Here is a 72,089-nt window from a genome sequence, read left to right as displayed (position 1 = left end):
TCGTGCTTTGAAATCCCATTCCCATTCTGCAAGTAAAACGAAAAAAAATTATAGGGTGTTTCGGAATTTTAAGAGTATCAAGCCCGTTGCCCGCCATTTTATATCTCAGCAATGGTAGAATTTAATGTTCTATTGATTCTTCAGTTTCAGTGTCTGATAGTTAAGTTGGGCAGTAGGAACATAGCAGTGATAAAATCGAACAAAGATACAAGATATGAATTGGATTCTGCTATGACCCATGACAGGGTTAAGCTCCCATGTTTTGCATTGAGTGATCTATCATCAGTGTCAGAAAAAATTGGGGTTCAAGCTTATGAAAAGGTACATTTTGAAGTTTAAACGTTTTCGGATCTATATCTATTGATGTTATTTCATCCATTGTTCTTCTCTGTTTGATTTCCTCTGCTATTACTTTGTTCTAGGTCCTGATCCAACCCACAACCCAAATTGATGGCAGAGGATTTTTTTTTTGGGGTATTGATATTGATCTCTTAATTTTCCATTGTACTAATTATTAATTGAATGCATATGGTTCTGCATCGGAGAGTGGGTATTTCGCTAGATTTTAGGGATGAAGAGCCCAGATTGTTATCCGGATTAGCTTCAGGAGCTGTGAGTGCATTCCAAACGTCCTTTGCAATAACTATTTGATTCGTTTTCATCGGTGGCCTCTGCAATCTGAAGTTCATCACAGATTAAGCCAGTAGAAACAAACAACCAATATCATCGCACTCATAGAATAATGGTTTTGCTCCTGCGCATTGTTAGGGCTTCTCACAGCAGTGAGATCTTCTCGATTGCTCCTCTGAAACTTTTTGTAGATCTCAAAGTGTGGTTTTCTTTTTTTGCGGAATGGGAATGGGATTTCAGAGCACCGCCATGGATTTCCTCTACCTATTCTAAACTATCGTATTCACAACCCTACTTCTACTCATTGTTGAGATCTACAAAAAGTTTCAAAGCACCGCCATGGATTCGTTGCTGAGCTTACTTGAGGTATTTCCTCCATTAAAGATGACATAAGCTGATAGGATAGTTTCAGATCCTAGTTGTAGATCTCAGTATTCATAGAAGTAGGGTTTTTTTTTCTTGCGTAATGGGAATGGAATTTCATTAAGTTTCAATAGGGTATAAGTCTGTAAATTTGAAATGTTAAGAGGCTTTGAATATAAAATAAAAATATTAAAATTGCAATTATAATTTGTCTTTTTAACATAAACCGTTAGGTCGAAATGAATATATAGTACAATCTTGACCATTGCATCTAAGGGTATTTTAGTCATTAAAATATGATCTGTCCTTAATTAGTCATTTTTAAAAACCTCAGGGGAGCCATATGCAAAGGGGAATATTTTTTGGACTAAAAATAACATGAACCACACCTTAGGGGTCCAGATGAAAATTACCCAATTTAAAATTAAAGATATGGTATAAGTACTTACCAAACACTTGTTTCTCTTTGATATCAATTGTGGTCTTTAAATCAGCAAGACCAATGAATTTGTAAATATTTATCTTGGTTTCTTCATCTTGTTCTTGAACTTCTTGTATAACCAAAGTATTGTTTAACATGATTTCATATAGTTTATTGACAATACTGAAAGCTGAATTTATCGGTTTTACCATTCCAAAACTTATACAATATGATTTCCCAGGAATAAGTTTTTCGTCAAACTTATCAACAATGTCGTTAAACATGACTACTTGAATTTTGGTACCCTGAAAAAAAAATCAATTATTTGAGTAAACATTTTATCATAAAAAATAATTTTACCTTTTAACTATTACATACCTCATCATCAATCAAAACCAGCTTTTGTACTTTTCCAATCCCTCTAATGTTTTCATAATGTGTAGCCGGACTTTTTTGCAATAATACAATCTTTATTTTCCAGTTAGTCTCATAACTTGTCAAATGATTTATTTTAACAATGTTCGCCATATATCCTACAAAAAAAAAAAGTAAGTAAAATTATTATTCTTTTAATTAAAAAGCAAATAAATCATTACATGGAAAACAAATATGAACAAGAGCTCAGGATATACCACCTATAAATAAGAAAATAATTTTGATGAAGATTAATATTTATTTGAATTATTATTTTGAAACTTTCTAGACTCTATTCTAGTTGGATTTGTTTTAGCTAATATGTTAGCCTTAAAATATCTTCAACTGTATGAAGTATGATGAAAGGTTAGCAATTGAAAAGATGAGAGGGAGATCAACTTCATATAAGACAAAATCTAATAAAAAAGAAACAAAAATAAAATAAAGTTAATTGCATGTTTTATTTAAGTAATTCGATCCTAAGCATTCACCAGTTGGCTATAAGTGATCCCTCCAGGGGTAGACCAAGGATCCAACATTGGGGGGAGGCCGAAGAATAAAAGTCCAGAATACCCTTCCCGTTGGGGAAGCACTAATGTTTTTTTGCTACACATATTATGTGGGCACTTATAAAATTCATTGGGGGGGGGTTTTACGCAAACCAAAAATTTTTTTGCCTGCAAACCAATTTATGCAAATCAATGGTAATTTTACCTTACTAATTATAGATATTTTATTCACATTATAAAATCAAATAACAAAAATTGCAAAAGAAATAAAGAAATAGAGAATATAAAATCAAATAAAAAAAATAATAATAAAATGTAAAAAAGATAAACGATAAATAAATTGAGAAAGAAAAAAAGTACCTAATATCCACGATTTTCTTCCATTTGAGTCGGTTAGAGATGCAATCTCTCAGGGCCTTTCTCTCCCCCTGTCTCCTTTCTTAAGTAGGCTTGGCTACTATGAGAAAGACGAAGCAGCGTTGTTAGTGCTGCAATCTCTCTCAGGTCCTATCTCTCTCTCGTCTTTCTTAATATAAAGTGACCATTGCCTGAAGCTTGACTTGATGGACAGATTGATTCCTTGATATTCTGCAAAACTGATGCCCAGCCATGCGTTCTTGTTCATGTTTAGGAGAGTATCTTGAAGGGAAATTAGAAAGAAAACAAAAGAAGAGATGAGCATTGTTAACCATGATGAATACCCAATTTCACATCTAGTTGTCACAATTATTAAAAGCCTACCATCATCTTCACTTTCCGTCTCGGGATCAACCTCATCTTCACTGAATTCATGAACCTTTGGCTTGATATTTAACCAGTTCTTCGCAACAATGGTAGGTCAGAAGGCCTGCATGCATTCCCTCTCACGTTTCTCTCTCTTAAAACCCAAAACTACCGTTTACAAAAAAAAAAAAAAACAAAACAAAAGAAGTCCTAAAACTACCCAAGTGTCTCTAAAATCCTTAACAACCCAAGCACTCACGTTTCTCTCTTGTAAATCGTAAAACCACTCAAACACATCATCTTATATATAAATACCCACCACCGTAGCCTAAAGAAAAGGGATATAATTCAAGAAAAAACAGAAGGAAAGAGGAAGAAGAGAAGAACAGTTTTGCAAAGATTCTTACTCCTATCGATTCCAAAAAGGAACAAATGAAATTCCTAATCCTAATATTCCAAATATTCCACAGACTCTGATAGAACAGTAAATGGAATGAGGAGGGTTCAAATTTAGCTTCAAATTTTTTCTTTCTGTTTTCCAAGCCAAATATCAGAGGTGAAATTAACAACAGAATTTCAGGAACTAACAGACATAATTGCATATACGCCAGAATGAAAACTCATAAAAGAACAACCAGATACATCCTAGGGTTTTTGCAATGTTACAATATCAGGTTTTTTTTATTCCATTGAAACCTCCCTAGTCAGTTCCACTAAATTCGTCGGAATGACGCACAGTAATTTGTGCAAGTATGCACCAACTCTAACCCAGCAGGAAAAACAGATACTGCAATAAATCTAACCAAGTAGAATCGTAGGCTTCACCAGCCTTGTATTGTGCTGGAATTCGTAGTATTTCCACCCTTTTTCATAGGACCGAAACCATCAAATCCAACAACCGCTTCCCTCACAAACCAATAAATCAAGAACCCTATTGTACAAATAACGTCAAAGTAGAGGAATCGGCAAGCAAGAAAGTACCTCAGATGCAAGATATTCGAGCACAACCGCCAAATACACTGGCGCACCGGTTCCAACACGCTGAGAGTAACGACCTTTCTTCAAGTAACGACCGATTCTTCCAACAGGAAACTGCAAACCAGCCTTGACGGAGCGAGAGATCAAGAGATTGAGAGACCGAGAGACTTTGAGAGAGATTGAGGGGATTGAGAGGTTCGAGAGAGAGATCAAGCGAGTGCTGATTTAGTGAGAGATTCAGAGAGAGTTCTGTTTCCGCCTACCTCTTGTAGATACCAAATGGAAACCCTAAGAAATCAATCATTCCGATCTTCTGAGATCGATAACAACCCTTGTCATCGTCATCAAACACTGCCTGAAAAGAGATCGCCGAAAAACACTTGACAGCCCGAGCGAGTTCAAAGAGATCGCGAGGGATTATGAGCGACAGGGATTCTGAGCGAGTTCGAGAGGGAGAGGGATATAGAGAGCGAGAGACTGAGATTGAGAGAGGTGTTAAGAGATAGTGGTGATTTAGAGAGAGTTCGAGAAGGAGAGGGATAAAGCGACAGAGTTTGAGAGAAATTGAAAGAGGTCAAGAGAGAAATCGGGATTAAAATTAAGGATCAATTCATAATAATTCATGACTACAATGTCCAAATTATCCTTGCAAAAATAACTAAAGAAATAACAAATAGTACAACATTATTGGTATTTAGAAAAATTCTGAGGACAGAAAAGGACATAAAAAGATTTACGAAAAAAGTACAGAACATGCTTTTATTATAGTAGTATGATATATATATATATATATATATATCCAACAAGTGGTCTTCATGTCTTTTTACTACAATGTGCAAATTGGAAGGAATTAGAGATGGTTTTCTAATGGCCAAAGCGTTGGAACATAGAGATGGTATTGAAGTATGTCAATGTTGTGTGTCAACATAGAGAAAAGATTGCCCTCCCTGAGTGTGTGTTGGACTCTGATGTGTGCAAAGATCTTCCATGCCTGGTTTTAGTTAGGATGTTGTATAGTTGGATGACATAATGGTTATCTTCTTCTAAAATAATGCGACCCAAATCCAATTCTCTTACAACTTGCTAAGCCTTTTTACTGCCATTGCTTCCGTCACAAGTGCAATCTGACCCCCACAAAGTTTTGCAAAGCAGAAAATCGATCTTCCCAAGTGATCTCTGCTACTCCCAAAGCTGCCCTATTCCTGGAGTGATCTTGAGCCCCATCCACATTAATTTTGAGCCAACTGGCTAATTGTGCTACTGCTTTTGGGTTTTCACCATGCAATGTTGCTGTATAGGAACCCATAAGGCCCATATACGTGTTGTTATGGAAGACAGCTCGATTGAAATTCTTTTCTAGGTTTTTCCTATTTGTTAACCAGCTATTGAGAGATGAATGTGTTATTAACTTAACAGCAGTTAGTGAGGGAGGAGTGTACTAGTAATTAACCCATAGGGTGCTAGTTGTTATGTTTTTATGTTTATAAGTATAGTGCATCAATTATTGCTTATTTGAGAAGGGGAGAGAGAAAGGTTACCAATTGAGTGTAACACAACACTCTTTCAGAGAATTTCTAACATCTCGATAGAGACAAGATAGCCATCCTACAAAATCTTGTGTTTAGACGAGGGAACTACATGGTGCACAATGCACACACCTAATGGGTATCAGAATAGTTATGTTTTGGGTGATTTTCATTTAGACTCCCTAAGGTTTGATTCAAGTCTTTTTTTTTAAATGACATCTTGTATTTGCCTCCCCCTAATGGTATCCAAAAAAATCAATTAATGACACATAATCATTTTGCAATCAAAATACCTTTATGTTTTTTCAAATAGAAAATTTTAAACTAGAGTCCCTATTTTTGGGCCTAAACCTAGGTTGAGTCTCTATTGTCGCTAAAATTACATCTAGGTCTAGTTGAAACTAACATCATCGCATGGGTATTAACGTTAAACAAGAAATGACCATAATACCCTTATTTTAAATTAAAACAAATAAAATTACAAGTTTACCCCATACCTTATTCTAAAAAACTATATAGGTCCCTCTTCACCCACCATTGGCTCCAGTACCGGAAACCACCCAAAACAAAAGAAGAAACAAAGGAAAAAGAAAGCCCACCATTGCCCCACCTTCAACTTGCTGGAAAGAGTTAAATGTTAACATATCTTTACACCTTTCTCCCCACCTAAAAAACTATAAAGGGAGTAAAACTCTTGACTACCCACTGTTACCACTTAATTTACATAGCACCCACACTCAAATTACAAGTTACCCACAATTACATTTTCAGTTAAAATGCTAAGAATAATGGTGATCGGCTCAGCAGCACTGTGTTCATAGGTAAGGGTCAAAACAGAATTTTCTTCTTTTACTCCACAAGTTCAAGGTCCACGTTAAGATATAGTAATTGTCCGTGAAATATGAATATTTGCTGTTCCTCTGCAACACCATTTCTAAGAACATCCCAGTTTTTAGCACACTAACAGTGGTATACGGCTCTATTTCCACTTTGACTAATTGTTAGACAGCATTGTTTCTTAATAATAATGCCCCTGAGATGAGATATTAAACGAGCACAAAGAGATTAAATGTTAATCAGTTGCTGCAAATATCAATGGATGCATGCAAATCTGTACAAGTACATAGCACCTAAGCTAAGACATATATGTATCAACTTGAAGCTAGCAGAAGCAGATCAACCTCGTTGCAGAAATATAGCCTTTGGTTCCTCAGTTGAAAAGAGGACAACGATATAGGTCTAGTTTACAAGTTCTGACTTGCAAAGCTTTCCCGTCCCAAGCAAGTTTGTTAAATCTCTCTCAGAAATAGATATTGTGGTTGAAGATATAATATACACGATATATAGAATGATTATGCCATATATATAGAACACATAAACATAAATGCAGCCCAGAATTCTTTGCTTAAAAATCCCTTACAAAAGACAGGCAAAACATTGCTTTTCAAACAAAAGATGTCAACTCCTAAAGGATTCTAACAGAAACAGGGAAGCCGATTCATTTTTGCCATTTCTAGTTAACACCAGAACTTCTGACAAAATAACAAGAACGAAATATCATTAAACTTGATGAAGGGATCGAGTAAGATTGGGCAAAAATAGAGATGAACTGTGATGGAAAATGTCAAACTAGAAGACAATAGACCTCAATAACCAAGTATCAAGTGTCATGTTGCTGATACTGCTTAACCTAAAATTCAAATTCATCTACTGGTTCAGAAGTTGAATCAGTCTTAGGTTCATTAACAAACAAGAAGGAAGAGACCTATGCATTGTTGTAGAGAATAGTATTTTTGTATATCTGAAATGAAGAGTTACAAGGGTATTTATAACCCTGAGAATACAAGATACTATACTGACTATATACTAACGATATACTCTATCTAACACCCCCCCGCAAGCGTAACGGATCAAAGACCATGAGCTTGTCTCTAAGAGCTAAGAAACGTGTACGAGGCAAGCGTTTAGTAAGAGTGTCAGCAAGCTGATCAATAGAAGAAACATAGCGAACCAAAAATTGTCGAGAAGCCACTAAATCTCTGACAAAATGAAAATCAATCTCAACATGCTTAGTGCGATCATGAAAGATAGGGTTGGCGGTCATGTAGGTTGCACTAATAGTGTCACACCAAATGAGAGGAGCAATCGAAAGAAATGCACCAATCTCCCCAAAAAGAGACCGAACCCAAAGAAGCTCCGTAGCAACAGAGGCAATGGCTCTATATTCCGCCTCAGTAGAAGAGCACGAAACAGTCCGTTGCCTGCGAGAACTCCAAGAAATAAGATGATTTCCAAGAAAAACACAGAAATCAGTTATAGAACGACGATCATCTGGATTGCCTGCCCAGTCAAGCATCAAAATAACCAGTCAGAGACATAAAGGATCGAGGAGAAAAGAACAAACCCAAAGTAGCTGTCCCACGTAAGTAACGTAAGATTCGCTTCACCGTACTCCAATGAACATTAGTGGGAGAGTGTATAAATTGAGAGACCAAATTAACCATATAGGAGATATCAAGACGTGTATTAGTGAGATACTGTAAAGCACCCACAACACGTCGATATTCAATACCATCATCCAAAGGAACTCCACTAGTCAAAGAGAGAGAAGCACCAGAAGCAAGAGGAGAAGCAATAGGCTTTGCATCAGTCATATGAGTTTGAGTCAACAAATCCAAAATATACTTTCCCTGAGATAAAAAGAGACCAGCAGATGTGCGTAAGACTTCAATGCCCAAGAAGTAATGAAGATCACCAAGATCTTTAATAGCGAAAACAGTAGCAAGTGACTTGATAAGGGAAGACACAGCAGCAACATTGTTCCCAGTCACTAAGATATCATCAACATATACCAAAAAATAAACAATCACTGAGGAAGACATATAATAGAACAAGGAAATATCATTGCGTGACCCCTTGAAACCAATAGACGTCACAAAATTAGTGAGTTTGGTATCCCAAGCCCGAGGTGCCTATTTCAAACCATATAAGGACTTGCGAAGTAGACAAACATGAGAAGGAAACGTTGAATCAACAAACCCTGCCGGTTGCTCCATATAAATGGTTTCTTGTAAATCACCATGGAGAAAAGCATTACAAAACCAAAGAGAACCGCCAAGGAGAAGGGCAAGAAGAAAAGCGGGAGAGCCACGACGTCCTCAAGCAAACCGGGCGGAAATATCCAGCCCAAGTCAGCTATAACGCGTGACCATTAGACTTCTTTTTAACCAAGACCCATGCAACCAAAAGTTTGGATTGATGTTGAGGCCCCATGTCCCATTTTGAACTAAGGCATTAAACTCTTCTTGCATTGCATGTCTCCATTGCACAAACTAGGCTGCTTGAGAATAAGTACTAGGTATATCATCATCAATACAGGCAGCCATCAAATTAAGTGGAATTTTAGGTTTTAAACAACCTGTTTTGGATCTTGTGACTGGAGAATGATTTTTAGATGCATTCAAATCTGAACTAACATTAGGAGATGAAGCAGGAAGCGCATGGGTTGAAGTTGGTTGAGACAAACTTAAAGAACTAGTCTCAAATCGAGGCCCATCAGGTTTGGCAGTTTGAAATAGAAGTTGGAAAGTCTAAAGACCCATCAACATTCAAACTCTCATAATTGGGCAGCGAAGTGACTGGAAAACCCAAAGGCCCATCAGCATCTAAAGCAGCATCTAAAGCAGCATCTAATCTTGCTGAAATGAGCGGCGAAGTGACTGGAAAACCCGAAGGCCCATCAGCACCTAAAGCAGCATCTAATCTCGTTGAAGTGAGCTGCGAAGTGGCTGGAAAATCCGAAGGCCCATTGGCACCTAAAACAGCATCTAATCTTGCTGAAAGGAGCTGTGAAGTGGCTGGAAAACCCGAAGGCCCATCAGCTCCTATAAACCCATTAGTTGGGGGATGGGGATGATTTTCATTATGATTTACAATAGCATGATCAAAGTAATAACAGGATCAGAAATACAAGTAGGACAACCAGAAATACCCTTATGAGAATCTAAATTTCCCTGCGCATTACAACTATCTTTGGTAAAACTAGAAATTGAATTACATGGAAAGGAAAGAGAACAAAAGGTGCTATGGACAACCATACTTTAGCAGAAACAACCGAAGAAGAATGAAGTAAGGAAGCATAAGGAAACTACTACTCATCAAAAATCACATGCCAAGAAATATACATCTTGTTCTCAACTGGATCATAGCAATAATACCCCTTGTAAGCTGCCGGATAACCCAGAAAAATACAAGGTTTAGACCGGGGATGCAATTTTGTTTTAGCATATGGCCTAAGCCAGGGATAACATAAACACCCAAAAACCCTTAAGAACTCATATTCTGGAGAAGTACCAAATAGAGTTTCTAATGGTGATTTATGATCCAACATACTAAGAGGAATCCGATTAAGAAGAAATGTTGTTATTTGAATTGCTTCTATCCAAAAAATTTGAGGAAGACCAGCCTGAAATAACAAGGCTAAAGCAGATTCTAAAATATGCCGGTGCTTCCTTTCTGGCCACACCATTCGGGGAGGAGTGTATGGGCAAGAGATCCAATGAGAAATACCAAGATCAGCAAGAAAAGCAAACAACTTCTTGTATTCAGTCCCACCATCAGTTTGTAGAATACAGATCTTGGAAGAAAAATGAGTTTCAACAAGCTTCTGAAATTTTTTGAAAACAGCAAACAGATCTGACTTTTGTTTTAAAGGATATAGCCAAGTGTATTTTGTGTATCCATCCACAAAGACAACACAGTATTTATAACCCTCAAAAAAGTAAATGGAGCAGATCCCCACAAATCACTATGAATAACATCTAATGGACACACTGTTAAAGAAAGAAGACAACTGAAATGGAAGTTTATGACTCATAGAACATTTGCAAGCATTACAAGTTGGAAAAGACTTAACACCCTGAAATCCAAGATTTTGTAATACAGTCATAGTCCTCCCAGGAGCAGGATGGCCTAGTCTTCTATGCCAATCAATGGCTGAAGCAACAAAAGCAGTGGGAGAAGAAAACAAATATAAACTATCAACTGTAGTAGACTGAGATGTAGAAGCAACAGCAGCAACAAGACTCACTCCTTCAAGTAACAAATCACCACTCAAATATTTCAAACCAAACTAAATAGCATAAAGGCCATTAAAAGTCTTGCCGCAAATCAAAATTTTGTGAGTCAGCTGGTCCTTTACCAAAAAAGAATCTGAGTAAAACTCAAAATACACCCCATTTTCCTGAGAAAATCTAACAATTATACCGAATACTAGGAACACAGAGAACTTCTGACAACCAAAAACGAGAACCAGAACATACAACATTCAAACATCCAATATGAAAAATTCTTAAAGAATTACCATTCCCAACAATCACATTACTAGAGCCTGAATAGGGTTCTTGAATAGTGAAATGGGCAAGATCTGCAACAAGATGAGAATTAGATCTGGAATCTAATATCCACAGAGAAGAATCCAAAGAAGAGATAGTAGCAGGATTCAAAACAGAAGAGCAAGCAAGAATTCTCATACCAACATATGCATGATTGAAACGCTGTGGACACTGAGCACAAACATGTCCATCAGCTTTGCATAATTGACACATTATCCTAGACTCATTCAAAAACTGAGAAGCTAAAGAGCTATTTCCATAATTAAAACTAGAATTACGTGAATAGGAGCTAGGATGCTGCTCAGTATTAGAGTTACCAGAACCAGTGAAATTGCGCAAATGAGAATGAGAAGAACCATATCCAGTATTAGAACCATAGCCAGATCGACCATTGTACCGACGATTCCATGGCCTGCCACCATTGTAACGACAACTGAATCTTCCTCGAGAAGTAGAAAAATTCCGATTGTTGTTACCAGAAGCAGAGACATGACTAGAAGTGCCACGAACAGCAACATTAGCAGACATAATGGATTTAGCAGCCTCATGTGAAGATACACGTAGATGGCTTTCATGAGATAATAGAAGACCTTGTAGATCATCAAACGACACTGGATCCACACGAACAAGAATCGAAGTACCAAAATCTTTGTAATCAGCACCTAATCCCCTCAAAGTAACCAATACCAAATCCTCATCCGAAACAAGGGAATTTGCAGCAGCTAACATATTAGTGAGAGAAAGAATTTCAAGAATATAATCAGCAATCGAAGAAGAACCTCTTTGGATCTGAAATAATCGATTCTTTAATTCAAGAATTCGAGTTCTTGAACCAAGATGCAAAAACCGTGTTAAGCTTCTTCCACGCCTCATTAGACGTCCGAGCAACAACGATGTGTGGAAGGAACCTTTCAGAAACTGATGCAACAAGCCAACTAAGGATGAGTTGATCTTGTCAATCCCAAAGCACTGAAGAAACAACAGATCCAGACATCTCAAAAGCATCCGTAGACTAAATCAAACCACCAACAGCAGTTGCAGATGAAATAGGTCTTGGAAAAGAACCATCGAGATAGCCTAACAGATCATAACCATGGAGAAGAGGAAGAAATTAAGCCCTCCAGAGCAAAAAATTCGAATAGCTTAACTTGATTGGAAGCGCAGAGCGACATAGATGGAGACCAAAGAAGAAGAAGCCATCATCGGTGGTGGATTGAGCGTCCCAGACGCCGTAGAAGCCATGAGAGAAGAAAAAAATGAAAAAGAGAAAAAGAAAGATCGAAAACCTAAGGGCAGAGGCCCAAATAGAAAACTGATACCATGTAGAGAATGGTATTTTTGTATATCTAAAATGAAGAGTTACAAGGGTATTTATAACCCTAAGAATACAAGATACTATATTGACTATATACTAACGATATACTCTATCTGACAATTGTAAACCATATGGATACAATTGACAATTGAATTCAATTGGACAATCTAGAGCATATTCAAAACTATTTAATCATTATAATAACCAAATCCTCTTTCCATGTTAGGGAAGTAGCTGAGATTGATGGCAAATCATTCGATTACAGCCTGTTCCACTTCTGGGCATTGAACCAGCATTTAGAGGCTCCTTTCCTTTGTGATCCCAGTAGGTCAGCGAAAAATATATACTGACACAGACTCGGTCGCATCTTCTACAATACTAAAGGCATCATACAATCTTTAATATCATTAAGAGAATAACATGCTCATATCCAACATACTAAATCAGCATAACGTCCAGAAAGAACATATAAAGGCACAACATCTAACAGCTATAGGTAAAACCCCACCCTCTCTGCCTCCCCAGCGACGTAGTATCGGACCAGTTTAATCGGTTCTAGTCCGATAGGATCCGTCAAATCCCTCAATGAAATCCTGCAACCGTGCTCCCCTTGCTGAAATAAACCTGCAACTACCTCACAATCCACACACACTACAAATGAATGGACGAACAGAGATCCGAACGAAGGAAATACTACAACTAACTCTCAAGGTGAAATTAAATGTTGCCTACGTTGCACGTCCTTCAAAATTAGTGTCCTAACAAATCTTCCCTCCTGCAGTTTCACCTTGCCCTCAAGGTGAAATTAAATGTTACCCTTCACATGAAACAAGATCAAAAGCTTGAGCTTCACATGCTTGCAGCAAAGCCATGCCAGTTCAGCCACAAACCTGCACATCGTCTGGAAAAAAAATTATGCACAGCAGAGACCAACTTGCCACTCGAACCAGAAAAAAGAGTGCTCTTATCTTCTAGTAGGTTGGCACACGAATACTTAAGGGAAAAGAACGCAATTCCTGTGAATAGATCAACCTGCTCCACTGAATCCTCTGCTGCTCCATTTGTATTCGAATCATTGGCACAATCATTTCCCTCGGATCTGTCATTAAACCTCAATGGCTTGAGAATCTAATTGTCACCATGTAGCTCAAAAGGGGTGCTATAGAAGTTAAAATACAACAGATGCATGTCCTCTGATATCCCCACCTCAACAAGAATAAATGGTGAAGCAAACCCACCTACTACGGTATTTCTGGACCCATAAAATTCCTCATTCCTGTATTCTGAAGAACTAAGAATTGTTCCTCTTGCTCTTTCAAATAGGCAGCCTGCTTCCAAAGTTCAACTGATAAGTTCCCTTGCTCTTGATCATTGAAACCAGATTTCCTTCCTCAAGCTAAAACCACAATTATTCTCACAAGCTTCCCCCAGGATGGACTGCACATGTGGAGTCAGAGTCTGCCAGCACACAGATTCAACGATTCAGAAGGAGACTCCAGCTTCAACTTTTTCCAAGACAGATAAACTTGTGTGGGTTTTTCCACTGATCAGAACGCCCAGAAAAGTCGAACATCTTCCTCATGGTGGGTGAGGATCGCCCACTATTTCCCATCCCACCTCCATTATTTTTGGGACGTGGATCAATGAAAATTGAAGGCCATGATTCCTCAACGGTTTAGTCGACAACACCTCTCAGTATGGTAGAATCTGAGAGCCAAGAAGTTATCCTAGAGAAGTCACCGTCGCCCATGAGCCCTCGGAACCCAACAGAGGTTGTCCCCTGTTCGTCGCACTTTCTATTGAAGTCCCCACCATGTACCACTACTGACAATTGCACCATGTGAGCTATAGTCAGAAATTGATAGTCCTCTTCTGCCCGGAACCCTATACCGATGAAAACTTGAAGGGCTTCTTGATGAGCAATATTATTTGGGTGTCTCTTCCGCCATGGTTCCATCCTCCTAGATCGTCTTCAACCACAAGGAGCACCACCACCACTGTCGTAGTCGCTGCAAACTCATTTGCCACCACGAGCAGTTGCTTCTGCACCTGGATCGCAACCTTGTAGGTTGTCTCGTCGCAGAAGCAGGGCAAACTTGAGTTTTGAAGGTTGAAAATGACAATCACCCGATCGTTAGTTCAGGTAAACTACTTCCGGATTGATTTTCTGCTTTGACCTGGACTGCATGATGGACCTTGGTCTAGTTGTATGAATCAGGACTAAATGAAAAAGGTGATTGGTTGGGTCTTGGGTTAATGGGGTGGTCTACGCCAACAGAAATTTCAACCAAGTGAACAGTGCGTGCCTAAATAGTGAAATTTGATCCGAAACCTAGCTTTCGGGGCTTGGATCGATACGAAACTTGGAGGAATTGTGAGGAACAATATAAGAATACTATTTAGCAAGTATTTAACATGATTTAATGTTCTAATTAGGAATACCCAAATTGAAACCCTATGTTCTATATGCTAAACATCAAGAATTGAAATGGAATTTGTTGCAATGGCAAGGAACAATGGGGAATCAGCTAAGGGAATGATAAGAAGTATATTAGAATCATAAACCAACAATAAATCAGACCTAACATACATATACAATTCAGTTTAGGTCAAGGAAACAAGTTGGAATGAAAAGAATCATGGAAATGCAATGCTAATGATTAAAATGAAAGCATAGCATAGCAAAAATTGAAAGAAACTAATGGAAATGAAAGGGGAAATACATGACTAGGTGTTTGCAAGGTTGTAGCACCTTAGTCATGGTCTCAACAGCAAGAAAGAGGAGAGGAATGAGTAGAATAGAGGACAGAGAGAAAACATACCTTAGAGAAGAAGTTCGAGATGAAATGCAATGATTGAGACAAAGATCCTTCACATCTACCAGGTAATGGCTTTGGGAAGCTCGCTCCTCGTTTTCTGGAGTCCAAATGATTAGGGTAGGGTTCTATTCACGAGGTCCCAATAAGTAGGCTTACAATAATCAAGAAAATTGAAATTTTTGTATTTAATAATCTGTGGGTCAGTCGACCAAGCCATGACAGAAACTTCAAATAGGGAATTGGAAGGCCAAAGAGATCCAAATTGAGTTGGGTTTTATCTTACAAGTCAATCAACAAGTCTAGATTAGAGAAATACCTTCGAAATAAGATAGGAAGAGCATCAAGTACTTCAACTAAGCTTTCCCTCTTCTAAGTGTAGTTTCTCACCGAACACTGACAGTGTATCCAAGTAAGGGGTATCACTGTCAATGTCCATAGACTCTGAGTCATACACCAATTCTTCAACTACGAGGGCCCACAAGTCTCTTCTTCCACCACTCCGGGTCTTCAGACCTACAACATCTAAGGATCCGGGTCAGGGTCAAGGTTAGAATAGGGCTGGATTTCACACAATGGAACTCAATTTGATAACCCTGCATTCAAAGAGTTTTTGTCTAACTTATCATATTGTTTTTAAGAGGGTTGTAGTGGCGTATCCTCAATGCAATGGCCAAGTGGAGGTTACCAATCATACTTTACTTGAGGCATCAAAAGGCGTTTGGAGGAAAGTCACAAATAATGGGTGAAAGAATTACCTCATGTACTTTGGGCCTACATGACTTCATCAAGTATGCCAACGGGGGAAACTCCGTTCAAATTGTCCATGGCACTAAGGCACTAGTCCCTGTAGAAGTGTTAGCAGGATCATTGAGATCAACACACTTTGATGGAGTAGCAAATGAAGAAAGACTTCAGACAAATTTGGAGTTCATTGATGAAGTCCGAGAAGCAGCTTTCTATCGAAATGAGGCTTATCAAAAGAAGGTGGCCAAATACTACAATTCCAGAGTATGCAATGAGAATTTTTGGCAAGGAGATTTGGTCCTCCGATAAGCTGATGTCTCTGCTCCAAGAGGGAGAAATTAAGTATCTCCCAGATGGAAAGGCCCCTACCCTGTGGTACAAGATCTCCAACCTAGAACTTACGAGCTCAAAGAAGTGGAGACTAAAATAGAATTTGTTCATGCATGGAATGTTGTGCATCTAAAGAGGTTCTACCAATGAATGAGACACGTCATAAGACAAGTAAGAGTTACCAACTTGTACAAATAACTAAGTGTTTACCTTTTTTGGTGTTGTTCCTCATAAGGAGGGCGTGTTCCCCGAGAACCCCTCCCGAGATCCTATACTTAATCATTTTCTTGGAAGTTTCTTTAGTCATTTGTGTGTTCCCCTTGTGGAAAGTATTCATGTTGAGATCTTCTCCCGAGAGCCAACACTTAGTCATTTTCCTAGAAGTTTTTGTTGAAGTATGTATAATCAATCTAGTGCTCCTGAGAGCCCATACTTAGCAAAATTTTGTAAGCAAAACAATGTAAACTCAGCATGAGTGTAAATTTGTAAAGATATGACCATAGAAGTGGTGAATAAAAGTGTTCTTCACTAATGATTGATCCAATGTACAAGGAAAACCAATTACAAAGGCTAGTATGTACAAAACAAAAAACAAAAGGATTTATCACTTGGCAACGTCAGCAACAACATCATCTTCAATAGTAAGGATGGTGGAGCCATCATGATTGATTTGCAGAAGAGGAATTTGGTCAACAACTTCTTCAAAAGGAGGATGGACCCCTTTAGGAGGAGCTTGGCCTTCTTTAGGAGGATCTTGGCCTTGGAGGATCTTTATTGGCCTCTAGATAAGGAGTCCTTGGATTTGGAATTACAAATGTGGCAGTAGCAGGAGCTTGATTTAGAAGGGATCCAGTTGTAGGAGGAGGAGGAGCAAAAACCTTGGAGGCAGGTACTTCATGTGAGGGCAATAACCAGCTGAAAAAATGGATACCTAACCTCTTGCAGGTATTAGCATCAAATAGGGCCCCCTCAAAGACTTTCTTCAAAGTGGCTTCAAGCAACCTCTCAGCCATAAGTTTGAAGGCCCTTTTCAAAGCCTGATATGGCCGCCTTTAGCACTTCATCTTTGAATTCTGTAGAGCGCCTGAAATCCTCTATAGCCTCTTCCCTATAGGTGACAGCTTTCTCATTTAGCTTAAGCACCTCATCATTCATCTTATTCAGCTTAGCCTCCAAGTTATGCTTCTCAAAATCTAGCCTTATCCACAAAGTTGACAAAGTGTCCTTTTCCTTTTGAAGTGCAGCCAAGGAATTCTCCAGCTCCTTCACCAGGGTAGATAGCATGAATAGTTCAGCTTCCACCTCTATTTTTTTTTTTTTTCAAGGAGGGCTTCCTTGGCCTTCACTGCCTCACTCTCTCTCTCTCTCTCTACAGTTTCATCTCTGTCTTCCTTATAATAGGTGCAGTTGGAACTAAGCTTTCTAATTCTCTCCCAGATGGACTCCATATCCTTCTTGAGTCCCTTCACTTCTCTGACGGTATTCTCATGTTTAGCTTGCAAGGCACCATACCAATTCTGATGGTCCCCCATGTCCTTTGCGTGTGTGGAGACCTCAAAAGCCAAGTATTTACTCCACCTCATCAGCCCCTCCACCAAGTTGACAGAGTTATACATAATCCTGCGATACGAAAAGAATCAGCCTTTGATAAATAAAGGAAGAGAAAATGTTCAAGTAATACAAAGAGGAAGATCCAAGATACTTATTGCACAACCTAAGAATGAAGAGTAGTATGGTAGAGCTGGTCACAGTGCTTCTTATCCACAGGGGGCACTCCATGCTCTTTCTACTCCCTAGACTTAGACGCCTCTCCAGCAATCCCATATCCTTCAAAAAGCTTGCATTGTGGCACCCAGTAGGGGAGTGGAGATGGGGATGGCCCACTTGAGATGCCCTCTGCTCCAGATGTGGGGATGGTACCCACTCCTCCTGATTCTTTTGTGTTGTTGATGGTGATTCTTTTGCTTTTGTTGTTATTGTTGGGGAAGGAACAACATAAGCAATGGGAGCTTTGGGAGGCAGCTTGGAGACTTGGGAGGTAGGGGACTTGGTTGTTGAACCTACCCCAAAGCCTTGGAAGTAATTCATTGGAATCTTTTCCCCAATGGCTACCCCGGGAAATGAATTCCCTGGGTCCTTGAAGGAATACCTCCTGGACCTTTTCCCAGAGCCGTAGTTGGAGAGGCAAATCTGCCTATCTTTGTCACTTTCTCCTTCCCTTTGTTGATGGAGGTGACCCATGATGCTTACGACTCTCTCTAGCCACCACGTCCTCACCTCAAGAAGTCTCCTGAGAACCAGCTTCGGGGGAAGTAGTAGTTGGAGCCTTGTCCTTTTCAGTGACAGCCTTGGCAGCCTCCTCCTTCACTTCTCAAGCAACCTCAGAAAGAGTCTTCATCTTAGACTTTGGGGGATCCTGGCAATAAGACTAGGAAGTCCAGAGGCTGGGAGGGATAGCCCAACTCTAGTTCCTCTGGTTTTCTCACTCTCATTCCTTACAACAATTTGAGAGTCCATATAGAGCTGCAGGAGTTCTTCCCACTTGAGAGACATTTTGGGATATGCAAAGGATATAAAAGAATTATTCAGTCAGACAGTTCAAGGCAAAAAAGAGCATACTAACTTCTAAAAAAAATAAAAAAAGAAGAAGAATAAGAAGAAAGATAGGGGGCTCACCAACCATGACTTTCCAGGAGGAATAGGGGAGCTTCAAGTCCATCTCCCTACCAGACTCGAATCCCCCTTCCTTGAATGAAAAGCTGATAGAAGCACTTCTCTCTTTGGTCCAAGGAAGGCTTGACGTTCATCTTCCTTATTGTACTCTTGGAGAAGGAGGGCCAATCCAAGATGACACTTTCCTGGGAAAGGTGGTAGGAAATGTACTTGTCCCTCCACCCTTTGTGGCTGGTAGGGAGCGCGTCGTTCTCAATGACATTGAATTTTAGGGTAATGGTACCTCGTTTGCTAAGCTATACCATCCCTCTCTTTCTATGGTCTTAAGAGTGAAAACCCACCTGAAGACGTTTAGGTTATAATCAATACTTGAACGGTGACAGTACCCCATGAAACCTACGAAGCACCCCCAGTCGTTAAGAGCTAGCATTCCTGGGTTCAAGTTGTAATGGAATAGGGTCTGGATCACAAAGGAACATAAAGGAACTCTCATGCCTCCCAACATGGAGTCAAAATAGAGAGGGACCTCTCCCTCTCTCAGCAGGCTAGCCCTTTCAAAGGGACTTGGAAGCCTAACTACATACTCATTAAGGATCCTGAAGGCAATTTTCATCAACTGGACATGATGGAGACGAAGGAGACTGGGGAAGAAAAGAGGCCCAGACTTGGCATTGAAGGTACGAAGCCAGTTGTCTGGGGGAATTTTAAACCTTGTGTCAGAAATTGTTTCTTCCTCAGCAAGATTCCCAAGAGTAGTGCCTTCACGTTGGGATACCTATGGCTCACTAGCAGAACCATTGGCTGTATTAGGAGAAGAAGAAGAAGAAGAAGAAGGAAACCCACCTTCAAAGGGGTCCCCACTGGTTCCTACATCCTTCCATGGCTCTGGAGTGGTCCTAATGCTAGGCTTCTCATACGGAACTAGTTTCCTACCCATATTGTTCGTTGGAAGAAGATACTTACAGAAAGAAAGAAGTTGACAACTCTAGAAACACACTTGTTTTGAGAAAAAGTTGCACAGTTTGCAAATGCAGTAAGAAGAAAAGCTAAGAATGCATGAGAAGACCCCATTTATAGTTGCTTTGGAGTTGAGATCAACGTCCTAGATTCTTCTCAATTAAGGGTCACCAAGCCTCAACGTTTCAGTTTCTAAAATGTTACGTTGATCAGGGCACGTGGCAATAAAGTAAAATCATTGAGTGTTGTGCACATCATTACAGGCGACGCGATTAAATGACGTAACCCTTAAAACATTCAATGTCTTCAGGCGCATGCTTATCAAGATCTTGCAACTTCTCAGGAAGGCACTCGCCACTTCTCAAAGAGATGCTTCCACTTCTCAACCAATTCCTGCACTCAAAGCCTTAAGCATGGACGAGATGTTCTTCATGACAAGATTTGCCATGAAGACTAGGTGGCTAATGTTATGATCATTCCAGTTCGAGCCCCTGAACCAGAGTGAACCTTTCGAATCAAACCAATGGCTCATATCTGGTCCAAGATGGTTCAACTAATGCTTCTCAGATGATGCATTTCTCAGAAGAGATGTTTGCTGAGAAGCTGAGAAGTAGGGATAGTAGTGACACACAGCTATCACCATGCAACTTCCCATTGAAGGTAGCGCTAATAGGAAATTCAGCATTATCTTTATCCAAATGTCAATCACAACATTAAATTCAACATTGAATGCACTGAGAATCATTAAATGTCCATTGTTGGCAAGGAAGCTTATCATTCGTCCAAGACCAGTCTTCATTACTGTGTCTTCACGTTTTGTCTCCCTAACTGGGGATTGACGTCACATCAAAGTCAACTTGATGCTGACCACTTGATTCACCAACGAGATCTCCAGTTGTCCAGCATATCACGTAGGTTACGTTGCCATGCAAGGCTCTCCAAGAAGCCATCTCCACCCTTCATCCCTCCTGATGGGCATCATACGATTATGGAGTATTCACTATTACTAGAGGTATGGACCAGCAATATATATCAACACTATGCATGAGCAACGGTAAAAACTTGAATACTCCAACCATTACTCTCCTGCAATTACTCCAAAAGAACATTATCTTCATCAACTCCTTGAGCATTTATTCCTCAAGGGAGAAACTTTGGTTTTCTTACCTGTACTGACTTAATCATTGGAGGTGGCTTCCTGTCCTCAAAGGCAGCCCACTCTCACCCTTGTTTTGGCCTCATGACCACATTTAGACCAGAAACGAACCAAGGAGTGGAACAAAAGAGATTTTGGCCATGTTCAGGAGAAAACCAAAACATTAAAGTCAAATGTAGAAGCAATTCAATGTCAAGCTCAATCTGAGGAAATTAGTTAATTGAAGAGGAAATTATTTGGTGTTTGGAGGAAGAGCTAGAAAGGGAAGAAGAAATTTGGCATCAGAAATCATGATTAAATTGGATTCAAAGTGGAGACCGTCTGTAAAATCCGGCCTTATCCTAACCCTGACCCAGCCTGGATTTTATACTGTTGCAGGTCCGAAGACCCGAAGTGGAGGTAGAAGAGACTTGTGGGCCCTCTTAGTTGAAGATTCAATGCTTGATCCAGAGCCTATGGACATTGACAATGATGCCCCTTATTTGAGCACATTGTCAGTGTTGAGTGAAAATATGCGCATCGATGAAGATTGAATTAGTTGAAGCACCTATTGGACCCCCGTGATCAATCCAAAGGTATTTCTTGAAACTAGACTTGTTGATTGACTTGTAGGAGAAAACCCAACTCAATTTGGATCTGTCTGGCCTTCCAATTCCCTGTTCCAAGTTGCTGTCATGCCTTGGTCTACTGACAGTCGACCAGCTAGTTAACCAGCAGTAATGAAATCCGAAAACTTACAAAATTACATCCCATTTTGCCCCTACCTTTTTGGAACTCGTGAATGAGGACCTGAACTAATCATTGGCACTCCAGAGCACGAAGTTGAACACTCTCTTGGGCTTTTCTTGGTGTTTGTGAAGATCTTTGACTCCAATCATTAGTATTACACATCAATCATCAACTCAAGGTATGATTCCTTCTATCCTTCTTCTAATCTATTCATTATAATATCAATTTATGATCTTAAGACCATGGTTGAAGTGCTGCAACCTTGCAAACACTTAACCATGAGTTTTCCCCCATTCAATTCCATAATTATCACCCCACTCTTGCTATGATATGCTTCAATTAGGATTGCTTACATTTCATTACTTTGATTCTTTCCATTTCAACCTTGTCTTGATTCAAAACGGATCTGTAAATACATGTTAGGTCTAGATTACTATGAATTCATGATTCTAACCTGATTCTTACCATTCTCTTGATTGATTCCCATCATTCTTTACAATTTCAATCAATTCCAATTCGATTCTTGATATTTATCATATATAACATAAGGCTTCGATTTGGGTATTTATAATTGGACCGTTGGATCGTCATGAAATTTAGTGTGTAGTATCCTCATATTGTTATAATCATGCCCTCCAAATTTCGTGTCGATTAGAGCACCGGAAGGTCAGTTTCGGACCAAGTCTTCAATCCTGCCCATGGTTAACAAGTCTTGGTCGACTACCTTGGTCGACTGACAATCGACCAAGCCAGTCAACCAAGAGATGGTAACATCCCTGTACTTGGCCGAATTGCTTTGTTTGATCTCCGATTCGATTGTTTTCTTCTCTAATGTTACTTGTATGTTGTCTTAGGTACCAACACTGACTTTTGGGACCATTCTTGGTGATCATTGATTTTATTTACGACTCGATTAAGATAAGGACGGTCGTTAACTCAAGTACATTGATTATGTAAACATGCTTATACTTTGAGAATTTAGTAAATATATTTCCTATATGTACTCCTTTACCATGCATGACTTTTATATGCAATCTTATCAATAATAGTATGTTACATGTCATTCGGAATATCATGCTTAATTATACTTCATGATTTCGTATATGATCAATCATGTTATGATATGCCTTTGTTTATATGATGAATTATTGATTATGAATGATATGATGAGATTGAGCTTGTGATTGACTACGTATGACTTGGGATTGGGAAGTGTCCTTCCGACACTTCTGTCCTTGGACATCGGAGGGAATAGTATGGGATATTCTCCGAAGGTGTCCCTCAACACTTTCCCGAGTTATTGGATGACATGCATAGGATGGTCTAGGTGAATGGTTAGGATATTCCTTGTCGTATCAAACCCGAATCGGAAGGGTATTGAGAACGAATGACCCGTGGTAGAGTATGGTTGATGGGCACTCAAAACCGATAACCACTCCGTGAGATGACTTAAACCATACTGCGGATACCCGAAAGGGACCATTTATTGGTAGGGTTGCAAATGGATAGACCTGGGCTCACGGGCGCTCAAGACCGGTAACCAACCCGTGAGAGCTTCCCGTTTACCATTTGTGGATGACAAATAGGGTTGATGAGTCCGTAGTCCGAGTTGGTCGGTGCCATAGGATACGCTGACTCTAGTGTGAAGGATACGGAACCGAGTTGGTCGGTGCCATAGGGAAAGTATTCGGATCTGACATGATATGACTGAGTAGATGACTTGCATTGGGCTAGGCTTTGCCATGACATGCACCAATACTTATACCAATGGTGATGTGAGAGAGTGGTGACTTAATCCCCAGCCATGGTTTGATGAGGACTTTACCCAATTACCCTGGCAGACCCAAGATATCTTGTATGATTGAGGGGGAGTGACAGACGACCTAAAGAAGTATGGTGCTATGGCTTAAAGCATGTCTACCTTAGAGACTAGCATACTTAGGGTTAGAATTATATATCATCATTGTCTCATATCATCTTGCATCATATCATGACTTGTATCGAATGAACTGTGTAGTATGAAACGACTTGCCTTGCTGAGTTCTTTTGAACTCATTCCTTTCGTGTAATTTGTTAGATTATCCCGCAGGTGTAGAAGACTCTGATGGCGCACTCTACGACCCGAGCTATGATTCCGCATACTACCCTTAGGGTGATGGCTACGATGAGAGTCAGGATTATTGTGCTGAGGAGGATTATGGTTCGTACCAGGGTTAGCCCCACCATGGTGAGGGAGCGGCCACGTTGGGTTCACTTCATCCACACTTATGAAGAAATAATCATTAGGATAGAAGAAACCTTTGCGTAGTGCCCCATTTCCCTAGATGACTGTTAAACATTTGGATATATTGTCTTTAACTCTTATGGATTTACTCTTGATACTGATTGTAATTAAGTATGATTAACCACTTTTCCACTATTATTGAAGGGTGACTCCTGATCACTCTTTCTCTTTTGAGATTACTTTTTATATAATTAATACTTGATAAATTCCGCACTCTGATTGACTATCTTTTCTTATTCATTTGATCTATTTATTGCTTACTTTACACATTGATTATATTGTTCATGATTATGTTATCGTGTATGTGGGAGGCATGGCCGCTCGGGGGGGCCCCCGATCCGGATCTTGGGGGGGGGGACCCCTCGGGGGGGCGGCGGGAGGGGGGGGGGGGGGGGGGCGAGGCCCAACCACCCTTTTTTTATAAAAACAAAAAAAAAAAAAAAAAGAAAGGAAAGAGAAAAAAAAAAAAAAAAGGAGAGGGAGGGAGAGGAGGAAGAGGAGAGGAAGAGGGGGTAAGATCTTATTAGACCATTTCAATTATATTGTGCAAGCTCAAGGGGTTGATCGAAATGCCATGATACAAGCACTGGGATGTGTGAAGCATAGTGTGTTAGAGGAAATCAATTTGGATTTATGTGCTATCCCCTCCATGGAGGAAGTGAGTAAAGAAATATCTACCTCGGCCCACTCAAGGCCCCAAGACCCGGGGGTTTCCCTCGTATCTTTTTTCAAAAATGCTAGAAATCACAAAGGAGGAAATATATGAAGCAGTGAAAGAATTTTTTTTGTGAAATGGAAGATGGATCCAAGTAAACCTGTAAACGGATAGCCAAAATCCGCCTCCAAATTCACAATTGTATTCATTTAAGCGTGTCCATATCCGAAATTTTTCTTTCCAAAAAATATTTGTATCCGTCAGCTAAGCAACAAGATTCAGATTCGGATAATTTCTTATTGGATTGGATAATATCCGAATAGAAATTAATCCAGATAGAGTAAAGTATTTGACTTTTTCTCTCTTGAGAAATGGATGATAATCAGATTTGAAAAGCGGCAATTGGTAATCAGATAATCGGACCGGATAGAGTAAAGTATTAAATACTTTTCTCTAAATAAAGGGTTTATAATCGGATTTGGAAATGGCTAATCGGTAATCGGGAATCAGAAATAAGAATGACAATCACCAATCAATAAATGGATAGTATATTGGATTGGATTATTATCGAATATCTGATAAAGTTCCGGATTCAAAAATCAGATTGCCTTCTCTAACTTTTGCCGTATTCAGATTCAGATAGTGGTTTATAGGTCTAGATCCATGCCTCAACCAAACCTATATTTGTTTGATTCCCATGGTGGCGGCATTGGAGTTGGTGGAGCAATATCATCTTGTTAGTCTATGTGGCATGGTGGCTAAGGTGATTAGAAAGATACTAGCTTAAAGGACGAAATCACTACTTGGAGGTATTATCTCATAGTCCCAATCTACATTTGTCCTTGATAGAATTATTTTAGATAATTTGTTCATTACTTCAGTCTCTTACACCTTTCTTTTATAGGGGTAGAAAATGGTTCCTTCTCTCTGACTCCAAGCATTTGACAAGGAGATCCCCTATACGCCTTTCTTTTATTTTATTCTCACAAATGTTTGGTGCAATCATTGAAGAAGCAGAGGTCAATAATCTAATAAAGGGTATCGGTGTAAGAAGCAAAGCACCGAGGATGTCATAGTTACTCTTTGCAGATGATTGCTTACTCTTTTCATAACTGAGATTATAGGAGATCACAGGACTAAAGCAATGTCTGGATGTCTATGCAAGCGACCAAGAGATTAATTTGAAGAAATCTATCATAACATTCACCCTAACACTCATGACAGGTTCAAAAGGAAGTTCTCTAAATTTTTGAATATCCCACATAGCTCAAGTCCCTCTAGATACCTCACCCTTCCAACAGAGATAGGGGTTTCAAAATTGGATATGTTTAGGGAGGAGGGAGAGAAGGTAGGAAAAAGGCTGAGTGGGTGAAGGAGCAAAATGTTATCACAAGCAGGAAAGGAGGTACTCATCAAATTGATGGCATCCTCGATGGAAAATTATGTTGCCTCTCACTTTTCATTTCGAAATCTACCCATGACACTATTAGGAAGGGCATCCAAAAATTTTACTCTAGACAAACCGATTGTGAAACAAAATGCATTGGGTGTCATGGACAAGGCTTTGTCAATCTCAGGAGAATGGAGGAATCGGATTTTGTGATCTGTTTATGAAATTAAAAGTAACCGTAAGCGCACGGTATCATGTAGGTAACGAGTCGATCTCAAGGAGATATGCCACTTTAGAATTAACTTCTTAATGATAATGTGAGAGTGCAATGATTAAAATTTGTTAATTACTTAATTAAACTAAACGAACGGTCCTAATCCATACATTTAATGCGATCTAATTGAAACGAAAATTAAAGCAAACATAATCAACGCATAATTAATAAAGACAGAAAAAATGCGAATAATAAATAAATAAATATAAAAGGGAAGTGATTCGAGTGTCAGCTCTGGATCTAGGGAAGGGAAGTATAATTATAATGACTTTGACCTTGGACCCTTTTCCATAGCTTACAGTCCACTGATCGGGGGAACGGATATTAGAGAAAAAGAAATTGCAAAACAGAAATAATCAAAGCAATAAAAGGAAAGGGAAACCTTAACCAAAGAGAGGCATGACTGTAGGCATCTTTGATCAAGGACCCAGGGGAAGGGAGATTAATAAATAAATGCTGAAAGTAAATTGCAGAAAGTAAATAACAGAGTAATAAAAGGAAAGGGAAACATTAACCAAAGACATGACTGTAGGCATCTCTGATCAAGTACCCAGGGAAAAGAGAACAATAAATAAATGCTGAAAGTATATCCTAAATTAAGAATATGAAGGGGTAGATAGAAGCGGGAATGGAGGGAGGAGAGAAGATTATTGAAGAAAGATACTTGCGAATTGAACAAACGATTCGAATCTCAACCAACCCTAACAACCAGATCTAGATCTAGAATGATCTAGATCTGCAATTGCTAGACCTAGAGAAAAACGAATCTTAAAACTTGAACTTGAATTGCATTACATAGAAAAATTAAACCTAAACATTCAATCTAGAAATTTAAATCTCACAAATGCAAGCAAAGAAAACTAGAGAAAACCTAAACAAACTGAAGAGAGAAGAAAGAGTGATTCTACTAAGCTCTAAAACACGTTCTCCCTTGATGGAGTATGCTCTCCTTTTATAGAGTTTACATGGGATATGAATCTTGACAGAATTTGAATCAAACTCAGGGTTTCTATCTGACTCAACCAATTAGGGTTTTGATGTACTAATCGGACTGACTTAGAGAGATCAAATGCATAATTCCACCGTTGGATTTGAGGATCAGGAAGTCGTGATGCTCTCCTCCAAAAATCAGCTCGATCGGACACCGGATGTTTGTTCGATGAAGGGCTTGATAAAAATTGAACGACCATTCGATGAAGGGCTTGATCAAAATTGAACAGAGACATTCAAAAATTAACGGGGTTTTTCCTTCTTCCTTATCTGAATATAATTCTTTTTCCTCTTTTTCTTTCTTTAATCAAATCACAAATAGGAAATAAGATATTGAGGTATGCAAGGACTATTTTCTCCATTTGGACTCTCTCAATAATATCTATGTATACTTGATTGATAATTTCTAATCTTAGCCGTAGATCAAATATGCCTTCTTTATCTCTTAAATATTTCGGAGTTGGCCCATAATCACATCTCTAGCCAATCATGCTCCAGATCAGGCCCATTTTCGCATTTAAGAATTTTAATGGACTCTTGACGTGTAAAATTGCATGATTCATACCCAAAACTCCAAATATTTGCTTAAATATTGAAAAGTCCTAAAATCTGCAAAAATAACATAAAACCCAACATAGCTCCACTCTAAGTGTGTAAAATGCATGCTTTATGCCCTAAGATTTCACACATAAATGTGCTCATCATGATCCATTCCTTCAAAACTAGGCTCTTTCTAGAAAAAGTAGCATGGGGATTATTTGGTAACCCCAACTCTCTATGGGCTAAATTCATGTAAGCGATTACCACTCTGATACTTTGAATTAGAGACCAAACCAAGGAGCCAAAAGCTTACCATCGCCTATAATTGTTGTATTTTTCTAACATTTGTTGCCCAAAAAACTTTGCAATTTAGTGTTGTTTTTTCCTCTATTGAAGGATAGTTTTCAAAGTTTACTATTATTTCTTCCCTACTAAAGGATAGTTTTCAAAGTTTACTATTATTTCTTCCCTACTAAAGGGTAGTGTTCAAAACACTTCTCTCTCTCTCTCTCTCTCTCTCTCTCTCTCTCTCTCTCTCTCTCTCTCTCTCTCTCTCTCTCTCTCTCTCTCTCTCTCTCTCTCTCTCTCTCTCGCTAAATTAATTGCCTTGATCTTCTTTTATTTATCCTTTTAATATCTTGGAGCTCATAGTAGGGGTGTCAAACTTGCTTAAACAAATAAGATCAACCAAAATTGATGAAAAAAATAATTATGATCATATCGAGTCGAAATTGCCTTAAAAACCTGGAACACTCTTTTTCCCTTAATATATTCTTATCAGTGGCTAACACCTATCCAAGTTTTATCTCCAAATTTCAACCATAAGTTTTGAAGCAAATAATAAAAGGGAAAATTTAGGGACACCCCAAGATAATTGACGAGAAGCATATATACTCCAAATTATGCCAAAATGGCAGCGACCCCCTTTTTTCCGTTTAGCACTATTAATTATTTTGGAGGAAATAATGAATATACCTTTAGTTTTATTATTCTAAATCTGATAACACAAAATGATGAATAGAGGAAGAAGTAACTCATGGAAGAAAGAAAGCTGAATTGTTTTTTCGGGCATCTAAAAGAGGATAGAAATTTAAGATTATACTTTACTAGGGACAACATTGTAAAGTCATAGGAGATTAGGGAATTATGAGAGTATCTAACAAAGACTTGACATAGTTGGCTAATAGAGCGTTATTGAGCAAATTTAAGACATATTTTGTAGGATCGTTGCTAATCTGATATAGTTTTGGGGTGTCCGTGATTTTTGTCAATTATGGTACGTTGTCAGCTTATGGGTTTAGGTTAACAAGAGCTATTGTAGGAAATAAAGATAATAGATCAAAACGCAAATGCTTCCGTCTGAGAACCTTATTGAATTCAAGAAATACATATTAGATACAACAGGAGAATGCTTCTATAAAGCTAGGATCACTGGATAACTGAAATAGACGAACAATTATCCCATGATTTCTCTTCCCAATCAGCATCATATTTTCTTTTACAGAAGAGAATCCAGCAGTCTTTACCTTGTTTAACAATCTATCCGCAACATTCCAAAGATGAAATTGGCTGACGGTCTGCATAGTTTTTGGGAATCTCACCACTCTCACAGAGGCCGTAGCCACTGCATTGGCCAGCAGCATTCTCTACCAGTGCTCCAAACACGCTTGCCAATATTAGACAAAACAGAAATGCTTTAGGGACTGATAAGGCCATTTTCACTACCTCTTTGCTTGTCTTTTCCTTCCTATATGTTTTTTTTTTTTTTTTTTTTTTTTTTTTTTTTTTTTTTCTTTCCTGCTAATCCTTCCTAGCAATGATTGTGGATTGGATAACAGTTTACTTATATAGCAAGAGAAAGTAAGGGAATTCATGTTGAGAAGTGCTCCGGCAAGGTAGGAGATTGAACTGGTCAAACAGAATAGAGTTTGAGCTGTTAGCAGCCTTCTGAAGTTGTTGAAACCAGTAGGAATCCATTGCAAAGTAGTTTGTCCAAACACTGCCATTGGAAGAAAAACTTCCCGTTCTTGTTCCTATTTTTCTCTTGATTCAGTTGTTTTAGCCTATTATTTCTCTTATTTTGCGATTTTGAGTGTTAGCTAGGTTTCAGCTTCTTTCAATTAGGTTTCCGTTGTGTAAAGTCTATTTACGGATCACTTTTATCCTCAACAACTCACTGCAGTAGATTCATGACTTTGATTCAGTTGTGACTGGTTTTAGATGTTTTTAATCTTAACAATTTATTGGTTTTAAGATATTTTGTAAATCTAGATGAAATGAAGAAATAAATTTTCAAGAATCCATATGTGGTAAAAAAATCTTTGTTTACACCTCCATTTAGAGCTTGAAGATCTACCACGTATGTTTCACCATTGCCGAAGTAGGTTATGGGAAGATTTTATATAGATTCTAATGACTAAATTGACTTACATAAGAGAGACGTATATGGTGCATGTGATAAATTAGTATATGATTGAATCTCATATGTTGTAAATATGCTGATGTTTTTTTTTTTTCCCGTTTTCTCCCCATTGTGTCATTATAAATGTTACCTCATACTAAGTTGGGATCCTCTACATGGGTGGAGGACTATTTTCCCCTCACATAATCACACCCCTCCACCACATGTTTAGGATGGAGGCCGTCTAGTCCACTTTGTCTATGCTCAAAGGTGGCCTAACAACTTAAACCTCTGCCATTGTACTACCCTAACTAGGGGTGATCGATCACTACTTGGATCTTGTTTTCCACTGTAACTAACATGGAGTTTGCCTCATCTGGAAACTCACCATGTTCAGCCAAAGGTGCAAGAGAGATACCCACAAGCTGGTCCATGATGAGTTGGATAGGTGGCTCATCAAATGCTGGCTCACCCAAGTCAGCATGGATATGATGGCATCTTTGAAGTCTAAATATCACAAAGTGAGCACCACCGAGCCAAATGAAGAGAAATCTAAATATACAAACACATTACAATGTTATAATATGTTATGATGCACAGTACTGTAGACTAGTGAGGCTTCCAAGATCAATGGGGAGAATGAGGTGCTTGCATATTTATATATTTATATATATATATATATATATATATATATATATATATATATATATATATATATATATATATATATATATATATATATAGGGGAGCTTTTTATATATAAGGGATTGGGATATTACATATGCCGTTAGCAAGGGTCTTACATATTACTTCTTCACTAAGAGGTGTTGGCCATACCAACCGAGCAACCCAATGTCTTGGAATCTAAAATTTTTCCCAATATATCAGTCCCACTTTAAGAAGTTGAGGTTGTTAGAGTTGCAATGCCATTAAGAGAGCTTCAAAGATTTCCTCAAGTTTAGTGGGACTTTAGGGTGTCCATGGATTTAGTTACCCAAAAAAAAAGGGTGTCCATGGCAATTCGTTGGTATGAACATTCGACCTCTCAAGGCTGAAACATCCAAAGGTGTAAAAGCTTCGCCATTGTAAAATGTTGAAGAAGATTCAAGGCCTTGAGGGTGCAAAATCTTTAGATCATATTGAGGTACCGTCACAGATTGTGATAACATGAAAAACAGAAAGAGGAAGATATGGTAGATACTTATTTTAATCTTATCTTCACATATCATTTATTCTAATAGCAACTATTGTCACATCCACCCAGCCGGTACCCTACCTAGCATACCCGAGTGTGTGATCCACAGCCCCGAAGATCAAGTATCGAGGTAATCAACCTCCCACATAGACAATAACATAATCATGAACATATATAATCAATGTACAAAAGATAAACAAAAGATCCAAATAAGGAAAGGATAAATCACATGTAATCAGAGTACGAAAGACAATCAGAATGTCTACATCAATAAAGTAAAGTGAGGCGGAATCCCACTCTACAACCAGCGGAAAGTAGATCGCAAATCAAAAGAAAGGTTACATCTATTTCTAAGATAAGAAAGAAATATATAACAAACTAAACTAAAGTCTATTCTATCTTATGAAGAACGTCTTCATAAACATAGACTTCATCAATGACGCTTAGACGTTCCCATTCCATAGTAGGGCTAATCTTGGTAACAAGCAAAACCACTTGAGGGATCCTCAATGTAATCTTCATGGTTGCCAGCATCTTGCGTGAAGTACGCCTCTTTAGTTTGTGCTTCCTCATATTGACTTTCATAGTCATCAGTACCTGTAGAGTAGTCTAACAAAACATTGCACAAAAGAAATGAGTTTCAAAGAAACTCAATAAGGCAGTTAATCCATAACAACATAAATAGTAGGATTTCAAAGTAGAGTAAAATGCTATATGATATGAAACACATGATGCAATATGATTCTAACTCTATATATGCTGGTCTTTATTGGCAGACATGCTTTAAGTCATAGCACCGTACTTCTTTAGGTAGGTCTCATCACACAATGCCTTTTGGTAGTGGATACGGCATCCCTCAGGACATTCCATGGCAGGGGGTTAAGTCACACTCTCTCACATCACCATTGGTCTAAGTACCGGCGCATGTCAAGGTCAAAGCCTAGCCAAATGCAAGTCTCCTACTTAGTTACATCAAGTCAGATCCAGATACATCCATTCCTCGCCCCGGCGATCCTTTCCCAGCATCCTTCATACTAGAGTCCTCATAGTCCCTAACTACGGACTCATAAACCCTATAGGTCATCCACATATGGTAAACGGGAAGCTCTCACGTCCCCTCACGAGTTGGTTACCGATCTTGAGCGCCCGTGAGCCCAAGTCTATCCATATGCAACCCTACTGATAAATGGTCCCCACAATGTGATTCATGTCCTCTCACGGGTTGGTTACCGGTCTTGAGCGCCCACGAATCCCCATTGCTACCACGGGTCGTTCGGTCTCAATACCCCTCTGATTAGGGTCTAACATAACGGGACATCCTAGCCAAACACTACTAGACAGCCCTAAATATGTGATCCAACAGTTTAGGAAGGTGTCCAAAGGGCTTCTCCGGAAACATCCCATAATATTCCCGTAGTTATCCAAGGACAGAAGGGTCAAAAGGACACCTCTCCATACCAAACCATACGTAATCATACACAAACATAATTCCATAACATCACATATATGGCAACTTCTTATATGGAAAGAAATCAATAATATCATCCAACTTGCATATATTTGGTAAGTAAATCATACATGAATCAATTTATCATAAACAAATAATGCTGCTGTAATCAAGGTAGCATCAGTAGTATATCAGTGTAAGCATCTAATTAAGGAAATAAACTAACAAGATTCAAATATAGAAACTAGGACATGCAATCTATGTAGTTAAGGAAATAACCATCCTTACCTTATATAACTCACAAAGGATCTTGGGGAATCAAGTAAGACCTTGACTAAACTTGGGAAGAAAGTCCTAAACAAGTATATACAACATATTAGGAAAGATACCTAGAAGGAAAGATATCAAAACATCCAAAACAAACCATATATGAGGTTGTTGTACTCATTGGTCGATTGGATTGGTCTACTGCCTCAGTCGACCAATGAGTCAACCAACAGAGACAGTGGCCTTCAAAAATCAGAGTTTTTAGAATATGAAACCGAATTTGGTGGTTCAATAGGGTACTAAACAAGGGGGAAACTATAATGGTAGTATACTAGTATATAGAGGACTCCAAAACACTAATCAAATCAAGTCTTCAAGTTACAAATTAGGAAACAAAAAGTTACCATAGTTAGATCAATCATGGTTCTTGAAGAATTCATAGTAAAAATCATGGACAAGAACAATAGGATGATGGATCACTGTTTGTGATAAAGGAATCATGAAAAGCATGCTTAGATCTTCAAGAAAATTAGATCTAAGACTGAAGAACATCAATATAAATAAGGAAAGAGAATGAATACAAGCCTTCCTTCAAAAGCGAGTGATGATCTTGATGAAGATCATCCACCAAGCTTTAGATCCTTAGGAAAAGAGAGGGAAAGAGTATAGTGAAGGTTGCAATAGAGATACAACATCACTTCTACTATCCTCAATCAGAAAAGGAAATAAAAATAATGAAAAATCAAAGATGAAACATAGAAGAGGATGATCACTTACCTTTTTGTGTAAAAGCACGAGTTTTGACGAAGATCCGTCAAAATAATCACCAAGGATGCAAGGGAGATGACTTGCAAAGGGCTCTAGTATGTTCCAAAGAGTTTGGAGGCAGAAAATACGAAGTAGACTCGAGATTGGACTTAAATAGAGCAAGCAAAGACCTAATTAGCAAAATCAGATCCATTGGTCGATTGGATTGGTCGACTGGTCCAGTCGACCAATGAGTCGACCAATTAGAACAGCAAGTCCAAAACAGGGAATTGAAGGCTTAGATCAAATTCAAACATAAAGGGGTTTTGCACACACACCAAGTGACTTACCTAGTAGGTAGAAATGCCTTCGAACCATGACAGAGAGCAATCTAAGTCTATCAACTAATTTCATCTTCATCAGGGTGCAGTTTCCATAAATGGAACACTAACATCAACACTCATGGATTCTAAGCCAGCCACCAAGTCTTCCACTGGGATGACCCATAACTGAATCTTGCTTTACTTCGGGTTGTCGGACCTACAAACAACAGGGTTTCCGGGTCAAGGTTAGGGCTGGGTTTCACAACTATTATATTGGTTGTTGACTGGTTTGGGATTACTTTGTGAGGAAAAGATTCCATTGTGATTCTAGACGTGTTGTTGTGATCCACATTGGAATGATAATGGGGAAGCCACACTAGAGGGGCAACTAAGGGGCACAATGGCGGAAGGTGATAAGATTCCAGAAGCACCATGCCATTCAAGGAGGATAACAAAGACACTAGGGTATTTGAAGGAATTTACTAAATGAGTAACAAGCTGCCAAGTGTCATGATCTGAAGGGTCCAATTGTGATTGTTTAACCAATTTTTAGTCTTAGATGTACAGCAATGAAATCCCCCGGATTTCTAACCCTTTAACCCATGGTTTCAACACCGCAAACCCAGAACTCGAGTAGGTGACAACTATGAGCCATTCGATTCAAGCCTGAAGGTTCAGAAGTGAACCTCATGGTAGTGGATGACCCTAGTGATGACTCAACCACTCTCCTAGAATTTTAAAGGAGAGAGAAAGTCAATCACAAAGGCATTAAAAAGAGATATTGGCACGTCAAGAAATCAATGAAGGAGAACCCAAATGACGAAGTACATATACCCAAACTTAGATACTTAAAAGTCCTTCATTCAAGCTGAAACACGAGAATTGGACCTTGGTTGAGGGTTCAACCAAGGGCCGGTTGATCGGACCAGTGACAGATATGGGTCGACTGCTCATTCCCAGATTCAAGGCAGTTTCAGAAAAATCGGTTTAAAAACCTTATTTTATGCCTCCACTCACCTTAGAATGTATTTCAAATTCTAGAGTGGGGTTGAGGCTTGGTGAGAAGAGGAAACCAAGAGAGATTCCGGATTCCATCCATGCAATGTCTTTTCGAGATTCAAATCATCGCGGAAACGCTAAGAAAGGTGAGTGTTCTTCAACCTCTCTTCTCTAAACCTAGTTAATGATAAATTTTCATCATTAAGTGATAGGTTTTGGGTAGTTGCAATTAATAAGTTGCAATGAATGCTTTCTTTTACTCCTCTTTATGCTTTCCATTGTTTTGAGAGACGTTTATGCGATCCGTTGAAATAGATTTCGTGATGAACCTCTCAGAGATGCCCAAGGGCACTTGCCAGAGCCGAATTTAGGGCTTTTAGTTTGAGGCCTAGTTGGGATGAATTGTGGGTACTTTTAGGACCCCATTACTATTAATTAGAAGATCCCAAAGTCTCACTACGATCCGATTCGGAGGCGAAATATGGATTTTTGCCCAAAACTAGGTTGATGGTGGGGTGACCGGTAGTTCAACTGGTCCTGTAAGCCTATGCAACCGGCCACTCAACCTATCATGTCGGGGAAGTGTATTTTGGACCTCTTTTGAACCCTTATTGATTTTCAATTATTACTTACTCTTTCTCTTATACAACTAGGATTATTTTGAGCATAATTACATACTCATGGGTGTGATTTGTGGGACTTTGGAGAGCGTAATTAACTCAAAAGGTGAGGAATATACTTAACCATGTATTGTATGTTTAATAATGTTATTTCAATTTCATTATTGATATCTTGCTTAATTTTTTATATTTATTATCATGTGATAGTGTATGACCTTGCGCAAATGAAAGGTAAGGATGTGTGATTGATTTTAATTCTTTTCGAATCTTGTGGTTTATGATATGAGAATGTGTGGAATTAGTTTGAGACTAGTTTCTCTTATTTCTACTTACCAACTAGGGTTGTGGGTTCGCTCATTACCCTAGTGACCTTATATAAATGAGCATCTAGACCTAGGTACATGAATGTTAGGTGCCTAGAAGTGTTGGGCTAAATGACCCTACGATCGTGTCACTAACCAATCAAAAATAAAATCCTATACTAATCTAGCAAGCAGAAAGTACGGGGTCGAACTATGGGGAACTAAAAAGCTAAGTCACTAAGATTGAATTCAACAAAACTAAATTTAAATTAAATCTACTAATTAATGCAAAAACGTTAACTATAAATATGTGAAGATCTTTAGGATTTCGAATCCCCAATGCTTTTCCCTAACCGATATAACTCTACACTTCAAAGCAAATTAGGGATGGTTTTCCTAGATATGCCCAATCTTCGCAAGACTATCGTCCTTCGCGGAAGCTTGGCACGCTTAGTTTGCTGAGCTATAGAACATATTTGGCCAAACTCAAACACAATCAACTAGAAGATATAGAACAATCAAATTAATGAAATAAGCATGGTTCATCTACATCCCAAAGAAAAGGAACTAGCTACTCATTATCACAAAGTTCATAAGAAAAATAAAGATGAAACATAGGGAGAGAGAGAGAGAGAGAGAGAGAGAGAGAGAGATGTGGTCTTCTTCTTCAGCAATGAGAGAGATGAGAGCCGCATTCACCGTCTTCTCCTCTTCGCCGTCTTCTCCTCTTCTCTTTTATGTGTCCCGCACACAATGAATCCCCTCTCTTTACCCATCGATTTGACCTTTATTCGTTCGGATTTTGGAAAAACTCAAAACTAGAAAGTTGTAGATATTTTCGATATCATTCCATAGTATCTTGAATAACCAAAATCCAAGCTCATACGAGGGAGATATTCCCAAAATACTGAAGGTAGGTCTATTTACCCGATTTTCATATTAAATTACCAATTTTGTTCTTTAGACCTCCACCTGTTTCCAATTTGGCTAAGATCTCTATTTTCATGATTTCTTGGGCAGCAAGATTGAATGCCATGATTTAAAATCCACCAATATCTAATATATTTGCCAACTTTACTCCATATTATCTCTAATAACAAAAATCACCTTATTCCTGAAAAATACACAAAAATACTCAATTAGCTCTCTTTAATTAAATAAGTATGGGGAATTAAGTCAAATAAAAAATGGTAAATGCATGCTTATCAAATACCCTCACACTTGAGTGTTTGCTAGTCCTCGAGCAAAACAAAACAATAAATGTAATACGGAAAATAAAGAAGAAAAAAAAACCTAACTCACTTTCGTAGGAATCACAGTTGCACTTAGCATGTGCAACAAGCCTTTAAACCCCTAGGTTACCCTAGTGGACAAGTTGTGTCTCGTGAGTGTTTGCAGAAAATATACACACAAAATTCTTAAAGTGCTCTGCTAATTATTCTGGTAATAGTAAGAGTAAAAAGATAGATTCCAAGACAAAGACACTCCACTAAAGATTAAAGGGAATATAGGCACCCCCACACTGAAGCTCTTTACACCCTCTCTTGAGTCTAGCTCTAGGCAAACAATTCAATCGAGGAGTCTCCTCTTATCTTCAGTCTACCAATTCACCCTCAAATAAGACTAAACTAGGTACCAAATAATACCAAGAACTCAAGATCTAAGCAATATTGACCTTCTTAGACATTTCACCTTTATAAGCTCATTAATTCACTTCTTTCTTTAATGCTCACAGTTCTAGTCCATGCAATGTGTTGCCTCTTAAGCTTTCTAGATGGCCTATCTAACGAGTGTTGGGTCAGCCACTCTCAAGCCAGATGGCCTGAAGGGACTAGCTGTAGAATACCCCTCGAACTTACTTACTCAAGCCAACTAGGCTACAGGCCAAGACTGGACCAAAGACACCCCAACTGTTTGACGCGAGGCACAATGTTGGTGACACCGAGACCCGGTTACTAAGAAGGAGGTCTAACCTTTAAACTTCAGCATTTTTATTTTTTCACAGTATACTTCAATTCACTTCACATTTAAATAGTCTAAAATTGGTCTCAACTTGTCACCATAAGCACAAGGCAACACAAGACAACAAGATGGTCAAGCCTTTTGGACTACCTGAAGTTCCTATTTTCCGATTCAACCTCAGTCTCAAAATGTAAAACCCATTACTATTCTCTCAAGAGGATGTTCATTACATCAGATGGGATTTTTAAAACACTTAAACTCTCATTTTGTATCTAAGCAAGGAATTAAACATTTATCTTACCAAAGCCAGAAAAAAATTGGGCACTTATTATCTTTGTGACAATCCTCTACCAACTATCAACAAGTCTTACTCGAGTTGACAACCCCCCCCCCCACTTAAATTATGCAATGCCCTCAGTGCATGCATTATATATAAAAAAAACATGATAGAAGCAAATAGAGGAAAGAATGTACCCGATGTTTGAAATCGTGATAAAGCACGCAACAGTAAAACCTAACAAAAAACAAAGAAAAAGAGAAGGAAAAAAAAAAAGAAAAAGAACAAGAAATAACATCTAAACAAATGGGTTGCCTCCCATAAAGCACTAAGTTTAGAGTCTTCAACCAGACTCAGCGAGATGCAGCCAATGGAGGTGGAAGCTCAAATCTAAATGTGAATGGTGACTGCTCCAAAGAAGTGGAAGAGTCCAACAATGTGTTGACTTCCTCAATATTTAGGTTAGATTCCCCAAATGGCAAGTAATACTACAAGGGATCATCAATAAACATGTTTGGAGTATAATCAGCCACTACCTCATCAATAAAATTAATCGTAAAGCACTCTTCATCCCTATTTGAGCTTAAGGATGCATTATAGATGTTGACTCTAACTTTATTATTGCCAAATGATATGCCCATGACACCCGATCTACAATTGATGCAAGCATTCGCAGTGGCTAAAAAGGGTCGTCCAAGAATGACTAGTGGTAACTTATTGGTAGTTGTATTGTCCATATCTAGGATCAAAAAATCAACAGGAAAATATAGATCCTCAACCCTTAAATTTTTGAAAATTTTTGCAAAGAGAATGGCATCTTGCACCAACTTACAACTGCTTATACTCCACAACAAAATGGAATCGTAGAACAGAAGAATCGCACAATTCTCGACATGCTGAGAAGCATCTTGAAAGGTAAGAATCTACCTAAAGTCTTTTGGGCCGAAGCTGTAGCATGTGCTGTCTATCTACTCAATAGATGCCCAACTAAAAGTGTCAAGTTCAAGACACCTTTTGAAGCATGGACCGGGTACAAACCCAGTGTTAGTCATTTCAAAATCTTTGGATGCATTACATATGTACATGTGCCAGAACAAAAAAGGAGAAAACTAGATGATAGAGGAGAAAAACATATTTTCATAGGCTATGATGCAAGAATAAAAGCCTACAGACTCTACAACCCAATTAGCAAGAAAGTTGTAATCTCAAGAGATGTTGATTTCGATGAAGCAGATCATTGGAAGTGGACAAAAGAAGAAAGGAATGTCAAAGGAACATTTTTGGGAGACGAAGAAGCTCTTCAAGAACAAGTACCGACACAGAATGAAGATCCAGGTCAGACTCCTCCACCAAGTCCAGTTTCAATAACTCCAGGCAGCAGCAGCTCCTCAACAGAAGCTCCTACAAGAACACGAAGGCTTAATGATGTCTACAACACTACTGAACCAATACAAATGGTAGATGATTTTACATTGTTTTGCCTTTTAGCAGAATGTGATCCAATCACATATGAAGAAGCTGCTCGTGAAAAGAAATGGCAAAAAACCATGGATGAAGAAAAAGAAGCAATCAAGAAAAATGATATGTGGGAGCTCATTGATTTTCCAGAAGGACATAAGACAATTGGAGTAAAGTGGGTGAATAAGACGAAGACAAATCAAGTAGGAAAAGTTGAGAAATACAAGGCAAGACTTGTTGCAAAAGGCTACAAGCAACAACAAGGTATTGATTATGATGAAGTATTTGCACCAGTTGCAAGGATTGACACCATTAGACTTATGATTTCTTTGGCAGCTCAGAACAAGTGGAGAATCTATCAGATGGATGTAAAGTCAGCTTTTCTAAATGGACACCTAGAAGAAGAAGTATACATTGAGCAACCCCAAGGATATGTGAAGAAAGGCCAAGAAGATAAGGTATACAAGCTAAAGAAAGCAATGTATGGTTTAAAGCAAGCACCAACGGCTTGGAACATGAGGATTGATGCATATTTTCAGCAGAACGGCTTCATAAAGAGTCCATATGAACACACCTTATATACAAAGATATATGGAGATGGAGATATCATGTTCATCTGTCTTTATGTGGATGACATGATTTTCACAGGCAATAATCCAGATATGTTCGAAGAATTTAAGAAAGCCATGACACGAGAATTTCAGATGACAGATATTGGAAAGATGTCATATTTTCTTGGAATAGAGGTAACGCAAGCAGATGAAGGAATCTTCATTTCACAGAAGAAGTATGCAGAACAAGTACTCAAGAAGTTCAAGATGGATCGTTGCAAGGCAATAGAAACTCCGACAGATACAAATGTGAAGCTGAGACGTGATTCAAAAGAAGCCTGATTGGAAGCTTAAGGTACTTAATTTTCACAAGACCAAACATCATGTATATAGTAGGTGTCATCAGCAGATACATGGAAGAACCAAAGCAATGTCACTTCATCGCAGCAAAAAGGATTCTAAGGTACATAAGAGGTACAACTTCTCAAGGTCTATTCTATACTTAGTTAAATAATTCAAGACTAGTTGGCTACACCGACAGTGATTATGGGGGAGACCTAGATACAAGAAAAAGTACTTCAGGGTATGTGTTTCTTATTGGATCTGCGACAGTTTCATGGTCATCAAAGAAGCAATCAACTGTGGCGCTTTCATCTTGTGGAGCAGAATATATTGCTGCAGCATTATGTACATGCCAAGCAATATGGTTAAGGAATCTTATGCAAGAGATGCATCATCCACAAAAGGATCCTACAACCATATACATTGACAATAAGTCAGCGCTCTCTCTCACGAAGAATCCAGTGGCCCACAGCAGAACTAAACACATTGACACGAAGTACCACTTTATACAACAGTATGTGAAAAACAACAATGTGAAGCTGGTAACAGTCGTTAGTAAAACCCCACCCTCTCTGCCCCCCCCCCAGCGACATAGTACTGGACCGGTTTAATCGGTTCTAGTTTGATAGAATCCATCAATTCCCTCAATGAAATCCTGCAACCGTGCTCCTCTTTCTGAAATAAACCTGCAATTACCTCACAATCCACAATCAACCCACACACACTGCAAATCAATGGGCGAACAGAGATCTGAACGAGGGAAATACTACAACTAACTCTCAATAGATACCAAAATGGATACAATATCTCCCCCACAGAAATCCTGCAAATCCCCAAAACCAGAGGGACTTTCCCTCTCCTACAAGTCAAGCTTGCCCCAACACTAACACCAAGATCTCCCCCTCCCCCCTTCTACAAACACTATTACCCGTTTTATATCCTCAACACCATCCTGACACATAATTAAAACCAACTAATTCCCTTTTTGGAGTTGATTCCCTACAACTCCCTAGTGTTCTCAGCCTATGTTGCACGTCCTTCAAAATTAGTGTCCTAACAACTCTTCCCTCCTGCAGTTTCACCTTGCCCTCAAGGTGAAATTAAATGTTGCCCTTAACATGAAACAAGATCAAAAGCTTGAGCTTCACATGCTTGCAGCATAGCCATGCTAGTTCAGCCACCAACCTGCACATCGTCTGGAAAAAAAATTATGCACAGCAGAGACCAACTTGCCACTAGAACCAGAAAAAAGAGTTATCTTATCTTCTAGTAGGTTGGCACACGAATACTTAAGGGAAAAGAACGCAATTCTTGCGAATAGATCAACCTGTTCCAATGAATCCTCTGCTGCTCCGTTTGTATTCGAATCATTCGCACAATCATTTCCCTCGGATCTGTCATTAAACCTCAATCGCTTGAAAATATCTTTTTGTCACCATGCAGCTCAAAAGGGGTGCTACAGAAGTTAAAATGCAACAGATGCATATCCTCTGATATCCCCACCTCAACAAGAATAAATGGTGAAGCAATCCCACCTACTATAGTATTTTTGGACCCATAAAATTCCTCATTCCTGTTTTTTCAGATTCTGAAGACCTAAGAATTGTTCCTCTTGCTCTTTCAAATAGGCAGCCTGCTTCCAAAGTTCTAGTGATAAGTTCCCTTGCTCTTGATCATTGAAACCAGATTTCCTTCCTCGAGCTAAAACCACAATTATTCTCACTAGCTTCCCCCAAGATGGACTGCACATGTGGAGTCAGAGTCTGCCACCACACAGATTCAGCAATTCAGAAGGAGACTCCAGCTTCAACTTTTTCCAAGACAAGTAAACCTAGTGTGGGTTTTTCCACCGATCAGAACACCCAGAAAAGTCGAACATCTTCCTCATGGTGGGTGAGGATCGCCCACTATTTCCCATCCCACCTCCATTATTTTTGGGACGTGGATCAATGAAAATTGAAGGCCATGATTCCTCAACGGTTTGGTCGACAACACCTCTCAGTATGGTAGAATCTGAGAGCCAAGAAGTTATCCTGGAGAAGTCACTGTCGCCCATGAGCCCTCGGAACCCAACAGAGGTTGTCCCCTGTTCATCGCACTTTCTATTAAAGTCCCCACCATGTGCCACTACTGACAATTGCACCATGTGAGCTATAGTCAGAAATTGATAGTCATCTTCTGCCTGGAACCCTAATATCAATGAAAACTTGAAGGGCTTCTTGATGAGCAATATCATTTGGGTGTCTCTTACGCCATGGTTCCATCCTCCTGGATCGTCTTCAACCACAAGAAGCATCACCACCACTGTCATAGTCGCTGCAAACTCGTTCACCACCACGAGCAGTTGCTCCGCACTTGGATCGCAACCCTGTAGGTTGTCTCGTCGCGGCAGCAGGGCAAACTCGAGTTCTGAAGGTTGAAAATGACAATCTACCCGACCGTTAGTTCAGGTAAACTGCTTCCGGATTGATTTTCTGATTTGACCTGGACTGCATGATGGACCTTGGTCCAGTTGTATGAATCAGGACTAAATGAAAGAGGCAATTGGTTGGGTCTTGGGTTAATGGGGTGGTCTACGCCAACAAAAATTTCGTAGGCTTTTTAATGGCCCAATTAAGAAGCCCTAATATATGGACTTGAACTTGGGCCCAAATCAAAACGCCTTATTAATTCGTACCTACCACGCTGCGATGACCACCAAGTTGGACCTTTGAAATGGCTCACCATCTCCGACCCCTCAGTCCATACTTGAGCTTGGGCATGAAGTGTGAAAAGGAGTGGGCTTGCCTTGGGTTCATGTGCTTTATCCTCTGCTTTATAGGGTTTGAACCAAATCCATGAGCCAAGTTAGAAAAGGGGGTTTGAAAACTTGTACCTCTCCATCTTCTTCTTCTCCAAGTTTCATGATGTTTAACTCTAACAGCCCAGCCCGGCAATTCTATTCAGACTTCAATCCAGATTTCCTTCCCTGCGGCCACACATCTTGACCTTGCGATTCCTACCTACTAACTTTGGTTGTAGATCCACTATGGTGAGTTTCAAAATCTAGATTTGGTTTCCTCTCCTTCCCTTCACTAAACTCAATCTCTGGGCTTCCATGGAGATTTTCAATCAAGCTTTGGCCAACTCTTCCCATAGAACCAATCCAAAGCATCTCCTTCCAAGTGTTTTGGAGAGCTACTCCCAACCAAGTTCCTCTTTAATCCAATGTCCCTCACAGAAAACCATGACTTCCACCAACCACCTCTGCATACTCACTCCACCAATAAACAAAGTCAATCCTGAATCCATATAGCTCCTCTCGGATCAAAACGGCTCTGATACCAAATGATACGATCTGTCAATTCCCTCAATCAAATCCTGCAACTGAGCTCCTCTCTTGCTGAAATAAACCTGCAATTACCTCACAATCAACACTCAACCCACACACACTGCAAACAAATGGATGAACAGAGATCTAAACGAGGGAAATACTACAATTGACTTTTAATTGATACCAAAGTGGATACAATATCTCCCCCACAGAAATCCTACAAATCCCCATAACCAGAGGGACTTTCCTCTCCTACAAGTCAAGTTCACCCCAAAGCTAACACCAAAATTCTCCCCCTCCCCTTACAAACACACTCTTTCCCTTTTTATACCCTCAACACAATCCCAACACATAACCAACTATTCCCTTCTTGGAGTTGATCCCCTGCAACTACCCAGTACTCTCAGCCTACGGTGCACGTACTTCAAAATTGGTGTCCTAACACGGTCCAACCTAGAAGAATCGGACTGGTGTCCAAAAAGAGTTGGATTTAAAGAAGTTTTTTTTTTCAGCTTTACTTTTAGTTTTTTATTTGTTTTAGCATTCCTACATGAAAGGTTCAGACTCTGTTTTGGGTTTTGATTTCAATTAGGAGTTGCATTTTATTTCCTATAAATAGATTGTATTAGGATCCATTTGAAGATTGAATAGGATGAATTGAGTTATAATTGCGAGAGCTTGTGTGGCTAGTTTACGAGTGTGCACACGCATTCCTTCCTCTTCTTCTTCTTCTAACCTCTCTCCATTACAGCCCACCATAGCAGCCCTGTACCAGGCCTGTGTCACCCAGGGGAAAAAAAGAAGGAATAAAGCTCCCTAATGGCAACCTATAGCCTACAATCAAAGTCACAGAATCATTGTTTAACCTATAAGAATAGTTCCGGAGCCAGACATTTTACAGTTTCTAATACACTCTTCAAAGAAAAACATCAACAACCCAACACATATGACCAAGGACCAGTCAAATTAAGCCCAGCCATGGGTTAGGCCATTAGTCCCTGCAATATCACAACTGGGGTGTTAGTGGAGGATTCGTCAGCAGAAAGGTAAGGCTTCCAAGAAATCAGAGATGCGAAAGAGAAGAATGCACAAGAAAAAGAAGAACATAAAAATAAGGAGAGAGGAAGAGGGAGGGGTTAGGAGAGTGCACACACACATACACACTCTATCATACTATAATTCATGATATCAAATCTAAAACATCTTAATACCAGCTATTTACAAGAAGAAACTCCAACTAACAAAGGAAACCTAGTAAACTTAAACACACACAACTCTTAACACTTGCAAACGTATCCCACTTTCAAAATTGACAGGATAATATACTATTTACCCAAAAGAAAATAAGTTCCTAATATCCTACCAAACCTTAGAATCAAGTTGGACCCGTTTCATCTCTAACTGGATACCTAACTAGGTTTGGGTCCATACAAAGTAGTGTATCTGTGTCAATTCCCCCAGTATTGAAATCAATACCAGACAACTGGCAACCACAAATATCATCTTCAATGAGACCATGTAAAATATATAAGTTGCTTCACTGGTGTATAATTCAAATGAGAAGTTGAACCGAGCATGGATGTGTGTGCATGTTTACAAAAAATTATGTCCTTACAGCTTCCCATTTGAACATACAGAAAGGGAAAAGAATTTCTAGCAAAAGAAAAATAAATAACAAACAAAGACAAGAAATAACTACTTTAAAGCCATCTATTTGCATATAATTGAGCTGCCAACTTCTATTTCAAGATAATAATAATAATAATAACTTAAAGGCTCTTCACTTGTCATTGAATGAACAGGCAGGTTGTTAGTCACCGGTTCTACAAAGTCCATTCTGCAGGAAATTTCACCAGGCTGATTGCTACATCCAATTGTCAGAAGTAAACAATAAAATAATTAGACTCTGAAAACCTTAACTAAGTTTCTAATCCATACTCAATTTCTAACACAATCATTGACCAAAATTCACTGAAAACGCTGAGAAGCAATTTTTAAGATTTACAAAAAGGCAAACAAGAAATCTACATAATTAGAAGTTTTGGAAACCCTTACAAACAAAATGCATAACATTTATGGGATCTCTTGAAACAAAAGATGACTCATCTTAGGTGGCACAATCCAGGCAGTCTTAGGAATTTTCCTTGCCTCATGCCACTGCTTAGCAGGATGGTACATACAGTCATCCAGAGAATATAAGTAAGTTGACTTCCCTGTAAAACGTTGCCTCGAAAAGTATATGCTGTTCCTGGAAATACTTGGGACATCGGTCGTTGAAAGAGAAGAAAGTGCACTAACAAACAAAGTTACCCCATTCAAGCTGTCCATTTCAACCCATTTCATCTCAGTCAAATCCAGTTTGAATATAAAGGGCTTATCAGGATAATATACACACACCAATAAAAGCTTCCCCTTGAACTCGACTAGGTGTTTAGCCTTCTGCTGACCAATGCTTTGATGAGGAAGATTAGGGGGAGGCACAGGAAGGATACTCCAAGTATGTTTCTCTGGATCAAATACCCCTACCAAATTATCAGAAGTTTCACTCAAACAATAAACTAACCCATTACAGAAAACTGGACCATCTCCACAGCCAAAGTTGGCATAATCAGTAGCTTGGTACTCAAAAGTTTTCCACGCACTATCACCTGGACAACATATGCTAATACAAATCTCTTGTCGAATTGTAACAATAGAGAAAACTACACAGTCAGGGGACGTAGGTGCACAAGAAAAGGCAAATTTAAACCAGTAATAGCAGAATACATTATATTCGTTAGGAAGTCTGATCCTAGACTTGGAGAAGAAATTGAACAAGAATATCTCATTAGCAAATCCAACAAATAGTACCCATCCATCCTTGCTGCACCGCATATGCTTCTTCCCTAGCTCTGGGATTTCTTCAAAATAGAACTTGCCCCGTGAAGGATCAAAGAACTTGAATATATAACCTCTACTGCCACCAATCGTTGGGGAGAACATAAGCCAAGGAGATTGGTTTGCCACACGGAGCACACGGTACTTCTTACAGACACATGACAAGCGGACAACATCGTCTACGCAGAGAGGGGATGCAATAAGCTCCAGCAGTTCTATAGGAAGGTCTGACCAAGGCCGTAGCTCATCCACTGGAACCCTGTCCAGCATAACATGAACAACAAACCATTCAGCATTTCGACTATAAGCAGACATTCGGTAGTTCTACCATAACCAGATATTGATAATAAAACCCGCCTTCGCTGTGCACAAAACAGAATCAAAATCAAATACTCCAAACAAATGCTTTCTTTTGGATCCTAATCATGGAAATATCAAATTTCAATTCAGTAGCTACATGTTCTAAGATGAAAACTAAGCATTGAAACGACCCGACAAATGTTCGTTTTCTACCGGAAACCTGAAACTAGTCGAGTTGAAAGTAGCAAAAGATTGGAACTTAAGTAAAACCCAGAAAACAGTAACAGAGAAGAATAATCCAGTAATAGAACTTACGGATTCCCGGTTTCACTTGTCCTGCTTCTTCCCGTCATGGAGAAAATCTAAGCGAGATCACCTCAAATGGAACGTTTAGGGCTCCAATTTTTCGTTTTTGAAGAGGAAAGCGAGTCATTTTCCCCCCCCCCTTTTTTTTTGGGTAAATGGGCAGGGAGCCCTTCGGAAACTAATATAGACAGGAGACTAGTAGACTACATTGTTAAAAGTGTGTAGTTTAATGCATTGCACGAGGGTAAATAGGGTAGATAAGTTGATTTGAAATTTTATAAGCCCAAGCAAGGAACGAACTTTCGTTCCGCCCGGTTCGCCGGGGAAATGGCGAAATATCGCCGAGATGTCGACGATAAGAGACCAGCAACCGTTCCTCCAAATACCTGCCCTTGAGCTCCTGAGAGAGAGATTGTGATAGATGGCAAAGCTACCGAAGTTGAAGAAGTGGGTTTCGAAGTTGAAACAGAGTAACCTAGAAATGTAGCAGAGAAAGAGAGAATGTCATAAGGTCCATGAAGGATTAAAGTAGACGCATGAGGTACAGGTGATCGAAGGGTAACGTTGGCAACGGTGCCAGAAGCGTTTAAAACGCAGAGCCCTACACAGCGGCGACGAGCGAACTGGGAAACCATCTCAACGACGTCGGTACCGGCGGAGAGTTCGAGAATGACAGGCTTCATAGCAGCATCACTGTCTCTGGTAATCACTATGGGAGGTTTCGGTTTGTTTTTCGAACCTGGTGGCCGACCTCGAGGCTCCCGAAGGGCGTCACCGGAAGTTGCAGAAGCGGAACCTGCAATTGATTTTTGGTGTTGGAATTGTTGGGCTTCATTCTTGATAGTGGGGTTTCAGCACTGACCATGAAGAGAGCTCCGGGTCTGGAAGGGCTATGATCTTCGTCTTCTTCGGAGGTATGGGTGTGGTAATCTCCTCGTCCACCATACTCTGCCATTTTTGCTCTTCTTGTAAAACCTCTGTTGCTCCATCTTTCTCTTTCGAAACGAGATATACATAATATCGCGGAGATATCGGTCGTTCGCCCCCGGTATCCTTTGGCCAGGGGTGAAACCAGCGAATTTCGGCTATTTCGCCGAAAAATAGTTCCTTGAGCCCAAGACTCCTGAGTTTATCATAGAGCTTTTTATATTATACGGGGATGGGATATTACGTATGTCTTAGTGAGAATCGAACCTACAACCATTTTACCAAGAGATGTGGATTTTATCACTAAAACAACTCTGCGTTAGTTTAAGTATTAATTTTTTTATGAGACCGAAATACTTCATTACTTAAATACTGCAGTTAAGAAGTACACGATGTCTACAATAGTCCATCTTTTGGTACTGTCTCGATGAATTGCTATTAAACTAGCTAGTAGCTAGTGATTGGTGTTTAAAGAGAGAAAAGCTACTCCTCCTTGACAAATATCATGTCCATTTCTTACCATAAATGTTTGACATGTATTCTAACATCACATCAAAAGGTTGAAGTTCATTTATAAATCACATCATTTTTTTTTAAATTTAATTACAACTTTTTAATGTAACTTATAAATGAATTTCAACAATTTGATGTGATATCGGGACATGTGTCATACATCTACAAGGAATAAATTGAATAAAATTTCACTACTCCTCTCAGTCTTGATGTCCAAGAGTGAAGAAACAAGTTTGAGTGGCCAAGTCTTCTTAGTTTCATCGTTACACCAAACGTCTTGGATTTGGTGTTGGATAAGCTGCACTTGATTTACCCCAAAACAAATGCTCTCAATCATTCCATTTCAAAAAGGAACCCCTGCACACATCAAAACAGTAGAGTGAATAAAATTCAATACATGAAGGGAGGCATAAATATGTTGTTCAATCTTGGGTGTTTCTTCATCTTCTATAGCATTCCCAACCCTTTGGAGTAAATGTAGATCTCTAACCCATCTATCTACATTAGATAAAATTCTTTTCGGGTTTGGGGGAGTGCTATTGCAAACCAAATTGTTTCTTTCAAACCAAATAAAATAGCAAGTTATTATAAAGACAGACATTAGCCATTGGTTTGTGGCTCTACCCACGACAGATTGAAAATAAAAATAAAAAAATAAAGGTTAGACGGTCTTTTATCAAGAAATCTACAAAAAAACTAGGGAGGGAGGGTTGTGGCCTAGGGCAGCCCCACTTCTGATTTTAATAAGACTTAGTTTGGATTCAGTTTAGAGGCTAGAACTAGTGATTCTAACCGAAACCAAATTGAATAGCCAAATTTATTTAGGGCCTGCTTGGTTACATGAATCCGTGAAATCTCTGGATTTATGAATTAGAGATTTATACTCGTTCATGAAATTTAGATATTCATATTTTTACACTAAAAATGTGAATATGTACTATAAAAACGCTAAACATTTGCACATTCAAAAAAATCATGTCGACCAGATATTTTTTCAGGATGAATTCGTAGATTTCATTCCACAAATTCAGGTTATCCAACACAGTTAATTTTATGAATTATGACTCCACAGATTTGAAATCTCTAGATATCTGAAACTCCAAACTCATGTAACCAAATAGGCCCTTAGACTATTAGGGATATCTGTATTAATTACCATGTTAGGTATAACGATAATTACTTAAACTAATTTAAATTTCAATGTATCTTTTAATTTAAGATTAGTTATTGACTCGGTTTATTTTTTTGTCTTTCATTGTCTCTTCATCTTTTATCCTTAAAATTTGTTTTTACTTTAATTATAATATAAATAAAACCTTTAAGAGAATAGAATTCTATAGACTAATTTTTTTCGCTAACGAATATATAAACTTAATTATGATTTGAGATTGCTTATGAATATGGAAGCTCAACTAGGTTTTATAGATTATCCTTCTCATCGGATTTAGGAATTTTTTTTCTTAGAAAAAAAAGGATATCAACTTAACTGATCACCTTCAGCTCTCAGCATTAATTAAGTACTCCCTGTGGGGTTGTAACATAATTTTTTAATAATTGTGATGCTAATGTGTTGGACTCTAATGTGTGTGAAGGTTTGCATCAAATTCTAGGAGTTTTGTATCATGGGCAAAATCTTCCATGCCTGGTCTTAGTTAGGATGTTGACATGTTGTAATAGTTGCACGACATAATGATTATCTCCTTCTAAATAATGTGATCCAAATCCAATCCTTTTGGCACTCGTGAAGCCTTTTGCACTGCCATTTTAGATGATATCCTGTTTTTGAAGAGTAGATTTGAGTCTTGTGTTTTTGAGCATGTTCCTAGGTTGGCAAACTCAATTACCGATAACCTAGCTAGGAAGACAATGTCGACTAAGAGCACGACTTTGGTGCCTGTTTCCACTCTGTGGTTGAAAGATCTTTGTATCATTTCTTCTTCAAACTCTGCTCTTGAATAAAAATCTCTTTTAACTAAAAAAAAAAAAAAAAAAAAAAAGAAGCCTTTTGTACTGCTAATGCTTTTGTTACAAATGCAATTTGACCCCCACAAGGTTTTGCAAGGTAGAAAATCAATCTTCCCAAATGATCTCATGCTACTCCCAAAGATGGCATGTTCCTAGAATGTTCTTGAGTCCTATCCACATTGATTTTAAGCCAACTTTTGAAAATAGCTTTGAAGATTTGGCTAATTGTGCTAATGTTTATGGGTTTCACCATGCAATGTCGTTGTATAATTAACCGATGAGGCCAATATAAGTGTTTTTGGTTTTTAGATGAAACCTATATCACTATAAGAAGTTCCTTTTGCTACGAAATTACATTTGTGTAATAGACAGTATTATACCATGGAAATAAATAAATAAAAAGTTGAGTAGACTTTTTACTGCAATACTTGACCCCCCAAAAAAAAAGTACTACAATATAAAGGTGTCTTAATTAGTTCCACTTTATACAACGGTAATTAATTACTGTAGTATTAAGGCCACCCAGAAAAGGGAAAAAAAACTTCATTCCCACTTGACTGACTATTTACTACGGATCCAACTTATATATTTGCCACGGACTTCAACTACCGTCACAAATATTCATTACTATAGCAGTGTAAATGAGTGAGTGGTAATTAGGTTCCATATTAAATGGTTTACTTTTTTTTATAGTAAAAACTTTTATAAAAATTAGGAAATGCAATTATAGCATGCATACATGTTGCAGTTTATAACTACCATAGCAGCTAGCTAGATAAAAGTTTTTTGGAAGGATGGGGATTTAAACATGATAATATGAGTTTTAATACAATCTTTCAGTTCAATCAACAAAGGAATAAGATTTAAGGGCCAACAAGAGTTCGTCAGTTGAAGGTATAGATGAGCTAGGCCCTCATCATTGTACCATATTTCCTACATTGTGACTTGTTGTTGGATTGCGAATTTGAGACCTTGTTGGATTCCTAGATTATAGCTTGTGCCTTTGTCCTTTTGTTGAGAGTGTTTTTATTCAAGTGTTGTATTTTCCCATTCCATATAATCCCCATACTCCAAGTTGCTTTGTCTACCCCTGGATTATATACGCCTGCACATAGCAAAATAGGCAAGTGTATTTTTTTATGCTGTCACATATGCATACATTGACATTTTGGTCTATCTTGTGTTTCTTGAGTTTTAAGAGACATAGTTGGTGACAATTTAAGTACCTCCTCCCAACTAGAGATGGATTGTAGCACCATCCCTATATTTGGCTAATAATCTGAAAAAGTTACAGAGTATCTTTCTTTCCAAACAAAATAGCATGTAATGATGAAAATTGACATATTCCATTTCCTTGTTGAGATGTCCATCCCCCATTCTCGAACCATGGTCTCACACAAATCCAGAATAGAATGAGTTTGTTGTAATGTTTTCCGTTTGGAGACCCAAGTGTCCTGCTGCCCAAATCTATTTGGTCCATTCACAGGAGATAAACAGGTGCTAGTAGGTTTCATTGGCATTGCCACAAGGTCTTCAATGGGGCGATGCATTGATCCATGAAGGTATTGTTGTGGCTAGAGGTAGGCCTTTATTAAGTAGCTTCCAGAAGAAAGTTTTGAACTTTGGATGGATTGGGAGTTTCCAGAGAAATTTCCACCAGCTCCTGCTTCCCATCACATTTGTGGACGGGCTCATTTTCTGGAGAGCTACGCTTGCATGTTTTGTTGACAGGATTCCATTAGACGAAACCAGTGAAATCCATGAATCTTGACTAATGGATAGCAAAGTATGAGGGTTAAGGGAGAGGAGAAGAGAATATTCCTTGTTTCTAAAAAGGTCAGAGTTGATTACTTGCTCCACTGTTGAGTTATGCGGCCAAGGCCCCAATTGTTGGTCCCCCACAAGATGATTTTTAGTGTTTGTTACCCTTGGATCAAACCAGAATGAGGTGTTTTGTCCATTTCTCACTTGTTTGAACACCATCTGTTGCAGAGTAGGTAGTAGGGCACAGATGTTGTTCTAGGTCCATGATCATTTTTTTTCTCTTTGTTTTTGGATCAAAAGGAGATGTGTTGGGGAAGTATTTTGCTTTTAGTACTTAGACCCACAATGATTCTTCTTCATGCAGCATTCTCCACCCTTGCTTGATTAGTAATGCTTCATTAATGTTGGCCATTTTTTTGAAGCCTAGCCTTCCTTCTTCTTTTGACCTACAACAGCAGTTCCAAGAAACTAACGTCAGTTGTTTTCTTTTAGTTGGGTTTCCCAGCTAGAATCGTTGGCATATTGAGTCAATTTGAGAACATAGACTTTTTGGAAATTTGAAACATTGCATGTGGTAGATAGATTGTGGTTGAAGAGCTGACTTGTATAGAACTTCCCTACCTGCAAAAGAGAGATTAGACGCTTTCCACATGGCCAACTTTGTCGTCATTTTATTTAGATTGAATTGCAAATTATTTATAAGTTTGTTCCAAAATACATAATATCTTTTTTCTTTTCACTTATTCCAATGATAGACAGTAGAGCTTGCTTCTTATCTGTGGGGACATTTATGCTAAACATGGCTCCACTTTTTTGCAAGTTTATTTCCTGTCCTGTGAGGTCTGAGAACAATTCTATTGCCGCCTTAAGTGCAAGAATATCATTTGTTTCAGCTCGACAGAAAATGAAAGTATCATTTGCAAAAAAAAAAGATGTGAGATATCTGGTGCTCTTCTAGCCATCTTAATTCCATGGAAGAGATTTAGTCGCCTATATTCAACAAGTAATCTGGAAAACACTTCCATGATAATTAAGAACATCTAAGGACTTAAAGGGCACCCTTGTCTTAGTCCCCTGGTTGCCGAGAACCAATGGTAAGGTGTTTCATTGAGCTTGATAGAAAGAAGTAGAGCTTATAAGAGCATGTATCATTTGAATCCAGTGGGAGTCAAATCCCCATAAGTGCATAAGCTTTGTTATAACTCCCCCCCCCCCCCCCATTAAATGGTTACTATAAACCACTAGTTGTTGTTCCCATTGTAACTTGTTATATTCAACGGAATCTAACTTTCGTGGTAAATTATTCAACCACATGAAAACAACATTGATCACTATTTGCGATGGCTCTAAAGCAACCGTGGCATATAGTTCAGGTGATACAATGGAAGCTGTTAGGCGGTGGATTAGGTGAACTTTATGCTACAGTTTTTAGTTTCCGTCGCAAAAAGTGGATTTACACAAGGACTAACCCATAAGGGTCATATGGGTGTTGATATTTTGGAAAACTCGGTTGAAATTATTTTCTAGGTTTTTTCTACTTGTTAACCAGCTGCTGAGAGATGATTATGTTATTAATCCAAAACTAGTTAGTGAGGGAGGATTGCACTTATTAACTAACCCTTAAGGATCTATTGTTATGTTTTATGCTTCAAAGTATATTGCATCAATTGTTGCTTACTAGATTAGGGGAGAGAGAAGGTACCTATTAAATGTAACATTTTCTAACATTTCATTGAGAATTTCTAACATTTTCATTGAGACGAATATCGATTGAGAATTTTTAACATTTGAAGGACCTAATGTTATGCTTTATTTTCAAGGTTACCTCCACAGAATTTCTAACGTTTTCATTGAGACGAGAAAGCTATTCTATAGAATCCTAGGTTTAGACGAAGGAACTACGTGGTACATAATGCTTTGGGGACGGATGTACAATCACAAAAAATAACACAAGCAAAATACACTCATAAACACAAGGAATTTAACGTGGTTTGGCAAATCGCGTACATCCACTAGAAAGGAAAAAAGAGGGTTTTCACTATTCATGAAAACCTTGCCACTCTCTTTTCTTTCTTTCCTTTTAACCAAAAACCTTACCACTCTTACACCTCACAAAGTGCTACCGATTTGTTTGCTTTGTTACCTAAGTTATCCCACAAAGACTACTTATAAAAAATCCCAAAGTCCTAATTCTATATAATTACAATTTTATTCCTATAGAAGTAATTGACCCAAAAGCCTATTCTAGTTACAAATTCAACCGTACTATAATTATATGGACATGCAACATACAAGATACCTAAACCAACAATCTCCACCTTGGCTTGAATTCTGCAAACTACCTTAAAGAAAACCATCACTGATATCACTCTACAATCACCCATCTCTATGTATTCACCACACCTTGCTGCATGACCCACATCCCCTTCAGGTTATGCCTTACCACCATCACCTAAACTAACATGGTGCACACCCCTTAGCTAGGATATCCAGTACAACTCAAACCCCCTCGTACGATGTGACATGGCTCCACCTCTTCTAATGCTGCAGCTTGCTGCAAGAGATCATTGCCACTTTCCAAAACGGAAGCGAAAGTCACCCGCCTCTTTCCAGATTCGGCTTCACTCAATATCTAAACAACCTACAAATTCTATCAATGCGTACCCCTTCCTTGAATGGCAACTAAAGCTCCACCTATTTTAACACTTCTTGCAAGCCTATATAGTTACCTGATCTGTGCACCCCGTACCCGTCATCAACCTAAATAACCCAACTGTTGATCTCCATACGAACCTATAAGATCAATACCAACCTCTACGATTTGTCACCTCCGCTGAGTTTGAAACGCCCAAAAACCTTAGGAACCCCTAATATAGAAACCTTCTACACAGAATCCCATAGGAAACAATTTTGTACGAGACCGATCCGATAGTGAAAACAAGACCCCTTATTTTATTTTTGTTTTTCTTCCCACCAAATCAAAAATTTTGTTTTCTTTTTCTCTTTCGGTTCCACCTTCTATTGCCATTCCAATTTTTCAGCCTTTTTTTTATTAATTTATTTTTATTTCAATTCTTCTCTCCCACGGTTGAATGCCAAACTGTGTTTCTTTTATTTTTCTCTGATGATTGATCGATCTTCTTCTTTTCTTTACTCTTTTTTCCCAAGAATTGCACGATCCCATTGTCGTCGTCTCCTTTTCTTTTCTCTTTTTTCCCAAGAATTGCACGATCCCATTGTCGTCGTCTCCTTTTCTTTTCTTTTACCGTTCAACGATTCTAACTCCGATCGTCGAACAATCACAAAAAAAAAAAGTGGATAAAAGAAGGACTTCACGATCTCTAACATAGATAATCATACATTTGATATGCACTTAGAAGCCTTCTTCATTCTCCTTGCATTGTTCCTCTTCTTGGATTTTTGCATACCTCCAGTGGTGATCTATCAAGCCTTGCTATGATACTACTTGTTGGGAACTAATGCACAACCACGAAAAATAACACAAGCAAAACAGTCTCACAAACGCAATGAATTTAACTTGGTTCGGCAAGATCGCCTATATCCCACCCTAAAGAAAAAAGAGTTTTTCCATTATTCTTGAAAATCTCACCACTCACACCTCACAAAGTATTACCCATTTGCTTGCCTTGTTACCTAGGTTATCCCACAGTAAGGGTGTCAATATGGTATCGAAACCGTTTAACCATACCGTACCATACCATTTAAAACCGCACCGTACCATACCAATTCAACTTCGGTATGGTATGTACCGAAACCGTTTTTTGGAATTTGGTACGGTACGATTATGGTTTTAGATGGTATACCGTTGGTACATACCGTATACCGTACCGAATTACCGAATACCGTTTTTAAGGTTAGTTTTGTAATTTTAGTTTAACCTTTAAACCCTAATAGGTGAATAACCAAGGTGCTAAAGGACTATAGTTGTAATATATGGTTCTTCCATTTCTGTAGATCTTAACCAGTTAGTCTCTAAACAACTTGTGATAATTTGGGATTGTATTTCTATTATTTGTTTCCCCACCAAACAAGTTGCCTATTTGCCTAGTAACCATTAACCTCCTAGCAGCAAGTGCCAAGAAAGCATAGCGTTTAATTTGTATTTGCAATTTTCCAAGCATTTCAAGTATGAAATTTATATGGGTGTTTCTTTATATTGGAAGCCTAAAAAATGTTATCTTGTATAGGAGAGAATAGACAAACATGTAGGCAACTTTGAATTTCAGAATAGCTAATGTTGTCTCCATTTTTTTGTCTCATCCATGTCCTTTAGGCTATCTTAAGGGTATGTTTCCCTTGGCTGTTATTTGGCTTAATCAATCTCTTCTCTTTCTCATCTATTGGAGTGCCCTTCTAAATTAAGGTTAATTAGCAAAGTGATATGATTTTATACCGAATTCATACCGTACCATATACCGAACCGTTCCGTTTTTATCGTACAGATTTCATACCGAAACCGTACCGAACCATTTTTAAAATGCCGTTTTCATATCGTACCAAATTTATATGGTACGGTACGATTATGGTTGGACGGTTTTGAAATGTGGTACGGTACCATACCGTACCGAATTACCGATACCGTACCGTATTGACACCCTTATTCCACAGAGACTATTTATAGGGAATCCCAAAACCGTAATCCCGATATTATTAAAATTTTATCTTTGAACAAGTAATTGACCCAAAACTCTGTTCCAATTATAATACGACCAAACTATAATTATATGGAGCCACATAATACAGGACCCCCAAACCCACCTCAGGGCACACGCATAAATGGGTGTTTGAATAAGTATTTCTTGGATAATTTTCATTTGGACCCCTTGAGGTTTGATTTTTAAGTCATTTTTAACCCAAAAAATGATTTCTTGCTTTTTCCTTCACTGTGGTATCCAAAAAAGCCAATTAAGGATACACAATCACTTTTATGACCAAAACAACCTTATGTTTTTTCAATAGAAAAATTTTATGTTGGAACCTCTATTTCTAGGCATAAACTCAGGTTGAATTCCTACTGTTACATAGGTGTTAGTGTCAGACATAAAATGACCATAATACCATTATATCAAATTAATAGAAATGAAATTACAATTTTACTCCCACACCCTATTCCCAAAAACTATGGAGATCCCCCTTCACCCGCCATTGGCCCCATTGTTGGAAACCACCCCAAATAGAAAAAGAAAAAAAAAAAAAAAAAAAAAAAAAATGACCACCATTGCCCCACATTCACCCTAACAGAAAGGTTAAAAGGTTAACATCTCTCTGCACCTTTCTCCAACCCAGAAAACAGTAGCAATGCCACTGGCGAAGAAATTAGATGCAATGTCATTCTCAAATCTTTTGTGGAATTACTAAAAAATCCAAATTACAAAAGAAATACTATAGAAATGAAAACTATATGTTTCTCTTCAACATCAAACTAGTGATTATCCTTTAGAAGGACTACGTACATTTAAAATTTTCCTTTTCACTTGATTTTTTTTTCCATAGCATTTTAATTAAGTATAATGCCATATCCCCCTAATTGCTAGGCTTGTGTTGCCTCCCTGAATTCTAGGGCATCTTTCTTCGCAACTAAGGTAACATGCTTCTTGAGATTTTGAGTATACTCTGGTATATATCGACCTTGTTTCTCCCTTTGATGGTGACTGACATACTCATCCGTGAGAAATCCACTTCCGAGAGGGGCACAAATGGTTTTACGAATGCTTCTTTTCACCCTCTTTTCTATCCCTCTCCCTTGTTAATACCATTAACAATCTTGGATAGTAGAGCCTTAAAACATTTCTTTATTCTCTTTTTGTATATTAATTAATCCAGAGGATCTCATCTTCTGCATTTTCCCTTTTAATTTAGTTCTTTCAATTTTTTCACAAGTATTTCGATTCTAGTCTTATGGCACCAAACAAAGATATCACACCTCCATCACCATATTTAACAATCCTTGAGTCTCTTTTTTTTTTTTCCCCCCTAAAGTTGTGATTGGGCAACTTCGACAAATTGATTGGTGTAATGACTCCATAATCCTAACTCGGGATCCATATCGCAAGTCCAAGTACCCAAAGCTATAGCCAAAAGAAGCTATGGGCTATCCAGATTAAGGCCCATGTTTTGGCCTCAGAGCCCATAGATCTTGATATTGTTGGTGAATAACCTGCCTTACTGGGAACCGGAAGAGGATCCCGCTAGAACCCAGATGGACTGGATAGGTGGATTTCCAGCGCGAGGAAGGTCAAGTTGGAAGAAGTCCGCAAGCAAGGTAAGACCCCTCCACATGTTGGTTAATGTTACAACTGTGTTAGGAATCAATCAGGTAAACAAAGCACCCAAGTAGTAAAAAGTACTAGGGGTGATTGCTTAAGGCAATTGATTGACCTAATGAATCGCCTCAAGCAACAAGCTAGTCAGACTTCAAGAATAAAACCCTAAATTGCCCCTGGAACCCTATTTAAAGTCATCCACGACCTAATTACACATTATTTTATTCGTGGAGGCTGTTGTGGACTGAGTAAAGGCGAAGCACACATGGTTGGTGGAGAACATACCTCTATTCACGAAGAAATCTTGGATTTTACTTTGACTTTCAAATCCAATTGAAGTTAGTTGATCATTATCTTATTCTATTCAAATTTTATATTATTTGAGAGTAGTCTTCTTCCTCTAAAATTCTATAGTGATGAATTTGAGTAGTTTAAACATTTTCCATCAATGATCCCTGTTGGATCATGCCAGAAGATGGATTCTTATATATGAATCAAGGGCTGATCTTGTCGAAGAAGATGTTGTGGATCTAGAGTTTTCTTCTTCTGTGATTTGAAGCCTAGTGACCTCTTTGGAGTTCTAAGAACGAAGTTCGGACTTGAATCAATCCAAAATCAAATCGAGGATGGATGATCAAAAGTCTGAATTTTGGACTTGGGATTATGCTCGAATGAGGGGCAGTCGATTGACCCAATCAACTGCCTTAATCGACGAGCTGTGTCACAGTGGCTGTGTTGATGCTGATTTTGCTCAGTTTGATTCTCAAACCCTAATATAATCTTATAATCTTAACCTAGGGGTATTCTGGAACCTGTTAGTGTGTTTACTTGGTGAGATCTAGCATGATTACCAATACTTTTAGTTGAAATAGGTAAAGTTACAATTGCATGTACATTTGAACTAATGCTATAATAAACTGCTTGCTTTGCTATACTTGTCATTAGTCTTGTATCTGTTATATTTACTGTTATTCATGCTTATATGATGGTGATGTGTCATGAGTGATGATAGATGCCTTTTATTACTTTGCATGGTGTGCTTGGTGCGACTATGATTGGGGAATACCTAACTGGGTGCTCCTAACTTGGGATATCAGGGGTGCATCTAAAATTGTGTGTGTGTGTGTGTGTGTGTTTTTTTTCTTCTTCCTCCTTTAGGGATAGTAGATGTAATTGATTGCAAACACAAGGGATCTATATGTAATTTGTCCAAAGAAAAAAAGAACACCTCCTCATACCTCTTACCAAATAAAAAGTTGAAAATGGTTCTCCTACACCAAGTTCTTAATCAAATAGCTCTCCTTCGGAAAGGAAAACCAGGTGATTGATCTTGAATCAGTTAAAGGATATAATCATGAACCAAAATCGAAGCAAAGCTATTTATAGTAAATTTCCCAACGCCACAGAGAGAAGAAAATAGACGCATAGAACCAAGAGTTTCTGTGAATTCCCGCAAAACCCTAATCCGGAAATCTTTAATGAAGATCCTATTATGTAAACCCCGTCTGACTTAGAAAGAAGATGTAGTTTGAATGAAGATAGACCTGGGAGATGGACTATGAGTACTATGATGACATCCTCGGAAGGTCCTACACAATTAAGTAAGACTCTCTCTTAAGTTGGAAAATGACCCAAGTATAGGTTGAGGCTTTCGGAGACCAAAAATTTGTTTTTGCACCGGCCGGCCGGGCCCAGGGTTGTGAAAAAGACAACGCAAGGCGCGAACAAGAAATGATAAAGACGACCTCGAAGACTAAGATTAAGACCAAAAATATACCAATTATTTGAACAAATAATAAGGAAAAATACTAGACTATATTGCAAATTGAAAGAAATTGAGATTATTAATTGCTAAGACCTAGGGGCGATCACCATAACAAGCATTCCCACCCTCTCCCGCATAATTTGAGAAATATTTCCGATTGATAGTCGAGATTCCCTTCCTATCTATTAGCTCTCTCAAGTACAATAGAAATTCCTCAATGCTAACCCACTATATTCTATGTGGGTTACAACAACCGAGAAATCATTAAACGGGATCCCATGTAACAACTACACAAACCAGAAGATATCTCTATCCTACATGTAATTCATGGCTTTACTCCAATGAACTAAACACATAAACCCCTCTCGGTTCATTATGATTAACAAATCAGTTGATTAGTGGCCAATTAATCAAAAGCATGAAGAATAGAAGTAAAAACCAATCAGGGAAACAATATCAAAAATATTGATGAAGTCAAGGGGGAATCAAAGATAGGCTAACGATCCAGAAAAACAAATAGTTCATACGAAATTAAAACACCGAAGAGTCAAGAACATTGAAGAAGGTGAAGAAAAACTATCCCAAGCTCAGACTCCAAAGCCATCCAACGCTTCTGGTTCAACCCCACGCCTTCCAAAGCTCCCAAAAACGCCTCCTCCAGCCTTGGCTGCTATCCTTTATAGATTAATTAAACAAAGAGTTGAATCAAACCGAGCCCGACAACCAAGGAGTGTGATGTATAAATGGACAACAGAGACTCCAAGCAAATCCCACCGGGTGAAGACCAAGACGCGGAAGCTCTCCTCCAAAATCAGCCGATCGGACACCAATGACCACCGATGAATATCTTGATCAAAACGGACAGAGACACCAAACGGACTCTATCCTTCTTATTTGAATTGGATTCTTCTTCTCTTCCTCTGATCAAATCCAAAAGGAAATAAAACAAGAAGCGCAGGACTCATTCTCTTTATGTTTTGACGAGGTAGGACTCTTGCAATAATACCCAGATTTGATTGATAATTCCTACATGTAAAAGTAATAAATCTTTATTAGAATTTGTTAGGAAATATATAAAATCACCAAAATTATAGAAATTAAAGGAAAGGGTGCAACATATTCATTTTCATATCATATTAGGGTAAATTGATATAAAACAATTGTAAATACATGGAAATATAGTTAATTAATCATATAAAATAATATGCATGAAATCAACTTATCACGGGGGGCGAGGGGGGAAAGGCGCGGGGGCAGAATTGGTATTTGTGGAAGTTTAGGTTTCTAAAGCCCTATATATACAAACGTTGATCTAATTCGAACCACTTTGCCTCTAAGATGTTGAAAAACGTGAGAAGAACCCTAGCGCTCCCTCTTCAAGACCAAGGAAGATCCCAAGCATCCATAAGAGATTCCCCCATTGAATCTTCTTCAACAAGTTTAGTATTCTATCTTGTACTCTCTAGATCTATTCTATCTTCTATTTCTACCCATTGTTGTGATTGTGAGAAGGATCTTATGCTACTGTAATGATCCATTCTCCCCATTCACTATATCATTTCCATGGACAACACAATGTGATTTCGGTATTAAACATAGCATGATCTTCATGATCTTATTCTTATTTGAATGATTGGATTTCTAATCTATGCTAGATCTATTCCTAGGTTGTTTTTGGATCATGATCTACTAATTTTTTATCTCTGGAGTGAATTCCCATTCACTCTAGTCTATCCGTGAGAATCTGCGGATTAGGCCTATTATGTGATTTGTTAGATCTTCGCTCTGATGACTATGTTAGATGCTTAGATCTCATAGATAGTCTCCATATACTATTTCAGAATTTTCCTCTTAATTTCTAAGTATTTGGAACTCAAACGAGGAGTTTCCCATCGAAACTTAGGTTTTCTGTCCGCACACGGAGGCTTGGTCGACTACCTTGGTCGCCCCAAGCGACCAACGGTGTGCAGTAACAGCAACTTCCCCATTTTGACTTCGATCCTTTAGGGTTTGTTCCTTATGTTCAATATCTATTTGTTTAGGGTTTATTTGGTGATTTTGGACTTGCCCTTTGATCTTTTATCTTCGGGGTTTACGAATAGAGTTTAAGATGAGTACGTTCACTCACAATTCACATAATTATATTCGTTATTTTGATAGAACTTGCATGCATATATGTTAGCTATTGTTTTAGGACTTTTCTATATTGTTATAGTTTTTAGAATATGTTTTATTATGTTAACCTGCATACTTGTATGAACGTGAATGATTCTATTATGATTGGACCTTGATACTATATATTTGTGGAATCGTATTGAGATGCGATTGTCTAGGTTGTGGTTGTGCAATGGGGAATGCCCTTTTGGCATTTCTGTCTTGGGACATCAGTGGCGGTGGTATGGTACACATTCCTATGGTGCCTCTTGGTGTTTTCCATAATTACTGGTTGATATACCTAGGTTTTGTTTAGAAGTGTTTGGCTAGGAAACCCTGTCATATCACACCCTATCGGCAGGGGCATTGAGGCCGAGTGACTCGTGGCAGTAATGGGGATTTGTGGGCCCTTAAGGCCGATAGCTAACCCATGAGAGGACACAAATCACATTGTGGGGGCCATTCATTGGTAGGACCGCACATAATAAACTTACGCTCATGGGCGCCCAAGAGTGTGAGAAGCATGAGGGGACACAAGAGCTTCCCGTTTATTATATGTGGATGAGCAATAGGGTTAAGAGTCTATGTAGACGAGAAGGAGAAGATGATTCTAGGGGGAAAGATACAAGAAAGGATCGCGAGAGGCGAGGAATGGAAGTATCCAACCCTAGAATATATGTGACTCAGTAGATGACGTGCATTGGGCTAGGTATAACCCTGACACACATTAGTACTCATACCAATGGTGGAGTGAAAGAGTGGTGACCTAAACCCCAACCATGGAAAGTCCAAGAAGAATGCCAGGACCCAATTATTGTGGAGAACCCAAAAGACGTGCTTAAGAGCCTTGAGGGAGAGTGACTAAGACTACCCAGAGGAGTATGGTGTTCTATCTTAATATGTGTATGCCAATAGAGACTAGCATGTTAGAGTTAGTTGCATACTTGCATATTGTCTCATAATATTGCATCATGCTTTGTAAAGAAAATCCGTAATTGTTTGCCACTAAGGAATCAACGATGAACTTAATATGTGTATGCAAAGTGTTAAAATAGAACACCATACTCCTCTGGGTAGTCTTAGAATTCACTTCTTAATGATAATGTGAGAGTGGAATGATTCAATTTTTGTAAACTAATTAACTAAACTAAACGATCCTAATCCATAAATTTAATGCAATCGATTATTTCCTTAATATTTCACCGTTATCTTAATACTTGTCATTGTTTGCCACTAAGGAATCAACAATGAACTTTAATTTTGTAAAGATAATCCGTAATTGTGCTCGTTCCTTTATTGATCATCTGCAATTCACTATGAAGATAAGTCCTTTGAGCAGTGGACTATTATTGGAAGAATTGTGCAAAAGAATATGAGAAGAAAGAGATGGTATGAAGGTGGCATTGATGCATGCTCGAACAAAATGATCATTCTTTCTTCAGGTTTGAAATGCTGGATTCGGCGTTTGAATTCCTCTAGCAGTAATAGTTTGATTTGGCATTGATCCAATACCATCAAGATGATGCATAAGATCACAAGTAATAAAAATGAATTTTAACTATTCTTCCACATAAGATAATTTGTTCCATCAAGCTTGACAGAAACAAGGTTGGAGAGATTGGTAATGGGGAATGGGGTGTTAGTAGTGGCCATTGAAGATGTAGTGTTTTGGGGGGAAAATCTCAAAACCTTGGTTCTGATACCATGAAACAAAGGAGAGAAGAATTCTAATTTTGATAAGTATGTTGCTTACCTTAATGGGTAAGTCTTATGTATATATTTATAAATAAACTTGAAAAATATGGCAAAATATGGTTGTTATACAAGAGCCGTTTACAACAGAATTGAATTCAAATTTAAAAACTTGAATTCAAAAACTAATTTAAAAACTTGAATTCAAAAATTGAATTAAAAAACTAACAGATCCGTTATGATCTTTCAAAAACTTTTAAGCCATGATTTTGTACTTTTTGTTTCTTAAAGTTACTCTCATGAAAGTCATACATCTACTCTATAAGTTGCTTCAGACATCAATTATTGTTTCTTATCTCAATAGAGCTAATCTCAATGCCAAAATTTCTCCCCCTCTGGAACACTTCTATGAACTAAGTCTTTCTTTCTTCTTTCTTTCTTTCTTTCCTTCTTTCTTTCTTTCTTTCTTTCTTTCTTTCTTTCTTCTTCTTTAGAACTTCCGATAAAATAACAAGAAAGAAATACCATTAAACTTGATGAAGGAATTGAGTAATATTTGGAAGAAAAAAATTGGCAATAGACCTCAATAACCAAATATCTGAGTGTTATGTTGCTGATACTGCTGAACCCAAAATTCAAATTCATCTACAGGTTTAGAAATTGAATCAGTCTTAGGTTCATTTAAAACAAGAAGGAAGAACCTATACATTGTAAACCATATAAGTGGATACAATGGGCAATCGAATTCAACAACTGGACAATCTAAGAGCATATTCAAAAACTCTTTAATCCTTATAATAACCAAATCCTCTTTCCATGTTAGGGAAGTGACTGAGACTGATGGTCAATCCTTTGATAAAATAAAATGTCAATATGAAAGAGTTGGAATTAAATAAATATTTTATTTTATCTTTATTTTTAGTTTCTACTTATTTTAGCATTCCAACATGAAAGGTTTTAGACTCTGTTTTGGGTTTCGATTTCAATTAGTAGTCACATTTTATTTCCTATTAACAGGTTGTATTAGGATTTTTTTTTTGTAAAGAAAAGAGGGGATGCAGTAGCAGCGATCTAGCGCCCCCCGCTACGCAATGTTTGGACTTTTTATCGAGTGCAACCTATGTAAGCATTAGCCCTGTGCACTACCAGCGCAAGCACTGGCCCTATCAGCAAAGCACCACCGGAGGCCTAGTATAGTCCACAGAAGCCGGTAGCACTCATGCCCAGGCCAAAGAGCACACAACTGTCCAATGCAAGAAATAGAGGAGTAGAGGGGATTCGAACCTAGGACATGAGGTTTACCAAACCAATTGGGAATGAGCTTGGGACCACTAGACCACCACCCCCGGTGGTACAGGTTGTGTTAGGATACATTTTTAAGATTGAATAAGATGAATTGAGTTATATTTGTGAGAGCTTGTGTGACTAGTCTCTGAGTGTGAGCACTCTCTCACTTCTTCCTCCTCTTCTAATTCTTCTAACCCTCCCGTTCATTACAGCACACCATAGCAGCCCTATACCAGGCCTGCATCACCCAAGGAAAAAAAGAAAAAGAAAAAAGGGATAAAACTCACTAGTGGCAACCTATAGCCTATATTCCAAGTCTCAGAATCATTGTTTAATCTACAAGAATAGTTCCAATACATTCTTCAAAGAAGAACATCAATAATTATACTTATCAAGGTTCTTCATGCAGATCCACACAAATCTGGTCCAAACCCTATCCATATGATCTAAGACCAATCAAAATTAAGCCCAACCATGGGCTAAGCCAGGTTTAGTCCCTGCAATATTACAACTGGGGTGTTAGTGGAGGTTTGGTCAGGAGAAAGGAAAAGCTTACAAGAAAGCAGAGGTGCAAGGAAAGAGAAGAATGCACAAGAAAAAGAAGGGAAACAAAAAAAAGAGAGGAAGAGGGAGGTAGGGCTAGGAGAGTGCACACTGCACACACACATACCACTCTATCATACCATAATTCATCATCTCAAATCTATAAAATCTTGATGCTAGCTATTGAGAAGAAGAAAATCCAACTAACAAAGGAAACCTAATAAACATAGACACACACAACTCTTTAACACTTGCAAAGGTACCACACTTTCAAATTTGACAGGATAACATATTATTTACCCAAAAGAAAATAAGTTCCAAATATCCTACCAAACGTTAGACTTAAGTTGGACCTGCTTCATCTCTAACTGGATACCTAACTGGTATGGATCTATACAAGGTAGTGTCTCTGTGTCAATTCCCCCAGTGCTGAGAAAAACTCACCCATTCAATTGGCAACCACAAATCTCGACTTCGATGAGACTATGTTCCAATGCAACAGAGGGTCAACCATCACAATTGGGTGATAGTCATTGGCAAAAGTCTCTTCCATCAGAACCTGGTCTGGTCTTGGGGTTTCACAAATTATATTAGAACTGTCGATTGATTCTTCAATATCAATTTAATCACACCATGTACTTCACCTTGATCATCACTTCTGCATCCACATTTGATATTCCTTCTAACAATTTTATCAAGCTCAACACTTTTATCATAGAAGTTCTAAATATTTCTCAATCTCCTTTAACTCACAATGTTACCATCTTCTTCTTCTTTTGAACCTATACCATTATCTAATAAACCTGCAACTTCATCGACCTCTTTTCCCTCTTATATTCTATCTGCATGAGTTCTCTTTCTGAAGGATCTACCCATCTCAATTTGACCCAAATATCTTGGGCAGCAAGACAAGAAAATAGGAATGAAGAATATGGAATTCTGCATAGTAACTCTGCTTTCAAGTTTTCTAGTTGGATACAGCAGCAAACTCTCAATAGGGCATTGACTTTACCTGTAGATTATACATCTCCCTCCATTCTTACTGGTTCTTCCACTAGAAAAGTGTTGGATAAAACATTATATCTATGTATAAACAGTAAAATTCAAATATAGACTGGGTTGCTTGCTTCACTGGTGTACAGTTCAAATGAGAAGTTTTGTGCGTGTATGTGTATTTATCAAAAATAATGTCTTAACCGCTTCTCATGTGAACAAACTAAAAGAGAAAAAGATTTCTAGCTATAGAAAAATAAATAACAAACTTAAGACAAGACATAACTACTCAAGCCAACTATTTGCATATAATTGAGCTGCCAATTTCTATTTCAAGAGAATAATAATAATAATAACTTAAAGGCGCTTCACTTGTCATTGAATGAATAAACAGGCAGGTTGTTAGTCACAGGTTCTATAAAGTCCTATCTACAGGAAATTTCACCAAGCTGATTGCTACATCCAAATGTTAGAATGAAACAATAAAATAAATAGAAAACCTTAACAAGGTTTCTAATCTAAACTCAATTTCTAACACAATCATCCACTAAAACTCACTGAAGACACTGAAAAATTATTTTTTACCATTTACAAAAAGGCAACAAAGAAATTCACATAATTAGACATTTCAGAGATCCTTTCAACAAAATGCCTAACATTTACGGGTGTCTTGAAACAAAAGATGACTCATCTTAGGTGGCTCGATCCAAGCAGTCTTAGGAACTTTCCTTGCCTCATGCAACTGCTTAGCAGGATGGTACACACAGTCATCCAGAGAATATAAGTAAGCAGACTTCCCAGTAAAACGCTGCCTCGAAAAGTATATGCTGTTCCTGGAAATACTTGGGATATCAGTTGTTGAAAGAGAAGAGAGTGCACTAACAAACACTGTTACCCCATTCAAGGTGTCCATTTCAACCCATTTCATCTCAGTCAAATCCAGTCTGAATATAAATGGCCTATCAGGATAATATACACACACCAATAAAAGCTTCCCCTTGAAATCGACTAGGTGTTTAGCCTTCAGCTGATCAACTCTTTGATGAGGAAGCTTAGGGGAAGGCACAGGAAGGATACTCCAAGTATATTTCTCTGGATCAAATACCCCAACCAAATTATCAGAAGTTTCACTCAAACAATAAACTAATCCATTACAGAAAACTGGACCATCTCCACACCTAAAGTTGGCACCATCAGTATTTTTGTACTTAACAGTTTTCCACTTACAATCACCTGGATGACATATGCTAATACAGAGCTCTCGAAAAGTTCTAGTAATAGAGAAAACTACACAGTCAGGGGCTGTGGGTGCACAAGATAAAGCAAGTTTACTACAGGGATACCATACTGCCTCAACATCTCTAGGAAGTTCGATCCTTGACTTGGAGAAGGGATTGAACAAGAATATCTGAAAGACCAACTGAACAAATAGCACCCATCCACTCTTGCTGCACTTCATAAGTCTATTCCCTAGATCTGGGACTTCTGCAACATAGAACTTGCCCTGTGAAGGGTCAAAGAACTTGAATATAGGACCTTTACTGCCACCAATCGCTGGAGATAACATAAGCCAAGGAGATTGGTTTACCACATGGAGTGCACGGTATTTCTTACAGACACAGGACAAGCGGACAACATCGTCTACGCAGAGAAGGGACGCAATGAGCTCCAGCAGTTCTATAGGAAGGTCAGCCCAAGGCCGTATCTCATCAACTCGAACCCTATTCAATATAACATGAACAACAAAACCCTTCAGCATTTCAACAATAAGCAGACATTGATAATAAATCCTGACTTCGCTAAGCACGGAGCAGAATCAAAATTAAATTTTTTTGAACCCTAATTGCTTTTCGTTTGGATTCTAATCATACAAATATGAGATTTCGATTCAGTATCTCCATCTCTTAAGATGATTACCAGACATAGGAACCCATTAAAGACGCTAAAATTTTGGTTTTCTAGCACAAGTCCTGAAACTAATCGAGTTGAAAGTAGCGAAAAATTGGAACTTAAGTAAAACCCAACGAACAGTATCAGAGAAGAATAACCCAGTAATAGAACTTACGATTTCTTGGTTTGATTTCTCCTGCTTCTTCTCGTCATGGAGAAAACCTAAGAGAGATCGCCTCACATGGAACGTTTAGGGCGCCAAATTTTTTGTTTTGAAGAGGCCTCTGAAACTGCTTTTTTACTTCTTTATTTATTTTTTATTTCCATGAGTAACGGCTTTGTGCTTGAAAACACCTAGCCCAAAACATGGTACATTTGCAAAATAAAAGTTTTGATTTGGTGTGGTTTGGGTTTGGTTTTGGTTCGGTGCAGTTTGAGTTCAGTGGCTAATGGTTTGTGCTAACTATTTTTAAATCATTACAAATTCTTATTTAGTCTCCACAATAAATTTTGAATAGAAAATAAAAAGCATTTGAAGCAAAAGGTATTTTGGTGGCATTCAGTTTAAATTAAACTTCAAATATATTTAGAGAACTGAAGTTCAACATTAAGCCTGTGGATATTTCATAAATGTGGATATTATTCTATTGAATAGAAAACTCTATCTTCAAAACTATATTTTAATAAAAAATTAAGATCTTTTTAAAATATAAAAATAGATAAATAAATAACAGGCTTAGTAGAACTAGTCCATTAAAACCACTTATAAACTACATTTTAATAGGACTAGCGGAGTAACTAATATTGGCCACAAAGGGGTTGGTTGAGTTATGTTCACGATCCACTTCTACTCATCCTCAATAGAATTGTGAGTTACCCAAAAAAAAGAAAAAAAAATCTAACCTCTAAGGGTTGTAAGCATGGTACTTCATGTCGACGATATATCGCCATGTTGGACTTGGGTGACACAAAGCTAGCCATTGAAACGAAAGTTACAAATGGTCGCCGGAAAATCATCGGAAATTGGTGATTTTTCGTCGAATCGGCGAAATGTCGACGAAATCAACTATTTTGTCGCCAGTGGCATGAGTACAACCGCTGTTGGTGAGTTCTACCGCCGGAAGAGAGGAAGAAAATAATTGATACACAGCTCTTCCAATTTTTCAACGGACTAAATATTCCGGTCTTCTCTCAGTTCGCCGGTAACAAAACTAATCCAAAACCCTCTCCGCTTTGTCTCTCTCCAACTCTTCTCCACCACCGTTGCAAGCCTGCAAGGCTGCAACTCTTCTCCCGCATGACCTGACTACCTCAGTCTGTGATCCCTCTCTGTGATCTCTCCCTCTCCAACTCTTCTCCTCCACCGCTGCAAGCTTGCAAGGCTGCAACCTCAGTTTGCGATCTCTCCCTTTCTCCCTCTCTCTCTCTACGATGGTGCACAACTGTCTTCTCTTCAATCTACTTTTCGGGGTTTCGATGATGTCGCCGGCTACCGACACGGCTACACCAACCGATACTTCGGACCATGGTTGTATGTTGGAATTAAAATGGAATACTAAATTCAAAGCTTAGTCATATTAATCAAACTGGACCGAATCAATATAAATGAGATCGAATTTGAATTGATGAATTGTAATTTTAATCAGATTAGTTTTGATTCTAACCAAAACCAAGTTGAATAGCCAAATTTAATTAGGGGAGCTTTTATATAATTAATATAGGTGGGGCTTCACCCCTGGCCCCGAGGGGATTCGAACTCTGACTTCCTATGTGGAAGCATTAGTCTTTTGCCAACTGAGCCACCCCTCGGGGTTTTTTTCGGTGTAATTTAAAATAGGGCATGTTTGCCAATGCAGGATTGGTAGAGATGTCATGGGTTCGATCCTTGCCAACAGTGTCTCCCCCTCTCGTTACATAAGTCTGGGGATTTCAAATTTCTAGAGATTTCAAATCTATAGAGTCATAATCTATAAAATTAATTGTTTGGTAAATGTGGATTCATCCTGAAGGTATAAATTTCGCATTCATGAATCCAGAGATTTCAAATCTTTGGATTCATGTAACTGAACAGGCCTAAGAAGTTTAATTAGTGATTGACTTAATAATCTTTTTGCCTTTCATTGTCTCTACATCTTTTACTTTTAAAATAGTTTATTACTTTAAATATATAATAGAAATAAAGCCTTAAAGGAATAGAATTGTATAAACTAAATCCTTTTTAGGTAATGAATGTATAAACTTGAGCTCGTGTGCATATTTTCTTGTTGGATTCATTAAGGGCTTGTTTGGTTACATGAGTCTAGAAATTTCAAATATGTAGAGATTTCATATCTATAAATTTCAAATCTATGGAGTCATAATTTATAAAATTAACTGTTTGGTTAACCGAATATGTGGAATGAAATCTGTGGATTCATCTGTGATTTTTATGAATGTACAAATATTTAGCATTTTTGTAGTAGAAATGAAATCTCTGGATTTCACCTCATACCCATAAATCTACAGATTCACATTTTTAGTGTAAAAAGATGAATCTCTAGATTTCATGAATCTAGAGATTTGAAATCTCTAGATTCATGTAACCAAACAGGCCCTAAAGAAATTTTTTTTATCATGCTTGTCACCAGCCCTATCTGAATTAATTCGAACGGACATTATGAAATATTAGAGGTTGTAACCTATTTTAATCTGATTTTATATTTAGCAAAACTACCTTTTGTCCTTTGCCCAAAAAAGGATATTGAAATTGGAAACTCAACTAGGTTTTACAGATTATCCTTTCAAAACGTTTTGGGAATCTTCTTTAATTTTC

At 38.3% G+C, this 72,089-nt stretch overlaps 2 protein-coding genes and 1 pseudogene across 2 annotated transcripts; all 3 read right to left on the bottom strand.

Moving 5' to 3' along the window:
• Positions 1–45,609: 45,609 nt before the first annotated feature.
• LOC149005527 (F-box/kelch-repeat protein At1g57790-like) lies at positions 45,610–47,628 on the bottom strand. Its single transcript, XM_089169077.1, has 2 exons — positions 47,510–47,628; positions 45,610–47,153 (listed from the first exon to the last, which is right to left on the bottom strand). The coding sequence occupies exons 1-2, from the start codon at positions 47,545–47,547 to the stop codon at positions 46,091–46,093; spliced, it is 1,101 nt and encodes a 366-aa protein (XP_089025203.1). The 5' UTR covers positions 47,548–47,628; the 3' UTR covers positions 45,610–46,090.
• A 147-nt stretch (positions 47,629–47,775) lies between these two features.
• LOC149005526 (AT-hook motif nuclear-localized protein 17 pseudogene) lies at positions 47,776–48,455 on the bottom strand (annotated as a pseudogene).
• A 19,504-nt stretch (positions 48,456–67,959) lies between these two features.
• Positions 67,960–69,531, bottom strand: LOC149005525 (F-box/kelch-repeat protein At1g57790-like). The gene is made up of 2 exons (XM_089169236.1): positions 69,453–69,531; positions 67,960–69,108 (listed from the first exon to the last, which is right to left on the bottom strand). Exons 1-2 carry the CDS (start codon positions 69,488–69,490, stop codon positions 68,040–68,042), a joined length of 1,107 nt encoding a protein of 368 aa, XP_089025362.1. The 5' UTR covers positions 69,491–69,531; the 3' UTR covers positions 67,960–68,039.
• Between the last annotated feature and the right edge of the window lie 2,558 nt (positions 69,532–72,089).

The sequence above is a fragment of the Hakea prostrata genome, chromosome 9, assembly GCF_041222555.1.
Source record: "Hakea prostrata isolate BN-2017 chromosome 9, UWA_Hpros_2, whole genome shotgun sequence".
NCBI lineage: Eukaryota > Viridiplantae > Streptophyta > Magnoliopsida > Proteales > Proteaceae > Hakea > Hakea prostrata.
This window is presented reverse-complemented; position numbering and strand designations above follow the sequence as displayed.

What these genes read in the sequence shown, in the direction of transcription:
- LOC149005525 (XM_089169236.1), bottom strand. Translation starts at nt 69,490, where the DNA reads ATGACGAGAAGAAGCAGGAGAAATCAAACCAAGAAATC. An exon ending in AGAAATCAAACCAAGAAATC is followed by an intron (nt 69,109 to 69,452) that starts GTAAGTTCTATT and finishes TATATTGAATAG; the next exon opens with GGTTCGAGTTGATGAGATAC.
- LOC149005527 (XM_089169077.1), bottom strand. Translation starts at nt 47,547, where the DNA reads ATGACGGGAAGAAGCAGGACAAGTGAAACCGGGAATCC. An exon ending in ACAAGTGAAACCGGGAATCC is followed by an intron (nt 47,154 to 47,509) that starts GTAAGTTCTATT and finishes TATGCTGGACAG; the next exon opens with GGTTCCAGTGGATGAGCTAC.